The sequence below is a fragment of the Trichosurus vulpecula genome, chromosome 8, assembly GCF_011100635.1.
Source record: "Trichosurus vulpecula isolate mTriVul1 chromosome 8, mTriVul1.pri, whole genome shotgun sequence".
Classification (NCBI taxonomy): domain Eukaryota; kingdom Metazoa; phylum Chordata; class Mammalia; order Diprotodontia; family Phalangeridae; genus Trichosurus; species Trichosurus vulpecula.
The window spans coordinates 204,337,720-204,395,928 of NC_050580.1; the positions used below are offsets into that span (position 1 = coordinate 204,337,720).

The 58,209-nt window shown below is 40.3% G+C and overlaps 2 protein-coding genes across 3 annotated transcripts; both read right to left on the minus strand.

Annotated features, from left to right (window-relative positions):
* Positions 1–1,399: 1,399 nt before the first annotated feature.
* On the minus strand, positions 1,400–16,216 carry LOC118829836 (acyl-coenzyme A thioesterase 1-like). The gene is made up of 4 exons (XM_036736698.1): positions 16,199–16,216; positions 13,418–14,318; positions 4,234–4,436; positions 1,400–4,060 (listed from the first exon to the last, which is right to left on the minus strand). Exons 1-4 carry the CDS (start codon positions 16,214–16,216, stop codon positions 3,485–3,487), a joined length of 1,698 nt encoding a protein of 565 aa, XP_036592593.1. The 3' UTR covers positions 1,400–3,484.
* Positions 16,217–23,107: 6,891 nt separating this feature from the next.
* LOC118828312 (acyl-coenzyme A thioesterase 6-like) lies at positions 23,108–37,982 on the minus strand. Of its 2 annotated transcripts, none has more exons than XM_036734868.1 (3): positions 37,493–37,982; positions 35,151–35,353; positions 23,108–25,425 (listed from the first exon to the last, which is right to left on the minus strand). In XM_036734868.1, the coding sequence occupies exons 1-3, from the start codon at positions 37,947–37,949 to the stop codon at positions 24,820–24,822; spliced, it is 1,266 nt and encodes a 421-aa protein (XP_036590763.1). In that variant the 5' UTR covers positions 37,950–37,982; the 3' UTR covers positions 23,108–24,819. The 2 variants fall into 2 exon arrangements, with proteins under 2 accessions (XP_036590763.1, XP_036590764.1); XM_036734869.1 differs by lacking the exon at positions 23,108–25,425 and adding an exon at positions 34,729–34,890 and having other exon boundaries at positions 37,493–37,950.
* Positions 37,983–58,209: the final 20,227 nt, after the last annotated feature.

Below are 58,209 nucleotides of genomic sequence, written 5' to 3' on the forward strand. Positions count from 1 at the left end.
GACACCCATGATTAGGAGGTGGGACAAAGATGATGCCTCAGCAAACGAGACTGAGAAGAAGGGGCGAAACCCCAAGGAGGAAGGCGCAGTGTGTAGCAGTGATGATAGCAGCTAGCACTCATCCAGGAGTTTGTTTGCAAAGTGCTTTATACGTTTCACTCATTCGATCCTTACAACAACCTTGTGAGAGAGGTGCTATTATCATTCTCACCGAGGCATAGACAGATTAAGTGATTGGCCCGGAGTCGCACACAAGGATCTGAGGCAAGCTTCTAATAGTCAGGTCTTCCTGTCTCAAGTCTCATACTCTAACCACTGCCTATTACAGGAAGTTTTTCCTTACGTGTTAAACTGAAACCTTCCTTCCTACAGTTTACAGCCCCTTGAAAGCCAGATAGAACTAGTCTACTGCTTTAATGCAACAATTTTTCAACTACCTGAAGACAGTTATTATGCCACTCCTGAATCTTTCCTTTTTCAGGCTAAATATTCCCAGTACCACCACAGCGTTTTTACTGCACATTGTCTTTTATCTGCGAGGTATAACAGAGAACTCACTGGATCTGGATTCAGGAGGCTTAAGTTAGAATCCCAGCTACAGCACTTTAGTTTTCTTATCTGTAAAATGGAGCTAATACTTGTACTATCTAGGATTGTGAAGAAAGTGCTTTGTAAACAGGGTTGTGCTGATAAATGTTTAAGACCAGGTTGGGGGAGGGGTGTAGGGAGGAATGCACACAGAATAAACTTTTAATCGGCATTATTAATATTTCCCCCATCACTGTCTTAAGTCTAGATAATCAAGCCTTGATTTATAATGTTCACCAATTTCTGAGGTGTAAATGCTCATATTGATAATTTTAACAATTGGCTCTCTCGAGCTGACTCCAGCACACTACTGTTTGTAAGCCACAAAGCACTACATAAAAATGAGTAGTTATTACTGAGACAATCTTGCAATTGTCAAGAAGAAATGTTACAATTCTTCCCAGCCTGAAAAATCTTCCTTCAGGAATCTGATTCTCAAGCAAATCTGCTAAACCCTGCAAAGCATTCCCATAACTGAATAATACCCTGAACTAGCACTGTGGCAAGATCATTGGAACGGGAGTAAAGAGGCCTGGGTTCTAGTTCCAGTTCATCCTCAAGCAGATGGTGTGAGCTTGGGGAAGTCATTTCAGTTCTGAGACTCAGTTTCCTTATGTGTAAAAGGAAGGGAGCTGGGTTAGATAATTCTCTAAGATTCTTCATTCTTTAACTTTCTATGAGTCTGGGTAGTCATTCATTCACAAATAAAGGTTATCTTCAGGCTCAGAAACCTGTTGCTTTTAAGATCTTAGACTTGTGGCTGAAAGTAATAAAATGTGACTGACTGAAAGTAAACTATATAAACTCTGCATATGTTCTTCAGAAATTTATTTGTCTTTGAAAATTAATTTAACAATATTCTGTACACACATTTTAGAGCAATATTTCTGGTTTCAAAATTTAAGAATATTTATGAAAAAAAAGCTATGCTGTGTTCTTTAAATCCTTAATATAAATAAACAAATAATTCCACAGCATGAAGCTGGGTATCCTTGTGTATAATTTTTTAAAACACTCTAACAAATGAAATTTAAAGTTAAATAGCTCTTTTTCTACCTAAATAAACAACTTTAAAAAAACAGGAAAATCAGTAAATAGAGTGTGCCAAAGATTTACAATGCTAAGACAGTCAAAATCATTTAAAAGGATTCCATAAATTCAGGAAAAAAATTCATCTATAGGAGAAACTTTGAAAAGAATGCACAAAGTAGTATCCTATGACCGAAAATGGATACAACCAGTGAGAAAATGGTAAATATAAATAAATACAAGAATACTTTTGTTTTTTAAAATAAGTGCATAGTTTGGATGAGAGGGGGGGAGAGACGTAATTATCAGGTCTAATGGCCTGATTATGGACAAAATACTGATTTGACATGCTTTATTTAAAACACACATCAAAGCACAACTGAAAAATCTGGCTGTGTAACTAACACTCCTTTCAGGAAACTTAAACAGTCAAATTCATTCAAATTAAACTAGAATGAACAGAACATCAAACTTCAAATGGCAACCTCAGATCATGGCTCTTAGTTTTTTAAAGGCACATTTTCCTTTACTGTTGTTATAGAAAAGAGATTTCAAAAAAGCCAACTTGCCAATTTTCTATTTCTTACATGAATAGCCCCAAGAAAGGGCCACAGGGACTCAATCTGCTGAGGTTTCTTTTTTTAATGTCAAACATTTCAAAGTGTGGCTTTACTTTAGAAACAGGTAGTGTTATAAAAAGCATTACAACAATGACTCATCCTGGGGTTCTAGGGGTAGTTCTGAACCCATAGGGCTACTAGCCAAACAATATATAAAAACTCAGTCACAAATCCTCCCATCCCCTCCCCCCCAAGAAATATGTGCGTACATCAGAGAAGAGAGCCTAAATGAAAACAAAAACAAAAACTCTGAATATCCTCCAACCCAAAGCACACACAGTCGAAGAACTGGAGGCTCAAACCCCACTAGAGGATGATTCAAAGGAGAAAGAGAATCCCCCCTTCACCAATAAATTTTACATCTCTGGGGTAAAGGAGGAAGGATTCTGACCTCCCATTAGAAAAGTCCGATTTCTGCACTGCTACTGTTTATTCTGGAAGGACAATATGATAATAAATTTCTGAAACTTCAAATATGTATAAAGACAGAAATAGGAGGAAAAAGATGCTACAAACACCGAGATCCATTCTCAGCATTTGACTGCTGTTTGCTGGAGAAACACTTAGATTTCCTAAGAATTTTTTCATGGTGAAATCTTTGCTGCCCCTTAAAAAAGTTGACCTCCACAAAACCCAAGGTCAGTACAGCCCATCTTACAGTTTCATGTTGATCTTTACATCACCAAATAAAGTTCCTCATCAAAAATCCAATGGTGTATATTCAATAATAAGATCACATTCAAGTATATACCCTGATCAAAAAATTTTTAGAAATATTTCTGTGACAGATAAGAAGAATACTTTACTATGAGTAAAAAAAGAGCATGGAAAAATAGAAGGCAGACAAGCCACCAAGTATACAAATTGATTTTTAACGCCAAAAGGGGCCACAATGAAAATTATTTTTGCTCTTTCATTTAATAATTATCTCTCCCTTTATAGGTGAAGCTTCTACCGTCTCCTGGATAAGTCAAATTAAAACCTTATTCAATAGATAGCTTAAGACAGATACTGGTAAACACAAAATTGAAATACTTCTGACCCTCGAATCAATTTCTTTGAACTGCTACCAAAAAAGTACTATTTCCTTAGTAATTTTATATCCTCCAAAAAAAACATAGATGGAAATGAAATCTCAATTTTCATTTTACAAAGCAATACAGATTCAGGCCTTTAAATTCCTTTGAAATCAATTTGTTGCATTGTTTGGGGATTCACTTCAACCCAACTTTATGGTTTTATAGCCTTCATCCTAGATGCATCTTCAGAAACTCTAAGATCTTCTTCCAAGATTCCTCCTGAGCAATAGCATGGGCTCTGCACTGACCCCCACCCAGAATAGGGACCCCCAGCCACCGGTCCAAGGCAACTGGAAAAAATGGGCTATTGGGTGGATCAATTCGATGACCTGCATTAGGGTAACTCAGAAGAGTGTAATTTTTTTTCCCATGCTCCTCTAAACGCTTAATTGCCAAGTCAGCATACAAAGAGCTATTCCATTGTTTGTCATCCTCTCCAACCACAAAAAGGAAGTGAGAATTAGCTTTTTCTATGGGAATGAGGCTGTCTCCATAAGCAGGATCCAAGGGGTCTACAAGGGCTTCTTTAACATCGTAAACTCCTGAGGAAGTGACAGTGATTTTATCCATATCAAAGGGAAGCCCTGGCAGGATTACTTGGCCACACTGAAGAGCAGTGCCTGTGTTGGAGATGCAACCATTGATACTGACCACAGCAGCCACATCTGGGAGGAACGTGGCCATTGAGAAGGCCAGTTCTGCTCCTTTGCCAGATCCAATCACTCCAATTTTGGGACCTTTGACCTTTAAAGAAAAAGAGAAAGAAGGATGAATTACAAAGACTGCTATGGATTGATCTTTACTGGCTCATTAAGCTACTGATTTATTATTCACCTGGCACATATTTTACTGACTGCTTATGTTACCATTGTTTCAATTCTTCTGAGGAGTGTATTTCCATCTGTCACACCACTTACCTTTGGGTGATTCTGCACAAATTTAGCTGCCTGAGCAAAGTAGTCAAGATTTAAATCTTTCATGATGGGAGGTAGATCTTCAAAGGCAAAATATGGCAAAGCTAGGGTAGCAAAGCCTCGACAAGCAAGAAGGCTAGCCCGAAATTCATGTAGTCCCCCTTCATCGCCAAACATGTCAATCACACCAGGAAATGGACCATCCCCTACAAAAGCAAGGATTGGATGTAAGATGAGTGTTGTTCCTGATCTCATAGAGAACAGTCTGGATCACTAAAAGGCCAATATTTACTAAATACGATACTTAGGTGCACCTTCAAGCTCTGTTTGTTTGCTCTTAATCTACATGTTATTTTGTCTTCTATGGAAGTGCATGTATTCAAATATGTGAATAAAAACATAAGGAGCACATAAGAGAAAATGAAACAAAAAAACACCCAAGAAATGATAAATTACTATATTTGTCTATAACTTTCATTATTTACCCATCCAAAAAGATGTCTGTGCTTACTATGTCACAGCTATACCCAATTTATCCTTATTTTCCTTGTCCTTTTCTGCTCTTTGCTGTAAAAATTTGTTGCTGTTTTGTCTCTTTAAGCATGTTTAGTCTACATGGATGCTATTCTTTTGGTTCATTCCTCTCTAGGCTGAATTGACTTTCTAGACTTTCTCTACAAAGCCACAGAAACCTCTTTCTTCGAAGTGGAAGCTCACTCCATCCCTGGATTTCACTTACTGAAGTCCTTCCTCTCCATCCCTGTGGCTTCCCCCTCTGACTGGCTGGTTTCTCCAGGAACCTTCATTCTGAGGAAGAGGCCCAGGCAAGCCATGTCTTCATTCCTCTCCAGGCAAACCTTGGCCACTCTGGACTTTCTCTATTATGCTCCTGCACCAGTGCCTTCCTTCATCTCGCCTTCTACCAAACCCCACCTTTTCAGCTTCTTCATATGTTGCCTTCCCCTATTAGAATGTACACTCCTCAAGGGCAGGCACTATTTTTCTTTCATCTGGTATTTACATTCCCAGCCATTAGCACCATACCTGGCACAGAGCAAGAGCATGATAAATACTTGCTGACTTGACTTGATTCTGCTTTCTTCATTCCACATAATTTTAAATAAGTATTTATATAGGCCCTATTTTTTTAAATTCTTGATATTCATAATCTTCTTTTTAGGGGTGGGGAAGAGAGGGGGTTAGATCTACAATTTCATTCGTATACACCAGAGGTGTCAAACGCACAGCCCACAGGCTACATGTGGCCCATAATACTCCCAAGTGCAGCCCAAATCAGGTCAAAATGTCGTTTCTATCTGATTTTATATTATAAACACGTGTGGTTTTCTAAGTCAATACGTGGACCACTGTGATCCTTTATGGACAACTTAGTGTTTACTATTTCCATTTGAGTTTGACACCACTGGTGTACACTGGGAAATCCCAATAAGGTAACCCCTTCGAGGCAAATGTGTGATTTCCAGCCTTAGAGAGCAGTTCTGAGGAACACTGACACGTTAAGTGATTTGTCTTGGGTCACAGAGCAAGTATGTATCAGAAGCAGGCCTTGAAGCCAGGCCTTCCTGACTGGGGTTAATTTTCTTGCTAGTGTATCATACGGCCTCTCATCATTTCTTATGATGCAATAATATTCTATCATAGGCACATACTGTAATTTGTTCAGCCTGATCTAATTTTGTAAAATGTTTCTGAACTAACAGGCCATTCTTTATTGATGAATACTAAGTATATTTCTGATTTCTGGCATCACAGATGGTGCTGTCAAGAACAACTTTTTAAATTGATCTTTCCCTTGTCAGTAACATCCTTGGGGCATATTCTCTGCAGCAGAACCACTGGATCAAAGGATATGCACACTCCTAACTATTAATATATCATTCTGTACTGCTTCCCTGATTTCCAAAGTGGACCAATTCACAACCCTACCGGCAGGATAACATCATGCCTGTTTTATACCACAGCCCTGCCAATGGTTATCTTTTATCTTTGTCAATCTGGGGCTCAGGTGGCTCAGCGATGCTTTAATTTGTATTTCTCTGATTAGGAATTTTGGATATTTTTTCACATGCCTGCTGATAGCTTCCAATTCTTTTGAGAATTGTATTTGTTCCTTTGACAACCTATCAATTACAAAATAGCTCACACTGATAAAAATTTCAATTCTTTACACATTTTGGATGTCATATTTGTTTTAAATCATTTGATACAATAATTCCCCCCCTCCCACCCCCGGTTTGTCTCATTCTCTCTTATTCTGGATTCATTGGTTTATTTTATACAAAAGCTTATTTCTATGCAATCAAATATAGGTATTTCTTCTCTCATAGTTTTCTGAGTCAATTTAACAATATCCCTTTTCCAGCACTGTGCAAGTTTTAATCATCTCGTACTTTTTATGATGTTTACAAACTATATGTTGTTAGTCTGTTTGTGTGTATGTGTGTTGTGATTTGGTCTGCTCTTTTCCAACAACTGCCTTCTAAATGTTTGCTAACAATTTTCGTTAAATAGTGAATACTTCCCCCAGTAGTTTATTATTTGAGTTTACTGAACGCTCTAGCTCATTACTATCTAACCTATTTACTGATCTGTTATTCTATTTTTAAAAAATCTAGTACCAGAAAGTTTAAATAATTACCAATTTGTGGTATAATTTGAAATCTAGGGTGCAAGGTGGTCCCCCTTCTTCCTTTTTTTTAAGTGATTTCCTCTGATACTCTGGACTTTTTGGTCTTCCATATGAATTAATATTTTGTCTAATTCTATATCTAGTGTGTATTTTAATAGAAATAACAATATGACTATAAACTAACTTGGAAACGCAGTATAATATGTATAGTATCTCAGCTTAAACATTAAGTATCTCTTCAATTTTAATTATTTTATTTCTATAAAATTGGTTTATAGTTGACTTTATGTAAATTCTGTATGTTTTAAATTCAACTCAAATCAACAAGCACTATGTGCAAAACACCGTGCCAGCTGCCAGGGTACAAAGACAAAAATGAAAAACAGTTCCTGCCTTCAAAGCTTATATTCTATTAGGTAAGAATTCCCAGATGGTCAGCACATTTTCTAATTATTTTAAATGGCATTTCTCTATTGCTTTTTTCTTTTTCTTGGTGATATTTGACTATTTTACTATAGGTATCTGAGCTAGACTGGCTGACTGTCTTAGGTTTTCTCCATAATCAACCATATTGGCATGGTGGTTCAAGAGTCATCCTTGTAGTTAAGGAGACCTGAGTTCAAGTCCTGCTTTCAACATGTAATGGTTGTATGGCCCTGGACAAGTCACTTAGCTTCTTGGTGTTCTAGGCGGCTCTCTAAGACTGTTAGGTTGCAGAGAAGATGCCCACCTGTACTGGTAGAAATTCATTCACCCAGGAGTTCCACAGGTCTCATCCCTGTCCCTGTTGTCCACAAATAAGGAGAGTTTCCTAAGGTTTCTCCATTGCATGTAATTCTGGTTCCTGGGTTCAAATAAAGATTCTATTGTAATGAAAACTTCCATTCCTAGTCATTTTAGTGTTTTTAACATAAAGTGTTTTACCAAAAGTTCTTTCTCTGTCTACTGATGAGGCAGAATTTCAAACATTTTGTTAATTCAACTTCTCATGCTGTTTCCTGATATTGTCATATTTACATTCCTGGAATAAGTCCCGCTTGATCACCTGAACAATTTTTAAAATATTCTATTGTGTTATGTTTGCCATGATATTTTTGCATTCAATATTCACTAATGGTGAATTCTGAATTTTTGCATTCAGTATTCACTATTAGTCTATAGTTCCCTTTATGTGCCTTTAGATGGTTTGAAGATCCATATGGTTTGAAGATCAGATCTATATTTTAATCATAAGAAAAATTTGGTAGAATGCCATCTTTTTCTATTTTTGAAAACAATTTATATAGTATCAAAATTATTTGTTTTCTAGTAGAATTCACTTGGGAATCCATCTGGTATATGTGTGTGTGCACGTGTGTTTACATTGTAATTCATTAATGGTTTTCCCTAATGCATTTTACTGGATTGATCAATTTGGGTATTTTATATTTTTGTGAATATCATCCATTTCTTAGACATTCTCAGTTTTCTTGGCATATGATTGCATGTTGCTGCTGTTTTTCTTTAACTATCTTCACTATTCAATAGGTATTTTTGTCCTCATTTTTTAGTTTCAGTAATTTGATTTTCTCCTCTCTTATTTGGTTAAGCTAGTTAATGCTCTGCCAATTTTATTAGACTTTAAAAAAATCAATTTCTTAATTAAGCAGTATGTGTTTGCTTTAAAGTATGTTTATTTCTCCTTTTGTCTTAGTGATATCTTCTTTTAAGTTTATTTTAGTTGCATTAATTTGTTGATTTTCTCATTTTTAAAAAACTGAAAACTCATCTCACTTACCTTCTCTTTTGTTAATATAAGCAGATAAATTTTTGCCTCTAAGAATTGCTTTTGCTGCAACCCATAAATTTTGGTATGTTGCATTCTTACCTTATGAAAAACAATGATGATTATGAGTAGTATTGCCTCATAAAGAAGAAAGAAGCAGTGGAGGAAAAAACCATTCTAAATAAAACTTGGCAAGATAACCAAAGGAGGAAAGTCATCCCAAGGGCATTTGGTAAGAAATTAGAAAAATGACTACAAATAGAAGAAATATGGTAAAGATTTGCAAAAATTATTACAACAAATTAAGGAGACCTTAAAATTATAGTCCTTAACATGCTTATAGAGAAAGCAGAAATTGAACAAAAGAGAACAAAAATGGAAAAAAAATCCAAATTAGTTGAAATTAGAGAGCAGATTCATGCTGTAAATCAGTGGTGTCAAACTCAGAAGCAGGGGCCATTAAACTATACATAAGGATGCGTGTTGGACACATACTTAGAAAACCACATATTAAATATTATCTATGTTCTATTATATTTTATTTGTTTTGTTAAATATTTCCCAATGATAATTTTACTCGGTTAGGTAGCACTTGGAAGTGTTGGAGGCCACAATATTGCCTATTTGACATGTGCTGTAGAAGATAGGATTGTGAGGGCACTGAGGTACCAGTTTGGAAGATAAAAGATGTGGTAAAAATCTAGGACCTTTTTGATATCAGAGGTGACCAAGCAAACTCCAACAACTACCAACCTTTATATCTACTTGCCTATATTTTTTTATTTTTATAGCCCTTTGGGCAGTTTCAAATTGCTCTCCAGAATGGTTGGATCAGTTCACAACTCCACCAACAATGCACTAGTGTTTCAATTTTCCCACATCTTCTCCAGCATTTATCATTTTCCTGTTTTGTCACTGGATAGGAGTGATGTGGTACCTCAGAGTTGTTTTAATTTGCATTTCTCTAATCAATAGTGATTTAGAGCACTTTTTCGTATGCCTATAGATAGCTTTAATTTCTTCATCTGAAAACTGCCTGTTCATATCCTTTGACCATTTTGTATTCTTATAAATTTAACTCAGTTCTCTATATATTTTAGAAATGAGGTCTTTATCAGAGACGCTGGCTGTAAAAATTGTTCCCCAGCTTTCTGCTTCCTTTCTAATTTCGATTGCATTGGCTTTGTTTGTGCAAAACCTTTTCAATTTCATGTAATCAAAATCATCCATTTTGCATTTCATAATGTTCTCTATTTCTTGTTTGATCATAAATTCTTCCCTTCTCCATAAATTTGACAGGCAAACAATTCTTTGCTCTCCTAGTTATATGCTTATAGTATCAGCCTTTATATCTAAATCATGTACCCATTTTGACTTTGATAGACTTAGTTCTCAGCAATACAAGGATGTGAACAGGCAGTTTTCAGAGGAAGAAATTAAAGCTATAGTCATATGAAAAATGCCCTCAATCACTACTGATTAGAGAAATACAAATCAAAACAACTCTGAGGTACCACATCACTCCTGTCAGATTGGCTAACATGTCAAAACAGGAAAATAATAAATGCTGGAGAAGATGTGGGAAAACTGGGACACTAATGCTCTTTTGGTGGACTTGTGAAGTGATCCAACCATTCTGGAGAGCAATTCGGAACTATGCCCAAAGGGCTACAAAAATGTGCATACCCTTTGACCCAGCAATACCACTTCTAGGGCTATAACCCAAAGAGATCACAAAAGTGGGAAAAGGACCCTTTGTACAAAAATATTTATAGCGGCTCTTTTTGTGGTGGCCAAGAACTGGAAATTAAGGGGATGCTCATCATTTGGGGAAAGGCTAAACAAGCTGTGGTATGTGAATGTAATGGAATACTATTGTGCTTTAAGAAATGAGGAGCAGACAGACTTCATAATAACCTGGAAAAACTTTTATGATCCAATGCTGAGTAAGGAGAGCTGAACCAGGAGAACATTATAAATCATTATAGACACAAGGTATCTGTGGTGACTAACTTTGATAGACTCAGCCCCTCTTAACCATGCAAGGTTCAAAGACAGCTCCAAAAGACTCACGGAAAAAGCTATCCACATCCAGAGAAAGAATTACAGTCTGAATGCAGATTGAGGCAAACTATTTGCTCTCTCTTTTTTTTTTTGTTTTGTTTCTTTTTTCTCATGGTTCATTCCATTGGTTACAATTCTACTTTACAACTTGACTATTGTGAAAATAAGCTTAATATGAAGGTATATGTAGAACCTATACTGGATTACATGCTGTCTTGCGGGGGGGGAGAAGGGGGAGAGGGAAGGGGAGATAATTTGGAACTCAAAAACTTGTGGAACGCAGTGTTGTAAACTAAAAACAAAAAATAAATAAATAAATAAGTCAAAATAGCAGCTCTATCCCTGCAGGTACAAAGCTGCCTCTTCTGATTAGAGGCCTGGAGAAGTAACAAAATAAAAGAAAGTGATGGGGCAGAGAAGAGTTAATAACAGTAACAGCAGTGAGCAAATGTCATCTCATTTGACAATCACAACTACTCTGGGAGGTAGGTGCTATTATGATGGCCAGGAGGAAACTGAGGCAAATGGGGTTAAGTGGCTTGCCTAAGGTCATACTGCTAGTAAGTGTCTGGGACTGAATTTGAATTCCTGTCTTCTTGACTGCAGGCCCAGTGTTCTACTCATTGAGACACCTAGCTGCCTCTTAGGAGAGTCAAGGAATCCCAAGGTCCTGGATAACAGGTCTGGAACCCTTCCTTGTTGCCAGTATGCTACGATTTCTCAAGCAAAGAATGCTGTGCTGTGAGCAGAAAAAAGGTTTGAGAATCAGATCTGTTCAATGCTTTCATTTAAAAAATGTGGAAATAGCCCCAGAGAGGCCCAGTGACTAGCAGGCAATAAGGAACAAACTAGGATTTCAACTTAGGTTCTCAAAACTCCAAGTTCAATGTTTTTTTTTTTTTTTAAGGAACTGATCTTTATGCCAAAGAAAAAGGTTTAATTATTTTCTAAACTGTTGAACTTAATGTTATGTAAATGTCACATGCAGGAAAGGTAGTGGGGCTTGGAATGCATGTTGGATCTGGTTTTAGAAAACCTGAGACAGAATCCTGGCTTTGACATTCACTACCTCTATGACCTGGAATAAATCACTTAATCACAGTTTCCTCATCTGTAAAATGAAGGAATTCAACCAGATGACCTCTAAGATCCTTTTCAGCTCTACATACTTTTGACTAACTGGAGAGCTCTTGCTTCCAAATTTTTCTTTCTGGTGCAAACCAGAATACATATGTATGGCTAATCTCTTTCCTGCCCTCCAGCCCCTTCCTTCTGGAGTCCCACATTATTTAGTAATTTAATCAGAGACCTAGAGACAGGCTCCCAAGGGACCACTTCTTCCTTCCTGCTTTGATTTCAGATACGGGTAAATAGGTTAGGACAGCAGGCCAGCCTTTTGCATTCAGTTCCTCTGTACAAGCATCCTCCATACTAAAATGCAAGCCTTCCTCCCCTCAGCCTCTTAGAATCCCTAAATTCCTTCAGGTTCAGTTCAGGTACACTGTCCCCCTGGAAGCCTTTCCTGATTCTCCTAATTCTTACTCTCTTCTCCTCCTTAAATAGCTGTGTAAATGGTGGTGTAGTGGATAGAGTACTGGACTTGGAATCAGTACTACCTGGGTTCAAATCTGACCTCAGCCGCCTCCATTTCTCAATGCTGTATAACAGGGATAAGAATAGCACCTATTTCCTAGGTAAGTCAATGGAGAAAATACCTAGGAAATAGGTGCTATTATTTATCCTCATTTTGTTAGGATCACCTGGAACTCCTCTCTGACTACTGACCCCCCTGGCTTCCTTTAAGTCCCAACTAAAATCCCACCTTTTACCCAAAGCCTTCCCCAACCCCTCCTAATTCCAGTGCTTTCCCTCTGTTAATTATTTCCTATTTATCCTATATATATAGATTGCTTTGCATATAACTATGTGCATGTCATCTCCCCCAGTGGATCATAAGCTCCTTGAAGGCAGGGACGATCTTCTGCCCCCCCCTTTTTTTTTTAATATTCCTAGCACTCAGCACAGTGCCTGGCACATAGTAGGTGCTAAATAAATGTTTTCTGATTTATTTCCTATTTTTCCTGTATTTTCCTTTTGCTTTGTTTCCCTATCTCCCCTACGTAAGCTCCTTGAGGACTGTCTTTTGCCTCTTTTAATATTCCCAGAACTTAGTACAATGCCTGGCCCCACAGCATGTGCTAATGTTTATTGACTGATTGCTTTCTCTTTTAATTATTTTCTACATTACCTTGTATATAGCTTGCTTTGCATATATTTGCAGGTCTGTTTCCCTACTTGCAAGGACTATCTTTTGGCTCTTTCTACAGTGCTTAGCACAGTATGTGGCATACAGTAGGCACCTAATAAATGCTGACTGATTTTCCTCTTTTATTATTTCCTATTTATTCTACGTATATATAGCCTAGCACATAGTAGGCACTTAATAAATATTGATTAATGTTTGTAATGTGCGTTTTGGAAACCTCAAAACTGCTCTATAGTTCTCTGCAGAAGGCAAAACACCTCGAAGGCAGGAAGGTTTGCCCAGGTACCCCCTAGCCCATTGCCCCTAGAAAATGTTTACTGAATCGGATTGCATCTTGGTGTGTTCCTGGAAAGCCCTGCTGTGCGATTTCCTAAAGAATAAAATAAAATCCGTAGTGTTGGAAGGGCCGGGAAGAAAGGGAAGCGACCAGGGTCTCACGCACCTGGGGGCAGGAAGAAGGACCCTCTGACCGTGCCCTCGCGGACCCTGATGGCCCGGATCTCGGGGGTGGCATACCAGCGCTCCACCCTGGCCGAGGCCAGCACCTGGCCCAGCAGCAGCCCGGTCTGGTTGTGCGCCTGGTGGACCGTCACCTGGAGCTTGAGGGGCTTCTTGAGCACGCTGCGCTGCACCATGCGGACGTAGGGGTTCTCCATGCCGGCTGGGGAAAGGCTCCACATGAGCCCCATGGGCTCCACGCCCGTGTAGTCGCCGCCCTGGGAGGGGTCTCTGGTCAGGTCCAGCGCCCCGCCGCTGTCGGCTTCGTAATGGGCGCATGACTGGAAGAGGCGGCCGTAGTAGCTGACGGCCAGCGCCCGCACGGTCACGGGCTCGCCGGGGCTCAAGCCCTGCACCTGGATGTGCAGCGGCTCGTCCGCCAGGCCCACGGGGGGTGTCACGCTTAACGTCACGCCCTTCTGGGAGCCGCCCGGGGAAGCGGAGACGGTCCGGAGGGGCTGCCGGCCCCAGCAGGACAAGCCTCGAAACGCGGGCCCGGCCGAACGCCACATGCTGCTGCCGGCTAGCGACGGGAGCCCGGAACGCGCCCACACAGCCCCGGCACGCTCCGAGAGACGCCGCCGCCGTCGCCGCCGCGGAGGAGGGCGCCGGGGGAGGAAGGTCAGGCCCGGGCACGGCGGGCGAGGTCTAGCGCCGCCGCACCTGCCGGGGCTGGGATAAGCTAGTGCAGCACCGCCCACCCCCGCCCGTCCCCCGCCGGCCCGTTCTATGCGTCCGCGCGTGCGCCCCTTCCTCTGCCTGGCCCGCGGCTGGGCCGGGCAGACCGGGCTCGGCCTGGGGCGAGCGAGCCCGGGCCGGGGCGTCCTGGGGCTGCGGAAGAGCGCCTTAGCGGGGACAGAGAGAAAGGGACGCTTCTAGTACCAGGGAAGGGCACCGAGAAAGCATCTCTTCCAACCCCCTTAAATTTAACATTGCTAGAAACTTGGAGCAGCGACATGCCCAAGGTCATAGAGGTGAGGAGTGGCAGGAGCCGCTTGTGTGCGGCTTTCATTTTCATAAAAAAGGGTGAACATTGAGAAAATGAACCGCTATCAACAGGATTTCAGGCATATTTGAAATTATACGCTGAAATACCTCCAAATTTCTATATTATTCTCTTACCTGGTGGGCATTAACTTTGCATTAGGCCTTTTAAGTATAATTTATGGTCAGGGAGTTATCACCTTGAAATGGGCTTTGACCAGATTTAGTATGAACGATACACAGTCTGTTTCAGCAAATGGTTACATTCATTCAGTATCTTCCCCATAAAAGCTATTAATTGAACCCTCCCACCCCCACCCCTACCCCTACCCCTACCCAGATAGTAAATGTCCCTGGTCGAATTTGAACTCTGGGAGGTGAGTCTTCCTGACCTACACCCTATCCACTCCCCCACCTACCTGCCCTAGCTTGGCATGTAGTAGGAGCTTAATGCATGTTAATGGGTTGATTGTTATTTCCCTACTAGATTTTAAGCACCCGGAGGTTAGGGACTGTCATTTGCCTCTTGGTATCTCCAGCCACCCGGCATATAGTAGGTGCTTAATAAATGTTGATGGATTGTTGTCTCCTGTAATAGATTGTAAGCTCCTTTAGGACAAGGACTGTCTTGCCTCATTTGGTATCCCCAGCACTTAGCACAGTGCCTGGAACACAGTAGGAACTTAATAAATGTTGACTGATTATTGGAGGCCAGAGACAAAAAGCGGGGAAGATGAGCAGATTGCATAGGATGCCTCCTTTGAGGGAGGCAGAAATTCAGCTGTGTGGCCTCCTCTACACTCTCTTGGGAATAAAAGGAATCTGTGATTTGGGGATGTAAAAATGCTTTTTGGATTCAAGTGGGGCTTTCAGTAAAGCTCTGGGGCTTCCACGAGGTGACAGTTTCCCAGTCCTGGTTATATCAAACCCAGGAGGTCACGTGAAGGTCCCTTCCTGACTTTCAAAGAGCTGATTCTGTTATACCTCCCAAACGTTATAATTAATTTCACCCCCAACTCAAGAAATGCTGCCTGGGGTCAAGTCCCAAACATTTTTTCACTGGAAGTTATACTAAAAACAAAGTACTTTTTACTGCTGACTCCAGTCTCTTGTGTTCAGAGGGCAGTTGAGTGGAAGGTGAACCTAAGGTCATACATATCCTCCAGAGAAACCGAGAAACTGCTAGTGCTGCAACCTTAGGGCAGCTCAGCCCTTTGTTCCACAACCAGCAGGTTTTTAATTTTTTTTTAATTAAAATTTACAATTTGTACTAATGGTCACTCTTCTCTCAATGCCCAGTGCCCTGCTGTATAGATCAGTAGCAGGCAGTGGCTCTAAAAGGAAGTCACATAAAGGATATTTTCTATTATGGACGTCAATACCAATTAAAAAACACAAAAAGGCAGCCTAAAAAGGAAGTATGATTTTATCAAATGTAAAACTCATTTTATTCAATATTTGTGTTTTCTTTCTTATTAATGACATTTTGGTTAAAATAGAGGGAAGAATAGAAGGAAATAAAGAAACTAGTAAAAATGAAGCCAAGAAATAGAATAGAATGATGAAATAGAACGATGGTCTTCAAACTTTTGATTGCTCACCCCTAACATATCTAAATATTGTTGTAGCAGTTGTTTGCCCTTCCTTTTAAAAGAGGACCAGTGACGTCATGGGTGATGTCTTGACTCACTTGTGAATTGGATTTAAGTGAGGCTGAGTTGCACAAAGTCATCAGCCTCACTCTCTTGTCCAGAATCATCGAAGCCCAGTGGCAAGACAAAAGTCAGGAAGACTAGTGATGGCCTCAGGGATGCAGTGGATAACCTTGTCTTCTTCAATGTCTGATCAAACCCTAAGCGCTCCAGAACACCTGCTTCAGCAGCCTTAGTGGCTGTCGGAACAAACTGTTTTCATCTGCCTGTTTCACTGGGAGAAGTCATCACATGCTTGGAGTAAACGCCCCAATAACTCACTGAGGTCTGTTAGTTACCCTCAACCTGATTTAGCCTGTCTGCTGAGATGGTTTACTGGGGTGTGGCTGCTGTACCTGCTACAGCTTCTTGGAGCCACAGGTGAGAGTTGAGTGCCAGGTGCACCCTGAAGGTAAGTGCACAGCTCTGAAAAGGGCTGGGCAAGCACTCACACCAGAGGTGCTAGTCCTTCCTCAACATCTTGTATACCCCATGTGTGCATACACACACATACATATACATATATTTCCTTATTTGTTGCTTATATACAGGTATTACTGAACCAATATCCTTCATTGGTGGAGAACGATTGCTTGTTCCTCTCCACCAGAATGGAAGCAAAGTTGTCAGGAGTTTGTAAAAACCAACCCAAAAAATAGAGATTTGAAAAGGATGAGATAAAGATGAAATAATATTTGATTCTTTAGTTGATAAGGCGTCATTGAAAAGGGGAGCGACAGCTAGAATTTGCCATTTAGGAATATCCATTTGGTGGCTATGAGAAGGTTGGACTGGAGTAAGGAGAGCCTAGAGGTGGAGACCAATTAGGAGGCTCTTGTCAGAGTCCAGCCAAGATGGCCTGAATGGGAGGGGTAGCTTGTGAAAGTGGAGTAAAAGGAATGGATGGGGATAGATGTTGGAGAAGTAGAATCAGCAAGGCTTAGCAACTAATTGGACATGTGGAGTAAAGGAGAGTTAGCAGTAGATAGAGTTCTCAGAACTGGGTGACCAGAAGGAGCGTGTGGTTCCCTACTTTAGGGAAGTTTGTAAGAGGGGTGAGTTTTGAAATAAAGTGAATGAGATCCATGAGGCAGATCAGCAACCCATCCATACTTGCTTGTATTACTTACTCGGGCCCATCAAAAGCCAACAATGGGGCAGGGTTCTTAGTCACCAAGACTATGGGGGTATATGCCTGGAAGAAAACAGGCAGTTTGCACAGCCATTGTAGAGGGCACAATGGGGTAAAGGGCAGGTGGAGTTGAGTTGGAGACAAACTTTCCTATCTAACAGAGAAAGAGGAATTTTAGCCATCTCCTAGCCTTCTAATGGGTTATATCTTGGCATTATGTTATGGCTCAATGGCTGGGGTGGGGTGAGGTGGAGAAGGGTTGCCTTGGAGACCACTGAACTAGGAGTTAGGTAGAGATGGGAAGAAGGGAGGCAGGGTAAAGAGCACAGATGAAAATGTTAAAAAAAAGCAGTTACCACAAATTAAATAAATAGATGAATAAATAAGGAAAGGGAATGTGGTGGCCGAGCCAAAGCTGGATTTGTCACAGATATTAATAGATTACTAAAGACATGGCAGCTTCAGAATTTTAATGATACAAAAGAATGTGGTCTTTGACATGAGTCAGTAGACCAATAAATCACTTTCAAATTCCTGAAAGCTCTCATCTAATTCTGCTCTTAACAAGAAAAGTGTTCATTATCTAATGTGAGCATTATAGTAAACAGGTTGGTTTTTTTTCCTAATCCTGAAATAACTCCTTCATCGATTACAATTAAATCAATTAATAACCGGAAAACACTTTCTTTGTTCAGTCCTGTGCTTGGTACTACATTTAAGAGACATATAGGCTAAAACTACCATAGGATGTCAAACTGATCTTAAGGATTGGAAAGGTTTTAATTTACTTCCAGTCACAGATTCTGAACTGGAAAGGACTTTATTGGTCATCAAGTTGAATTCCTTCATTTTATTAATGAGGAAACTGCAGCCCCCCCAAAAATTAAGTGACCTGTCCAAAATCATAGAGGTACTTAAGGATAGCAGATTCAAACCCTTCATTTTACTGATGAGGAAACTGAGGCCCAGATGGATTCAGTGTGTCACCCAAAGTCACAATTATAATAAATGGTAGACCTCAGCTCATACAACCAGCAAGATGGAGGACCAGATGTAGTGGTAATCAGGGCAGGGCCTTTTGCTATTCTTCTCTTAAGTGCCTTTAATGATTCTGGCCTTTGTTTGAGTGGGGCTGGTAAAGTGGAATCTTGTCTTAGAATGTTTCTCATCACTGAGACAATTGGGAATCATTGATTGGAAACCTTGTATATGGTGGTACTAGGGATTAACTAAATTTCCCACACCCTAAATGGGACTTTTTACTGTTCTTTGTTCAAGTGCTTCTCAGCACTGAGGCAATCAGGTGCCCCAGGGCCCTGAGATGGTAGATAAGATCTGAGCTTGGTGTTTGACTTTTGGGGCTCACTCATGGAAGGAGTGTTGAGACTCTGGGCAAGCCATTGCAACTGCCCCCTGGCTTTGCTAACCCAGACCCATTGGTTCTTCCCTGGTAACTATGTATTGTGATTTGAATCAGACAAGGTCTGTTTGTTGATGTTTGTAATTTCTGTTTGTATTTGCCTTGAAGTTCAGGGGGCTGATCTTTTCCCCCTGAACTAAGTGAATAATATATGTATGTTTAATTAAACTGAGATTATTAACTCTGTAAAGTTGCTTTCCTTAGAAAAGCAGATCAAAGAACATGTGCTAGCAGCCCTCTTGTTGCTGGTCTTGTGTTAGTCTTTCACCCACACAATAGCTGCTAGCCAAATTGTTGTTATGCCAATTTGAAAAAGAACAAACTGTTCCCAGGGTAGTAACTAGAGAAATAGCAAGGGGAAAAGTTCCAGCACAAATTTGGCAGATAGATTGTATCAGACCACTACCCCAAGATAAAGGATGTAAATATGTATGTACATGTGTTGACACCTATTCAGGTGTGTTAGTGGCTTGTCCTTATAAGAATGCAACTCAGAAAAACACTTGTAAAACCCTACATATAGTAAGTCTATACTGTGGAACCCCAATGCAGATTCAAAGTGACAATGGGTCACATTTCAAGGGTAATGAAATGAAGAGATATTGTGTGCTGAATAATATAAAATGGGTACATCATATTCCATATTACCCGCAAGCCTCTGGGTTAATTGAAAGAATGAATGGATTATTGAAAGAACAGTTGAGAAAGTTAAGCTCTAATAATTCATACCAACTTTGGAAGGATAATTTGTTTACTGCCCTACGTAACTTGACTAATAGGCCCTTAGGAGGAAGTATACCTCTGGCCAGAATGATGACCCCAAATCTGCAGGTTAGAAAACAGCAAACATGGGAGATCCAAAATATTGAATTTTGGACTATGAGGGAAGATGTCCTACCACCATGTCCAGGAACACCTGGTTTGGCAGGATATGATTTACATTGTATAGAGAACTTTAGATTGAATAGAAAAGAGATTAGAAAAATCTCTTCTGGGATATGTATGAAAATCCCTACAAATCACTTTGGACGGATATTACCTAAACCAGGATTAGCAACTCAAGGAATACGTGTATCAGGTGGAGTGATAGACTTTAATTATCAAAGAGAAATTGTGACACTCCAGAATTTGGGTGAAGAACCTGTACAGTTTTGTAGAAATGATAGAATAATTCGAGTGATCATCATTCCTTGTAAAAAAAATACCCATTATGAAAACTGACCCTCCTTCCAAAATAACTAGTAGAGGGATGGAAGGGTTTGGTTTCTATTGATAGAATAAAATTGGGAGCTAAAATATGGGAAAATGGAAGCCAGATGATGTTCCAAAGGCTGCAGAAATCATAGCCCATGGGAAGGACAATACTGTAACGGTTGTTTATTCAGGAGGAGATAATTACCAAATTGTGCCCCTGACTCATGTATTTTCCTGTGAATAGGGCTATTATAGTGGGCTCATGGACTCCAGAAGCATGGCTAATGCCAGTAAATGCCACATACCACTCGGAGGGAATGCAACCTTGTACCATCAACAAGTGGAAGTTTGTATCTGGGGGAAAAATGCCGTGAGGACAGTCCTAATCTCTGTCTAGGATGGGATCCGCCTGGCTTAGTTTTCCCATTGTATTCCCTTGTACATCTGGGGAAAGGCTGTGAGGACAAAGTTAGTCTCTATCTAGGATGGGATCCTCCTGGTTTGGTTTCCTCCTTGTGTTCCTTTTGAAAAGAAACATTTCTCATCTGAGTTTGGCTATGAGGTTGAATTGATGTTGCATAGTTGGAGCATCAGTAAAAATGGAGATGACTTTATTTGAAGGATAATGGCCCACTGTTTTTGGCCTTTGTTTTGTTTAACCTTTTTGCTAGTTCTGTCTCCTCCAGGATTAAGTACCCTACATGTGCTACACGAGGACTGATTGCTTCAGCTAGATATCACCCACTGTCCACGACTGTTCTGTGTCATCCCTGGACCTGGTATCAATTGAATTCTGGGTGCCAGCTTGTTAAAGAACTGGCATCTCAAATGGAACTCTTGACGTCTTGGGGCAGGGACAACTCTACATCCAATTTCAGCAGGAAGAAGCTATGGAGGACGAGACCTTTGCCCCTTAGCCCAAGATTTTAAGCCCCATTCCATCGAGGAGGGGATGATGATATTGTTCTGTATACTTAGTTCTGTATTGTCCTCATTGTATTGTCACACTGTTATAGTATTATTGGCACCAGTTTCCCATTGACCTGTGTAATGGATACAGAGATCTAAGGGCCTATAGTGAGCCATGTGGCCACTCTGGTGATGAGATGTTAAGTGTTTTGCAAATGGAATGTATTTATTTTGAGGAGATTTTGTTGTAATTAAGAAATGTTAATGCCTATTCAAACATGAGTGGCATATATAATGGATGTGAAAGATCTTGAGGCCAAATGTGGTGGTAATGTGATTGAAGACCTTTCCCACCCATTCAGTAGGCCTCAGGTGGGGCCAGTTAAGAGAGGCAGGCCCACACCTTTGTGATGTCAATCAGTGATTAAAGATCTTTCCCACACTCTTTTGCTGATTGGGCATGAAGCCCTTGGGTCCTAAAAAGAACATTTACACCCAGAAGGTAGCCATTGGGAACTAAGAATTCAGAAGTCAGAAGAGGAGTAAGAACTCCAAGTCCACAGAGCTGCAGAAGAGAGTGCTGAGGGGAGAGTGGAAACCAGAGAGCTGCAGACCAGAGGACTGAGAGGGGAGAGGGCACAGGCAAGCAGACAGTTAGGATTCGTGAGTGATCGTTTAGGGGAAGGCCCTAGCAGGAGGGAAGGTTACAGGATGACTTGGCTCTTTGCTGTAATACTGTGTTTTAATCTCCTTGTTGCTACATTGAGTTGGGCTTACTGGTTTTGGAATATAGGTACTGTTATATTGAATTGGAATTACTGGTTCTGAGAATTTATTTTTTGGTGCCTAAATAAATATTATACTTCCTCTGCCTTCTACCTAGAGAGTTTGTCATACTTTGCAATTCTAAACCATACAGGTATGTTCACGGTCATCCTTGAGGTCATGACACTTGCCTTACTGATACACCAGAACACTCAAAAATTCTCCAAAAGATACAGGACAAATTAGCTGTCTCCATGAGCCAAAAAACCAAGAAATCTAATAGACTAATAGCCTTGTGAATTAACAGCAGAGAATACCAATTCCCAATGTGCACACCCCATGCATGATTCTAGGACTAACTGAGCAATTTGTCTGCTGCCACACCCTTACCCCCTCCTCACCCTACTAGTCTGTGACAACTACCAGATTTCAATTCTTCTCACCCACTTGTGGAGGAGGAGGTGTAAGAAGACCTGGAGCAGAAATCATTACCGGACTAAAAATGGAGAATTAAGGTGCCAGCATGTGTATGGGGGCTGCACCAGGGATGAAGGAAAGGTTGCTGGTATTTAGTTGGGACTAACCCTGTCCCCTTAAAAGTTTCTTATTAAAGGGACTGAGGCCAGTGAAAAGTGAATTTCCCAATAAGGGAGAAAACAACTCAGAAGTCCAGTTTTCTGGGATCCACCATCAAAGGGAAAGGAAGAAAATTAGTAATACGGAAATAAGGAAAGAAGACTAAAACCACCAAAGATCTTGGAAGGAAGAAAACTCAGTGAAAAACCAAGAAAACAAGCAGAAAAGTCAACAGGGAAGACAGCAAAATGTAAGGGAAGATGGCTCTAAATACATACTGCAAAGCAAAGGAAATTGAGCCAACAGTGATGAACAACATTTGAACAACGATCAGATGAAACCAAGAACCCTGTGGATTCCCCCAAAAGGCATGGAACCCCAGCAGGATGTATCTGCATGGTTCAAGAGGAAAATCAGAATCTTAAAATAAAGACCAAATGACAGAATCCATGGCCTGTACAAAAGAAATAATTAGCAGAATGGAAAAACTCAAATCCATGATGGCCAATCTCTCCAAAAAAGTGAAAGAGAAAATAGTTTATTGAAAAGACAAATATATGAAATTGGACAGTCTGGAAGAAGAGAAGCAGTAATAAAAAAAGAACACAGGATCTCTATACAAGGAAAACATCATTTTTGAAGAAAGAGTAAACAGATAATAAGTCGGAGCTGGAATTTGAACCCAGGTCCAAGTCCAACTTTGAAATCCGAAGTCAGCACTGCATAAATGGGAGCTATTCCCATTGCTGTTGTTTATTTTTAAATGTACCTAGAGATAAGACTATCTCCGGATCTCAAGACACAGGGCAGTGAAAATAGAAAGGCAAAAGGATGTGGGTAGAAAGGACTTGAATTGAGAATTCGGAGACTCAGATTAAAGGTGTGAGACCTTGAAACTATCTCCTACTCTTTCTAGGCTTTTGCTTTTTCAATATTAAAATAAAAATTCAATTCAACAAATTAAATGCATATTAATAAACATTTATTAAGCACTTTCTATGTATAAAGTGATAAGGAATGCAAAGACAAAACTGAAACTGTCCCTACCTTCAAGGACCTTACATTCTACGGGAATACACACAACACACAGAGTCATAGATTTACGTCCTGAAAGAAACCATCTGACTCATCTAACCAAACCGGTACTGGTAACAGTTGTTGGTATTATTACATGTAATTAATATATTAACATAGAATATATTATAACTGTATTGTAATCAATATTATTTATGTTCATAAAAATATTGCATACATTATATGCCCTAGTATTAACATATGTTAAGCATATTGTATATATATCTAGCATTATTATATAAATATATAGTTATATAAGTGCTAGTTAATATTATTGTATAATCCAAATTGTCCATTTTATCTTCTATGATCCTCTGTCCATTAGTTATGAGCTCTTCCTCTATCCATAGTTGTAAAAGATCTTTTCTTCCTTGTTCCATTAATTTGTTTAGGTCCTATATCCATTCTAAGCTTATCTGGGTATATGGTGTGAGATGCTGGTCTAACGTTTGGACTCTAGAACTAACTTCTACAAGGTCACTTTCCAGTTTTCCCAGAGATGCAAGGTTCTTCATCACATGCAGCAATATACTAACACGGCAATATGCTAAGTGAAAATACATATATTATTCTGGAAGTACAGTTATGGTGATGTATAACTGGAGCTCTTTGCTGTTACATGATGATAAAGAAAATACTTCATTCAAACATTTTTGGGTCCAGGGAGGAACCCCCTTGGAGTTGAGCTCCCTTGCTTGTTATTAAATACTGTAGTACCTTGACACCCTTAAACAGCAAGACACATGGCACTCTCATGTCATATAAAAAGGATTCTTCTTGATAGCAAGGAGTCCATGGTCATGAAATTATGGCTATGGTGAAAACAATATCCTAACCCCCACCTCTATTAAAGTTACCCTAGTTTTTCCTTAAATGTTATTGAAACTATCTTCCAGGCTTGATTGGCTCAGGAGTCTAAAGGCTCAGGCCCTTAACATCATTTCCTAGTTGCCAGAGTACGAATCAGCCATGAGTTGCTCCCTGATGCTTGGCTGGTGGGAAAGATGGGCAACTCAGGCAAGGGTGGTTCATTTAGCTGAGTTGATGTAAGTTGTCCTTGGTGCCTATCCTTCTTGAATATCCTTCTCCTGCTATTCCTAAATAAACCTCCCTTTGTTAGCTATTGATTAATGACGCACAACTGTCTTCTTTTGTTCCAATTTTTGTTGGCTGTTGTTCAGTCCTTTCAGTCTTGTCTGACTCTTTGTGACCCCATTTGGACTCTTCTTGGCAAACATATTGGAGTAGTTTGCCATTTCCTTCTCCAGCTCATTTTACTGATGAAACTGAGGCAAACAAGGTTAAGTGATTTGCCCAGGGCCACATAGCTGGTAACTGTCTGAGGCTGGATTTGAAGTCAGGTCTTTTTGTTCCAATATCAAACATAAATAACCAGGGGATTAGCTTGAATCAGGCACAGATCAGAATAATGGGTTCTAGGGGCAGCTAGGTGGTGCAGTGAGTAGAGCACCGGCCCTGGAGTCAGGAGGACCTGAGTTCAAATCTGGCCTCAGACACACTAGCTGTGTGACCTTGGGCAAGTCACTTAACCCCAATTGCCGTCTTCCCCCCTGCAGAATAATGGGTCCTAGACCAAAATGCTACATTTTGTTATGGAAGGTAGAATCTTTACCCTTGAGGTATTTTTGGAAGAATGTTTGAATTTGCTTCCAACTGTCCACCTGTGCCAGGGAGTGAGCCTTTGACTCACCACCCCAGATCACTCCTTGGCCCACCATTCTATGCACAGACGTTAAACATGGAGGAAAATAAGGGGGGTCAATGCAGTGCCCAGTGTTTGGATAACAGATGATCTGAGGTTTTTCTTTACCGTGAGACTGTAATCGTTCAGAGGCTATATATGCATAGGATTCGCTTTTCCAGTTATGGTCATCTTGACCAACAATGAACAAGAAGGGCCCCTGGGCCTTTTCTATTGGGATGAGGCTTTGGCAGTTGTGCTTTTCTAATGGGTTACTCCAAATATCTACAAGATCTACCAGGCCTGACTCAATGATCTTCATTCTCTCTAGGTCATATCCAATATTAAGAAGAGTCATTTCCTTATAGTGCAGTGGGATCATTGTGTTGGCCACACAGGCATTTATAAGTACTGTGGCTGTGACACCTTTCAGGAAGGAGGCCATGGAAAGACACAAGTCACCCCCTTTGGAGAATCCAAGTAGCCCAATGCCTGGGCCTTTTACCTGATGAAAGAGAGAATGAGAGAAATAAAGCCATTCAAGCAGTCAAAAATAGAAGAAATAACAAGGTGATTTCTTGGAGTCCTAGGTCTGAATCTTACCTCTGACATTTACTAGCTGTTTGATACTAGATAAATCACTTAACCTAAGACTCAGTTTCTTCATCTGTAATATGGATATTAAAAAATGCTTGATTATGTATCTCACAGTGTTGTTAACCAATGTAATTATATCCCATCCTCTGCTCTTGAATCTTTTATTCCTTTGGACTATTGTGACTTGTGTCTTGCTAACTCCAACCATAGAATTGTCCTTCCTTCTGGTCTTCTTCACGGATACTCATGTGCTGCTGAAGGAAGTCACACAACTATGTTGATGGGGTCCCATGTAAGTCAGCCAGTCAGTAAACAAATATTAAGGACTTATTATTGCCGGGGTACAGCCTTTGGTTTTAGGCCCTGGCACCCTGCAAGAGATGCTAATAAAGTTTGTAAACTGTAGTTTACAGTAAACTATTGCTGTAGTAATAACTATTACTGTAGTAAACTATTATTGTAGTACACAGGACAGATAGACTTCTGGATACAGCAAAGTATGATCTTTAGCAAGAAGATAGATAGATAGATAGATAGATAGATAGGAAGGACATGACCGTTGACCTCCCATAGAGTACAAGCTAATAAACGAAATAAGACAGAAAAGATAAGAATTTAATACTTTAAAAATCTGTTATTTCACTTTTGTGGTTATTCATTCCATCAACACATAATACATTAAAGGACTGTTTCATGAGTTGCTATAGCCAAAAAAAGTAATTAGGCTCATGAGCCTCTCTAAATTTATCAAAATAGGACCAATCAAATAAGACCAATTAATTAAAAGAAAACAGTTAACCAGGATACAAAATTAGGTAATCTAATTTTTAATTGGAGGAAAGATTAAAGACATTCCAAGTTGGGAGGGGGAGAAGGAACAGGCGCAATTCCCTGAAATCAGAAAAAGAAGTGTCCTGCTCCCCCTAAGTGTCTCTATTCAATCAAAGAAATATGGAAACAATAACTGATTGACCAGCACAAGGTCATTTTTCAGATAAGACATATGGGTTGCTTGAGATATATAATTGTGAGAAAACTCCTTGTTATCAGTCTTCAACTTTAACTGGGTTTCTGGTCAGCATAGCCTAAATCCTTAGTTAAAAGTCTCTAAGTAGCAGGTAGAGGTGGTCCAGCTTCCCAGCCAATTCAAACAATGCAATGAAGTTTTCTCACAATTCCCATAATTGAATAAAGTTTTCTCACAAGACAGAAATTGGGCATTGTAATGGTAATACAATTTGAAGATCTTCCCCTCCACGAATAGGCCTATGTGACCTGTTTAAGTCACATGGAAGCCTAAGTCACATGAGTTTGAGTCACATGAAGCCTGTGGTAGGTGGAGCAGAACCGAACTGGAAGTGAGACAGAGCAGTCAGAGCTGGGAGAGAGAGACACATGCAGAGCAGCCGCTATCATGAGTGAGGGAGGGAGTGATTTTGCCCTTGTTATGGGAAGACCCTAATAGAGGAAAGGCTTGGGGACGGCGGTGTCCCCTGCCTTGATAATGTGTATAGATTTCTTTGTTGCTATGATGGATTTGGCTTTCTAGTGTTTGAATAAATGTTTTGGTTCTGTCTTCCATGGAGTGAGTCTGTTGTATTTTGTGATTCAGAACTATGCTGGCATATTCATAGCCACCATAGTCATTGGCGCTACAGGCAAGGACCCATACTTGATTAGAAAGGGAACTGAGCTAGCTCCAGAATTAAATCACAAGATGGAGTTAAGTGTGGTTCACTCATTTCCCTTAGTATGCAGGGGAAGGACTCAGCAATAGGCTGTCCTCAGAGGACCGGCCCAAATAAGACATGTACACGAAAAAAACTATGCTATGTATCACAGCTGACAGCAAATGACCACAATAATGTAAAGGAAAAGAACATTAAAAGACATCAGAATGCGGTTCAGTGCAATGACCAATAGACTTCAGTGGGTTGATAATGATCCATATGTAGGTGGTGGAATACAGGTAAAGAACAAGGTATATGTTTTCAAACAGACAATATGTTGGATTATTGTGCCTAACTATACTTCTTTGTTAAAAGGGAGGGTTTTATGGGGAATTGGGGTATGGTTTTAGGAAATGATTAAAAAAGAATCAATAAAACTTTTTTAAAAAGAACATAATATAGAAGATTATGCTGTAAGAGTTCAGAGAAAGAAATCTTTCATAAGAAGAGCTCTTTCATCTTGCTGGGGAAGGTCATGGTTTAAATAAAAACAACGTAGCTAAAATTAGAAATAAGTTGTAAATTGGGGAAAAAGTCTTTGCAGCAAGTTTCTTTGATAAAGGTCTCATTTCTAACATATATAGGAGATTGAGTCAAATTTACAAGAATAAGAGCCATTCCCCACTTGATAAATGGGTAAAGGATATAAATAGGCAGTTTTCAGAGGAAGAAATCAAAGCGAACAATAGCCATATGAAAAAATGCTCTAAATCACTAGTAATTAGAGAAATACAAATTAAAACAACTCTGAGGTATCACCATCAGATTGGCTAAACTGACAGACAGGAAAATGACAAATGCTGGAGGGACTGTGGGGAAATAGGTACATGGTACATTAATGCACTATGAGTGGTGCTATGAACTGGCCCAACTATTCTGTAGAACAATTTGGAACTATGCCCAAAGGGCTATAAAACTGTGACTACTGCTAGTGGGGCTTTACCCCGAAAAGGTCGAAGAAAGAGGAAATGGATTCATATGTACAAGAGACTCTTTTTGTGGTGGCAGAGAATTGGAAACAGATTAAATGTGATGGAATACTATTATGCTGTAAGAAATGAAGGGGACAGTTTCAGAAAAACCTGGGAAGATGTGTATAAACTGATGAAAAGTGAAATAAGGAGGGCTAGGAAAACAATCTACGCAGTAACAGCAATATTTTTAAAGATAATCAACCTGGAGAGACTTATTAACTGAATAACACAATGACCCACCACAATTCCAAAGGATTCATGACAAAACCTGCCATTTGCCTCCAGAGAGAAAGCTGATGGACTCAGAGTAGAGACTGAAGCATTTTTTTCTTGCTTTTTTTTGGGGTGGGGGGATACGACTAATACAAAAATTTGTTTTGCATAAATATACATAGGTGTAATAGGTTTCATTTTTCTTGCATGCTCATTGGGTGAGGGAGGGGTAGGAAGAGGGAAAGAATTTGGAACTAAAAAAAAAGAAAGTCTCTATGTTTTAAAAAACAAATATATATACATGTATATATACACACATACACACACACATATATAATTAATTTTACCTTAAAAAAACACAAGGTCCTGTTTGCTACTCTCTAACTCATCCTAGCCATTGCCTTCTCTGATTTCAACTTCTCTTTCTCAAATAACCACAACCTTGGTTCTTTTACACTACTCAACTTGTTGCTTCAGGGAAGGGTCTTGGCTCCTATCTTACCCTCTCCTGGTCCCTGACCTGTCCTTGATTCAAATTCTATATGAATAACAGGTAATATGACCACCTGGCATCTGTACCACAGGGTCTATACCTGGAAATTAGTTTACCTACCCTCTTGCTGATCTCCGCTCTGATTTTGTACCCTACTTCTAAGAACAGATCTTGCCTAATCTCTTGACTAAAACTTGTTCCAGTTAGCCCAGTTCTAGTAACTGGATCTTTTTTTATTTCCATATACTGGCATTCTTCCCTAGTCTTCAAATTTATCTAGGACTCAACTTTGCCTTGTTCTTTTGAGTTGTTCAAGGGACTACAATCCTAACCCAGAACCATGTTAATAACCTATGGGATTTGTTTTTCTGGACCAGAGTTTAAAACATAGGAGAGATCATCCCTGGCTAGGGATGGAGTACACTTAACAAAACCTGGCAAAAATACATTTACCTGACATTAATACATGTTGGTGGAATTGTGAATTGGTCCAACCATTCTGGAAAGCAATTTGGAAATACACTTTTTTAAAAAGTGACTAAAATGGCCCCATCTTTTGCTGCAGAGAGCGTACTGATAGGAATGTACCCCAAGGAGGTCAAAGACAGAAAGTTATAAATATAACAAAATATTTTGTAGCCCTTTTTATGGTAGCAAAGAAGTAGAAACAATGTAGGTGCCTACAGTGGCTAAACAAGCTGGGGCAAATGAATATAATTAAGTATTACAGCACATAAAAAGCAATGATGAATGTGAAGAATTCAAAGAAGCATGGGAAGAATGAATTGGTGCCAAGTCAAGAAAACAAGACCAGGAAAACAATTACAACAATGTAAATTGAAAGAACAAGAAAAAGAAATTGAACCCTGTAGATGTCTTATACACATCTTAAACTAAACATGTCAAAAACCACACTCATTCTCTTTCCCCTCAAGCTCTCCACTCCTCCTAACTTATTGTCAAGAACCACCAACCTCCCAAGTACCCAGGCTTGCCACCTAGGTGTGATCTTCCACTCCTCACTCTCTCACCCTCCCCCCATATCCAATCTGTTTCCAAGTCTGGTCAATGCTACCTTAATGAAATCTTTCAATATCCCATCTTCTCTCCTCTCCTCTGCCACTGCCACCATCCTGGTGCAGGTTATCACCTCACATCTGGATTACTGCAATAGCCTGCTGGCTTGTCTCCTTGCCTGTCTTTCCCTACTCAGCTATCAAGCACAGGTTGGACCATGTTACTCCCCTGATCCATAAACTCCAGTGTCTCCCTATCACCGTCAGGATAAAATGTAAAATCTTCTGTTTGTCATTCAGAGCCCTTAATAACTTGCCTCCACCCTACTTTTCCACTCTTTTTACATCTTACACCCTGACCTTGAAATCTAGTGACCCTGGTCTTGCTCTTCCTCCCACAGGATACCCCATCTTCTGATTCCGGGCATTTTCACTAATTATTTCCCATGAGTGGAATTTTCTCCCTCCTCATTACCAGCCCATGGGCTCCCTGGATTCTTTCAAGTTCAAAACAAAATCCCACCATCCACAAGAATCCTTTCCGAATCCCCCTTAAATGTTAATGTATGGAAGGGATCCTGGGACCTCAAAGACGCTCCTGCAGGTCTCTGTTTGTAGGAGGGGCTCAGCAACAGCTCAGAGGACCAGCTGAAATAAGACATGTACACAAAAACTCTGCTGTATATCAGAGCTGAGAGCAAATGACCATAATAACATAAAGGAAAACAACATCAGAATTCAGTTCAGTGCAATGAACTCCATTGATTATCTTCAGTTTACTCTGTAAATACCTTGTTTGTACCTAGTGATTTGCATGTAGTTTCCCCCTTAGACTGTGAGCTCCTTGAAGGCAGGGACTCTTGCCTTTCTTTGTAACCCTAGCACTTAGCATATTACAAGCACTTAATAAATACTTATTTACTGGCTTGTTGATGTTATAAAGACCAAGCTGGGCCCTGGAAAAGAGGGAAAAAATACATCTCCTTCCTTTCAATGCAGAAGCACTGTGAGTTTAGAGTACTGCATATACTTTCAGACATTGTTGTGTTAGATGTCTTTGCTGGTCATGAATTTGTTCAACCAGACTGGCAAACAATTTGGAATTATGGGCAAAAGTTACAAAAATGTTCATACATTTTGATTCAGCAATCTCTGAAGGATTGAGAATGCCAATAACAGACCGACAAGTTCCAGATGTACCAAAATATTTGTAGCAGCAGCATTTGTAATAGCAAAAAGTTGGAAGCAAATTATATGCCCAGTAATTGGGGAGTTACTAAACAAACTGTGGTATATGCTGTAATGAAATATAATTGTACCATATGGAATGACAATTATGGAGAATTCAGAAAAAGCATTTGAAGAAATCTATGAACTATTGCAGAACAAAGACAGCAAAACCACAACAATGATATACACAATGACTATTGCTGTTTGGTTGTTTTTCAGCTATGTCCAACTCTTCATGACCCTGAAGAGGTTTTGGGGTACTGGGACCCTGAGAATGCCAAGGCAGAGTTGCCTGGAATGAATTCACACACTCAAGCCTTTTCTTACTCAAGTGGCAAAATTTTATTGTGATCCTTTAGCAAAAGTGGGTGAGAGTCCTTATGGAACCTGTGAGAGACTAAGGATGGTGGTGGGGCTTATATGGAAAAGGGGCATGGGAAAGGAATTCCAGGGATGCTAATTAGGTAATCTAAGGGTCTAGGCGTCTTTGGAAGCTATGGATGGGAAAGTGTAAGGAGTATACCAAACACCGAGGAAGTTGTCAGAGGCATGGACCTTAGGGATCTGGTGGGAGGAAGAGTCCTTGGGCCAGCCAGGGACAAAAATCCTTGGGTCAGGCATCCCTCTGTCTGTTCTGATAAGAGACTGTGTTCTGCAACAAGAGAAATTTTCTCGCAGGACAGGAGCCTACTGAGAAATTGGGAGGTTTCCAGAGACATCATCTTAGGGCTGGGGCCCAAGCACCCCATCAAGCCCATTTGGGGTTTTCTTGGCAAAAATACTGAAGTGGTTTGTGGTTTCCTTCTCCAGCTCATTTTACAGATGAGGAAACTGAGGCAAACAAAGTTAAGTGACTTGCCCAGGGTCACACAGCTAATTGTCTGAGGCCAGATTTGAACTCAGGAAGATGAGTGTTCCTGACTCCAGGCCCAGTGCTCTATCCACTGCATCACCTAGCTCCTCTTATACACAATGACCATATTAATATAATTGAATACAACACTAAAAGGCTCTCGAATTCTTGTCATGTAAAATAGTAAATATTGGTTTTGGATTACTGAGGTTAAAACACACTTCCCTTCTTTTAAGGAATGGTGAGCTATAAGAGTAGAAAGTGATGTGTCATTAATCACAATTGCTTTCTATGGATGCATGTTATGGAAAGATGGTATTATTGAGAACTGATTTATGTAAAAACAAATTGTATCAGTAATTTTTCTAAAAAAATATACTCAAGACCAAAAAAAGGAAATAAATGAAGAGTTTGGGAAATAGATCAGAAATGTGATGTGATAATGACTGGTGACATCAATTACCTGTGTATCCTCTGGAGTATTCTCCCTGTCAAAAACTCTAAGAATTATCAGCCGATAAATTTTTGGCTTACCTTAATGTTAATTTCATCCTTCAAAATCAGAAGAAATGACAACAGGGAAATGCTGTTCTGGAGCTGATTCTCACTAACAGGGAAAATTAGTGCTAAACAAACTGACGGGAACTCTGTGGGGCTATCACTCTGAGAAGAAAAGAAAGCATGGCATAGTCTGACATGCACCCTCGATTATGGGAAAGAAGATTTCAAAGAGTTCAGAGAAAGGATAGGTAGAGTCCCATGCCCTAAAATTCTACAGAGCCCAGGAGGGGATTATGGAGTGATCAAGGATGAAATTTTAAATGGTGTAATTGGACTGGGAAGCATGAGCTTCCCAGCTAATACGGTTTCCATGTGGAAGAAGATGGGGGGGATGGGGAGGAGTCTGCTTCCAGAAAAGTATGATGATATGTAACAGAAGGGCCTTGTTTCTCTCCCCAATCTGGAGTACGCAGAGATATTCTGTAACTGGTTGTTTCCTGCAAACTATGTGATGAAGAGGAACCTTTTAGATTGGCTGTGGAGATGGAACTGGATCCATTCAAAAAGCATCAAACAGCAAGAGAGGCCCTTGCTCTTCCTTTTCCCAGTCTGGTTGGGATTTGAGCAAAGGTGAAGGAATAATGGAAATAGCTATGACTGAGTGAGCTGCAAAAGGTCAGAATAGTGAGCCACTAGAGGTCTAGAGGAGCTAGGGTCCATGCCACCTAGCCCACCAGTGGGAGTAAGGCCAGAGGGGGGCAGCTGGGTGGCACAGTGAGAAGGGCACTGGTCCTGGAGTCAGGAAGACCTAAGTTCAAATCTGGCCTCAGACACTTGACACACTTACTAGCTGTGTGACCTTGGACAAGTCACTTAACCCCAATTGCCCTGCCTTCCCCCCTCCAAAAAAAAAAAAAGAGAGAGAGTGAGGCTGGAGGAAGAATCTTAGAAGCATAGTCCAGAGGTAGCTGAAATGACACATCCAGCATCTGCGTTGCATTTGGAAGTGAACCCGGTGAGAGAAGCAGTATATAGAAACTGATTTAAATTTGAACAGTCTTCAGGGACCAAGATAGCATAGGGGAGAATGTACCCCAAAGTACTGGGGGGAAAAGTTTGTACAGTTACCCCTTCTACATCTCTGGGGTTAGGATCAAGGTGCCCCCTCAATCTAGAAAATCCACGTAACATTTTTTCACCCTCCCTTCATACCAGAGAAATCTGAGTTATTATGGTATTAAAAGATAAATATGTTGATATCATACAATACTATATATATATATATATTATGAATTTCTGAGGTTGTGAACTTTTTCTGCATCATCTACTGGCTTTTGTGCATCCTCTGTGGCTTCCACAAAATTCCTCCCAAATTCCCATTTAATTTCTTATGCCTACCTGTGACATATTGAAACCTCAAAAGGGAAAGTCAAGTTGTAGAAGGGATAACTGTACTTCCATTCTTGCTATATCTTGCTAGTAAATATCTGCTTATGAAAGCTGATGTTCATTGGTTAAAAGCACCTGAGGAGCTAATCACTAGCAGCTAATATCACCAAAATGGAGGCTGCCAATAGCATTAGAGGAAGGCACCTCTAGTCCTTCAGAGGTACCCCTAAGACCCCGAGGAGATACAGTTGGCATCATTCTAGAGGAGTGAGTTCAGGGTCCTAATAAATACAGAATGATAAGTTTCTTTTATGTAGAATATATAGAAACAATACACAGTACTGAGGAAAAAGAGGGCATTTTTGAAAGATTGATGTGGCTTATCATTGACCAAATTGGATTTTCTTAAAAAAAGAAGCATACAAAAGATGAAAGCAAGGGTGGAAATAAAGAATAAATAGGATCTAAGACAATTCCAAAAGACTCATGATGGAAAATGCCATCCACATGCTGAGAAAGAAATATAGAGCCTGAATGCAGAGTGAAAGCCTACTATTTTCTTTTTCGTTTGTTTGTTTCTTCTTTCTCGTGGTTTTCCCCTTTGGTTCTAATTCTTCTTTACAACATGAATAATGTGGAAATATGTTTAATATGATTGTACATGTATAGCCTATATCAGATTGCATGCCGTCTTGGGAAGGGGGGAGCGGAGGGAGGGGAAGAAAATTTAGAACTCAAATCTTATAGAAGTGAATGTTGAAAACTAAAAACACATAAATAAATAAAAAGATTTTTAAAAGAATATAGAGGGAAAAAATAAAGGACAAATACAGAAATGTGGCATAGTTGCATAAGAATGGTGTTAGGAATGTTGAAGTGTAGAATGAGCTGAGAAAGGCTTCAGTTTGAAGATTAGGTTTGGTTCTGGTTTCTGTTGTTGGTGTTTTGGATTTTCTTGTTGTTTGTTTTTAGTTCTGTTGGAGGAAAGAGGATGGTCAAAGAAGGGAAAGGTATTTACTACTACAATCAAGAGTTCCAAAGGGAGATGATTAAATGATGTCCCAAGGGATTGCAAAGATTAATGTGAATAATTATCTCAGGAACCTTCACTGTCTTGCCATAAAATAGTTCTCCTGATGGAACCTCTGGATAATAAATCTTTACATTCCATATTTATCCTACTCTCCTCCCTCCCCCAACCTCATTTAGTCCATTGGTACATTCACACCCATACCTTTGGATGCTGCAACATGTAGTCGAGGGCCTCTTCAAAATATTCCAGATGTATATCATTCAACTCTTTGGGGAGATCTTCAAATCTGAAATAAGCCAAAGCAAGCACAGCAAAACCATGTCCAGCCAGTAAGCTGGCTCTATATTCACAGAGACCACCTCCAGTTCCATATAGGTCAATGATCCCCGGGAAAGGCCCTGCTCCTGGAAGAGATAACACATTGGAAAGATTCCTTAGTCCCAAAAGACAAACTTAAATTACATTGCTAGGACCTGGAAGTAAAGACAACAGATTTAGATCATGTCTTTGATCCTTAAAATTAACTTCAACATTTATGAGATTTTATAAGTGTGAACAATGTCTTTTCTGGCACAGACCAAAATTGTTCCCCATTTTAATAAATGGTCTCATGAATTGTTCAGGTCCCAAAAAAGTATCCTCTGGTGGCCACCATTCTGGTGACGAATCTCTCTTAACTTCATGAGGCTGGGTATTATTGGGGTCCATACTTAAAATCTGAGAAGCATAAAAGCTGGCAGATCTCATAGCATACCAGCAAAGTCCTGGAGAGCCCAGGGTCACTGCAAGGCCCAAAGTCGGGCTTTAGTGAAGGGTCTTTAAATCACCTTCCAGAACTACCACATGAACAGTTTCATTTGTATGTATTTTGTATTGTCTGTGTACATATTATTTTATCTCATAGAGTGTAAGCTCCTTCAGGGAAGGGATGGGCATTTTTGTATCCCCAGCACCTAGTAAAGTACCTGGCACATAATACTTGTTGAATGATGTTGCAGAAATGTTGAAAGATTACTTAGGTGCTTGTATATAAATTGCTGCACATAGTCACATTTCATTAGCCATAATTGCAGTGATAAAATGTTAAACAATATGGAGTAAAAAGTCAAAATAATAACAACAGCTAACAGTTATATTAAGCTTAGAAGTTTACAAAGCACTTCATAAATACTATCTCATTTGATCCTCACAACAGTCCTCAGAAGTAGGCACTATATATTATCTTCATTTTACATATGGGGAAACTAAGGCAGCCAGATTAAGTGACTTGCCCGAGGTCATACAGCTAGGAGGTGTCTGAATTTGGATTTGAACTCAGATTTTCCAGACTCTAAGTCCAACACTCTATCTACTTTAGTTGCACTAATATTGCAATGTATTAATAGAAGCATAAAACACAAAGGGCCAGGAAAAAAATATTCCTGCTGTCATCCTCTGTTAGAGCTAAACTGTGGTGTGTTTTGAATGCCAGGATGGGGAAATTGGACTTTATTCTATAAACAATACGTAAACCATTGAGGGTGTGTTGAGCTGGGAATGGACATGGACAAAAGACAGATATGCCTGGCAAAGGGCGCAGAAAGGACCTTAAAGGTCCAGGGGAAGAAACTGAGAGTTTCTCTGGTTTTCAAAAAACGAAAAATCACAGAAAAAATTTGAGAGAAAAAGTTTCCCTTCTGTATCCTGTCCCTCTGCTCTTCTCCCTCTCTCGCACACATTCACAATTCTACATATGAATACTAAGGTGTTCATTTGTGTGCAAAATAAGTTTTATATAGATAAATATCCCTAAACAGACAGTGTAATGTTAGGTCTCCCTAATGGGGGTAAATGGTTTCACATTTCACAATTTCCATTAAAAACAAACCTGGCCTCCCCCACTCATGATTTTTAATTTCCTCTAAGTCTTAAACCTCTCCTTGGTATGATTAATAACAACTAAAGTTGTGAGAAGCAGAAGATGTATGGACGAAAAGAGACAATCATCTATTCTGAGTGGATTATATGTGTATAATCTAATTCCTGACAGATATCCAGCCTAGCCATTCTCTGGCCTCCAATCTCCTTTCCAATTTTGTCCTTAAGGAAGCAGATATAGTATTGCTGACTCAAATGTTCATAAGAACACAGATTTAAAGTTGGAAGGGTCCTCAAAGGCCATTGATTGTCCTTATTTTAAATAACAGAACTGAGGCCAAAGAGGGTAAATGACTTGTCCAAAGTCACACAGGTTGTCAGGGGCAGAGATGGGATTTAATCGGGGAATACTGTCTCTCTAGAAAAAGTGCTCTCTCCACAGTACACAGTTATCTAAAAAATGGAACTGCTTCCTCAGGCACCTAAAAGAAATTAATAGAATCTGGTTAAGGTTTCTAAGAGAGATGTAATGCTACCAAGCATGAGGAATGAGGTACAAAATGAGACACAGACAATCCTGCTGGGAGGAAATCAGGGAGTGCTTTGGGACAATTTGAAACATCTACTGCCAGCAGGTTCCATCCTAGGAAAAAGTAAATGAGTAAGGTGAGATTCCAGCAACGCACCCGGAGGCAGGAAGAGAGTGGCCCGCACGCTGCCCTCTCGCACCCGGATCCTCTTCACCCCCGGCCCCAGGAAGCTCCGCTCGTGGACCACCTGTGCCAGCAGCTTGGTAGGCTGGGGGTTGTGACCCTCGTATACCTCCAAGTCCACGAGGAAGGGGTTCTGCACGTCCTTCTTCACCAGTCTTTCAAAGGGTGTTTCGGGCTGCAGAGTCCGGAAGAGCCCCATGGCCTCCACGCCGCTGTAGCTGCCCCCCAGCGCGGGCGCCCGCGCCAGGTCCAGCCGCCCAACCGCGTCCGCCTCGTAGCGGGCCGAGGCCCGGAAAAACTCCCCTTTCTCATCGCGGAGGGAGGCGCGCAGGGTGACCCGCTGGGCAGGGGCCAGACCGTGCACCGTGATCGCCACGGGCTCGTCCCACAGGCTGCGGGGCCCGGGAGTCAGGTTCACAGTCACGGCCATTGAAACTGACCTGAGGTACCCGGGAGTCCTGCTAGACCTAGAGAAAGGGGCGTCCTCTGATCCCCATTGGCTCCCCTGGGGGCGGAATCCTCGGGAGCTGTCCAATGGCTTCTGTAGAGGCGAGAAAGCTCCCAAGGAGGCGGGAGCATGGGGTGGGCGCGTGTCTAGTTCAAAGTCTTTTCTTCCTTTCTGTTCTTCAGTCGTTTTCTGGGAAAGCCCTAGAATTTCGAGGGCTTGGGAAAGGTTTCTTGTAAAGTTAGGATTTCAGCCAGGGAAGTCAGCAGGGGGAGCTGAGGAGGGAGAGCGTGCCAAGCATTGGAGATAGGCAGAGAAAGAGTCAGGAGCAGGGAGGAATGGAGCTCCGTATTAAAGGAATAGCAGGGAGTCCAGTGCCACTGAATCAGAAGTAAGGCGTAAGAAGACTGAAAAGATAGGAGGCTAGTTCCTAAGGGGCTTCGAATGCCAAACAGCATTCTGTGTTTGATCCCGAAGGCAAATAGGAGCATCTGGAGATCATTGAGAAGGGAGTGAGGGGGTGACATGATCTGATCTGAATGGAGAATGGATCGGATGGAGAGAGACTTATGGCAGACTGACCCATTAGCATTGATCCAGGCAGGAGGTGCTGAGGGCCTGCACTAGAGTGATGGCAGTGTCAGAGGAAAGAAGGGAGTGTATTTGAGATATGTTGCAAAAATGAAATCAACAGGCCTTGGCAACAGCTTGGTTGGGAGTGTATTAGCAAGGCAATAATTACAACATAGATGATAATTGTCAATATGCCTATGTAGTTTTGTATCACAAAATATAAGAGACTCCATATAGAAGGTAGAAGTAAACCATTTATTCAAACACCACAGAACCAGATCCCAAAACCGATAAGCCCAATCAATCATAACAGCAAAGAAATCAATACACAACAATACAGCAGGGAGCCAAGCCATCCCATAACCTTCCCAAACCCTGCTAGGGCCTTACCACCGATGTTCACTCACAGCACAGCTAGGACACATCTGCTCTCTTCCTCAGCTCTAACGGCTCTCCCAGCATTTCTTTCTTTCTTTTTTTTTTAAGATTGTGAATCTTTATTTATTTATTTATTTGATATTTTTAGTTTTCAGCATTGTTTCACAAGAGTTTGAATTACAAATTTTCTCCCCATTTCTACCCTCCCCCCCAACTCCAAGATGGCATACATTCTGATTTTCCCATTCCCCAGTCAGCCCTTCCTTCTATCGTCCCACTCCCCACCTCATCCCCTTTTCTCTTACTTTCTTGTGGGGCAAGATAGATTTCTATGCCCCATTGCCTGTATATCTTATTTCCTAGTTGCATGAAAAACTTTTTTTTGAACATCTGCTTTTAAAACTTTGAGTTCCAAATTCTCTCCCCTCTTCTCTCCCCACCCACCCTCTCTAAGAAGGCAAGCAACTCAACATAGGCTACATGTGTATCATTATGTAAAACCCTTCCACAATACTCACTACTAACTATATTTTGCTCCTTCCTATCCTATCCACCTTTATTCAGTTTTCTCCCTTGGCCCTGTCCCTTTTCAAAAGTGTTTGCTTTTGATTACCTCCTCCCCCATCTGCCCTCCCCTCTATCATCCCCCCTTTTTTATCTTCTTGCTCCTTCTTTCCTGTGGGGTAAGATACCCAATTGAGTGTGTATGTTATTCCCTCCTCAGGTCAAATCTGATGAGAGCAAGATTCACTCATTCCCCCTCACCTGCCCCCTCTTCCCTTCCTACAGAACTGCATTATCTTGCCACTTTTATGTGACATAATTTACCTCATTCTATCTCTCCCTTTCTCCCTCTCTCAATATATTCCTCTCTCATTCCTTAATTTGATTTTTTTTAGATATCATCCCTTCATATTCAACTTACCTTGGGCCCTCTGTCTATATATATATATATATTCCCTTCAGCTACCTTAATATTGAGGTCTCATGAATTATATACATCATCTTTCCATGTAGGAATGTAAACAAAACAGTTCAACTTTAGTAAGTCCCTTATGATTTCTCTTTCTTGTTTACCTTTTCATGCTTCTCTTGATTCTTGTGTTTGAAAGTCAAATTTTCTATTAAGCTATGGTCTTTTCACTGAGAAAGCTTGAAAGTCCTCTGTTTTATTGAAAGTCCATATTTTGCCTTGGAGCATGATACTCAGTTTCGCTAGGTAGGTGATTCTTGGTTTTAATCCTGGCTCCATTAACCTCTGGAATATCATATTCCAAGCCTTTCAATCCCTTAATGTAGAAGCTGCTAGATCTTGTGTTATTCTCATTGTGTTTCCACAATATTCAAATTGTTTCTTTCTGGCTGCTTGCAGTATTTTCTCCTTGATCTGGGAGCTCTGGAATTTGGTGACAATATTCCTAGGAGTTTTCTTTTTGGGATCTTTTTCAGGAGGTGATCGGTGGATTCTTTCAATTTCTATTTTACCTTCTGGCTCTAGAATATCAGGGCAGTTCTCCTTGATAATTTCTTGAAAGATGAGATCTAGGCTCTTTTTTTGATCATGGCTTTCAGGTAGTCCAGTAATTTTAAAATTATCTCTCCTGGATCTATTTTCCAGGTCAGTGGTTTTTCCAATGAGATATTTCACCTTGTCTTCCATTTTTTTATTCCTTTGGTTGTATTTTTATAATATCTTGATTTCTCATCAAGTCACTAGCTTCCACTTGCTCCAATCTAATTTTTAAGGTAGTATTTTCTTCAGTGGTCTTTTAGACCTCCTTTTCCATTTGGCTAATTCTGCCTTTCAAGGCATTCTTTTCCTCATTGGCTTTTTGGAGCTCTTTTGCCATTTGAGTTAGTCTATTTTTAAGGTGTTATTTTCTTCAGTATTTTTTTGGGTCTCCTTTAGCCAGTCATTGACTTGTTTTTCATGGTTTTCTCACATCACTCTCATTTGTCTTCCCAATTTTTCCTCTACTTCTCTAACTTGCTTTTCCAAATCCTTTTTGAGCTCTTCCATGGCCTGAGACCAGTTCATGTTTTTCTTGGAGGCTTTTGATGTAGGCTCTTTGACTTGGTTGACTTCTTCTGGCTGTCTGTTTTGGCCTTCTTTGTCACTAAAGAAAGATTCCAAAGTCTGAGTCTGAATCTGAGTCTGTTTTCACTGCCTGTTCATGTTCCTAGCCAACTTACTCGAACCTTGAGTTTTTCAGCGGGGTATGACTGCTTGTAGGGTATAGAGTACTTTGTCCCAAGCTTGAAGGGCTGCGCTGTTGTTTTCAGAGCTACACAGCAAGCTCTGCCACAGCAGTGCTCCTCCTCCCCCAAGAACCACCAACCTGGAACACGACTCAGATCTAAGCAGGCTCTGCACTCATGCTCAGATCCGCCACTTAATTCCTCCCACCAGGTGGGCCTGGGGCCGGAAACAACTGCAACTGTAGTTCTGTAGCTGCACCACCTCCTCTGCCCCTGGGGTGGTGGCCGAACTGGGAACTCCTTTCATTCTGTCCCTGCAGTTTTTCCCACTAACCTTCTCTATTGTCTTTGGTGTTGGTGGTCTGAGAAGTCTGGTAACTGCCACAGCTCACTGATTCAGGGTGCTAGGGCCTGTTCCGCCCAGCTCCAGGTCTGGTTGGTCCGGGTGAAGCCGATGCTGGGCTCTGCTCCACCCTGCTCAGTTCTGCTCCCAGCTCCATGCAATAGATGTTACCCAGTGACCATCCAGGCTGTCCTGGGCTAGAGCCCTGCTTCCCTCTGCTATTTCATGGGTTCTGCCGTTCTCTCCTAGCATTTCTTGTGGCACACTTTCCTTTTCTTCTCAGCAAGCTCCTCCTACCACATGTGACTTAGGCTTCCTGTGATGTAACAAAGTCGCATAGCCTATTAATGGGTGGGAAAGATCTTCAAATCTAAATAGTCATTACATTTGGGCCCAAGATCTGTCTTATCCATTACACAGGTCAATGAGGCAATCAATAGGTGTTTTGGGATAACTGGTGTCAACAGAACTTTGCAACAATGTAACAGGGATAACACAAAATAAGCATATAAAACAGTATCATCATTCCCCCTTGAATGAATGGAGTTCAAAATCTAGGGGTAAGGGGTGAAGGTCTCATCTTCCATAGCTTCTTCCTGCTGAAATTGGACATAGAGCTCTTCCTTCCCCAAGAGGTCAAGAGTCCCATTCAAGAGATCTGTTCTTTAGCTGGCATCCGGAGCTTGGTTGACAGCAGGTCCAGGGATGACACATCAGGGGATGACATCTGGCTTAAACAATCAGGCATCTACAGGTGGATGGTACTAAGCCTAAAGGAAACAAATCTCACAAACAAATTTAACAGACAAAATCCAAAAAGAAGTAGGAAAGAATCACAGCCTCGTTCATGATAGAAATCATGAGCCAAAAATACAATCTGATCATCATTTTCTCCTGGACAAACAACAGTTACGGTATTATCTGTTCCATGTGCTATAATTTCAGCAGCCTTTGGAACATCATCTGGCTTCCATTTTACCTATATTTTATCTCCCAATTTTATTCTATCAGTAGAACCAAACCCTTCCTTTCCTCTGATAGTTATTTTGGAAGGAAGGTCAGTTTTCACAAAGGGTATCGTTTCACAAGGAATAATAATCCCTTGAACTATTCTATCATTTTACAAAACCATATAGGTTCTTTACCCAAATTCTGGAATGTCACAATAATTTCTCCTTGATAATTAGAATCTATGATTCCAGCCAATACATGTATTTCTTGAGCTGCTAATCCTAATTTAAGTAATATCTGTCCAAAATGATTCTTAGGGATTCTCATACATATCCCAGTAGTGATATTTCTTGTTTATTTTCTATCCAACCAAAAGTCCTCTAAACAATGTAAATCATATCCTGCTGAACCATGTATTCCTGGATATGGTAGTGGGACATCTTGCCTCACAGTCCAATACTAAATATTTGAGATCTTATGTGTTTGCTGTTTTCTAATTTGGAGATTCAGGGTCACCATTCTAGCTAGAGGTGTACTTCCTCCTAATGGTCTATTATTCAAATTACATAAAGCAGTGAACAAATTATCCTTCCAATATTGATACAAATTATTAGAACTTAACTTCCTTAACTGTTATTTCAATAATCCATTCATTCTTTTAATTGACCCAGATGCTTGTGGATAATACGGAATATGATCTATCCACTCTATATGGTTCGATACACAATATTTCTTAATTTTATTACCTTTGAAATGTGACCCATTGTCACTTTGAATTTGCATTGGGGTTCCCTAACATAGACTTATGATATCTAGAGTTTTACAGATGTTTTTCTGAGTTGCATCCTTATAAGGACAAGCCACTAGTACATCTGAATAGATGTCAACACAAGTACATATAAATTTACATCATTTATCTTGGAGTAGTGATCCAACAATAATCTACATGCCAAATTGGGGCTGGAACTTTTCCCCTTGCTATCTCCCCAGTTACTACTTGAGGAACAGTTTATTCCTTTTTGAATTTACATATATAACATTCCTCTGCTACTTGTTTTAACAATGAATGAGAGATACTAACACCTGGATCTTGTGCCCACCAGTGTGTGGTCTGGACCGCTAAATGGCCGGCTATTTGGTGGACCCATTTTGCTAGTACTGGATCATTAGTTGGTGTCAGAGAAGGGACAATATGTTCAGTAGCAATCTTTGCTAGTAAATTACCATGTGCATTGTACTCATGTTCTGGTGTGGTGAGGTCCACATGAGCATCTACATGAAAAACTGACAAATTGGTAACCAAAGACATGTCTCATGTATATTCCCATAGTTCTTTGCCCCAAACTTGCTTAACATGGATTTCCCAATTTAGATTTTTCCACATGGGCATCCATGTAGCTAACCAATTAGCTACCACCCATGAATCAGTGAATATATGACACTGTCCTCTTTGTTCTGTTTTGATAGCTTGATGTACTGCCATAAGTTCAGCATATTGACTGCTTCCACCTATCCCAGTACTTTCCAAAGTTTGCTTAGTACATGGGTTATAGGCTACTCCTTTCCAATGTCTTTTATGGCCCAAATATTTTGCTGTCCCATCAGTAAACCAGGCATGTTTCTTCTGTTCTTCACTTAATCCATCATATCCATCATTCCATTCTACCAAGGATTGTACCAACTGTTGCCTTGGTTCAGGGGGTTTATCATTTCCCTCAGTGTCTATATTTGCTATAGATTCATGTAGAGCAGAAACTCCACTTTTGTCTGCTTTCTATCTATTTTGAATGTACCATTTCCATTTAATTATGCTACCTTCTTGTGCATGTGCAATTCCGTGAGATTCTGGGGTACTCATTACCCAGGTCATCATTGGTATTCCAGGCCTTAATATCACTTCATGGCCTAGAGTCAGTTGTTCAGTCTCTACTAAAGCCCAATATGCTACTAACAACTGCTTTTCAAAAGGTATATATTGAACTCCAGATGAGGGAAGCTTCCTAGACCAAAATCCTAAGGGGACTTTTCTGCTTTGTTGTTTTTGCCATAAACTCCAGTTTGCATAGTCATCTTGTACAGTCACTTGTAATTCCCCTGGGCCATTTTGCATAGGCCATAAATCTAGAGCCAATTGTATGGAGCTTTGGCTTCTTGAAAAGCTTTACTCTGTTCAAGTTCCCAATCAAATTGATATTTTTTTCCCAGTAACTTTATATAAGAGTTTCAAAGTCTGTCCCAAGTGTGGAATGTGATGTCTCAAATATCCAAATAGTTCTATAAACTTTTGGGCATCTTTATTATTGGTGAAGATAAGAAAATCTTGAATCTTTTGTTGGGCTTGTGGGAGAATTTCTCACAGTCCCTTTTTCCACTGTATAACCCAAAATTTTACATTTTGAGCTGGCCCTTGAGTCTTTGCAGGGTTAATTTCCCATCCTTTGCTTTTCATATGCTCAATTAAAAGTGTCAAACTCCTCTCCACTTCTTTTACATTTTCTCCCTGTATCATAATATCCTCTGTGTAATGGGTAAGCTGCATACCAGGTAGCTTTAATTCATCTAAATGTTCAGCTACAATCCTGTGACAAATAGTGGGGCTATGCAGATATCCATGTGGTAAGTGTGTAAATGTATACTGTCAGCCTTGCCAAGTAAAAGCAAACTGGTCCCATTGTTTAGTATCTATTGGGATTGTAAAGAAAGCATTGGCTAAATCAATAACTATGTACCAAGTCCCATCATATCTCTGGATCCTTTCTATTAAGATAACAGTATCTGGAACAGCAACATACAAGGGAGAAGTCACTTTATTCAATTGTCTATAATCTACGGTCATTCTCCACGTCCCATCTGACTTTTGTACTGGCCAGACAGGATTATTCCATCAAGTGGTTGTAGGGATGAACACTCCTGCCTCAACATATTTCTTTATAGTATTGGTAATTTCATCTTACCCACCTGGCACACAATACTGCTTCAAAGTAATTACTTTAGAAGGTTCAGGTAAAGTGATTGGGTCCCTTTTTGTTTTTCCCATAAAACTGTATTAATTCCTGTCTTCCTTACTTCAAATTGATATCTCCCCTCAGGTAAATTCAGTCATACCTTTCAATGTATCTATTCCAATGACGTATTCAGGAATAGGTACAATGACCATGGTATATTCTTTCTTAGGCAATTGTCAAATTTTCATCATCAGTTTAACTTGTCTGGCTGATATGTCAGTCCCTCCAGTCTTGTGAGGGTAATAGGAGTTCCATTACTGAACTTTTCAGGATTTCTATAAATCAAGGTGGCTTCTGTCCTGGTGTTGATCAATGCCCTAGTCATAGTATTTGATCCGTTTTTCCAGTTATAGTCAGATTAATATGGGGTCTGTAATACCATCTGAGTGTTTCTTTAAACTGAGCTGGGGCTTGGCCTGTTTCCTAGTGTGAGAAACGTGGTTTTGGGGATCACTGGACTTCCTAGGCAGGGCCAAAGTCCTGAAGAAGAACCCTGTGATAATCCCTAGGGAAGACTGTACAGACCACAGGACTCCCAGAGGAAGACCAAGTGGTAGCCATCCCTTAATCTGTGGGGATCACAGGGCCTCCTAGGGGTCAGACCCTAAGGAAGACCCAAGTGATGGCCCCTTAGGATGGCAGTAAGATCACAAGGCTCCCGAGACAGGACCGGAAGTCCCATGTGATGTCCCCTTAAGAAGGCCGTGCAGACCACAGGGTTCCCCAAGGGAATCCGGAGTGGTAGCCCTGTTAACACTGCAGTGGGGATCACAGGACACCCCAAGACAAGATCCAAGAGTAAGCCCAAGCGAGCTTCCACTGCCTGTTGCTTCCCTTCACTTGACCTTAAGAAAATCCATGTGATTTGCCCATTCTCACCCAAAGAACTCAAGACCAGAGTGGGCAGAGGAAGGCATTTTATTACGCTCCTTGAGAAAGCGGGTGTAGTGCTCACGGGAACACTCACACTGATACAGCTGCAGGAGCATGGGTAACTATTCCCTCCACTCCTGCTAGAGTCATGGTTAGTTTACAATCTTTGTTTTTTACATAGTTTTCCTAGGTTATACAGTTTATATAAATAGGATAATAAGGATACAGAAGCAAAAGTGAAGTTAATTAGATTTTCCTTGTCTTAGTTTAGGATTAAACTATATTCTTTTACTTCCCCTACTTTCCCTCTTTAACATACGCAAATTATGCAAATCAGTAGGCCTGGATTCTTGACCAAGACCAGACCCTAGATAAGCTTGAACAGGTTCAAGTGGGTTTGGCCTCTAATTCCCTAGACTGCCTTCTCAAAAAGTATGCACATGCGTACAAGCCTCTGACCTCTCACCTGACCGACCTTGAGGCCTGGTCTCTGCTAAAGCTGGGGTGGGGGAGGGTGGGGAAGCATACCTTTGGTTCTGGGGAAACAAAACTCCTCCTCCCATTTCTCACACTAGTCTCCCTGTAGATGTGACTTTCTCGGATACAAGGGTTCAAAATCTGTAGGATTTGTAGGGGCAGTTCTTACTTCTCTATTCCATTTGCTATTAAGACCCTTATCTCAGTACATTTTGTATAGCTCATTAGTTGGAATACCATCTATTCTTTCAAAATCTATCGTTGCTCTCAATAGAGCAGTAAACATTTCTTTTCTTGTTGCTCTATTCTGATGTTGAATCTGCTGGGTATTCACTCCTCTCTCTTGAGGAAATTTATGTTTTCCACAGTCTCCTAAGTCACTTAACTGTGAAATCTTATCTAGCACTTCTGAAAGAGGATGCCCTATTTCCCCAATTAGCAGAGTCAGAACTAGGTGTTTATAAGCAGAAGGAGCTGTCTTAAACATCATATTTCTATGAGACTCCCAAGAGAGTATCATAGTATGCATCTGTGTTTCCCATCATAAGTAGCAGTCTTCATTACCTCCTCCTTTAACTTTCTCATACAGTTCCTAAGTGAATGCCAGGGTCTATCTGCACTGGGCCACATAGAATCAGCTGGATATTCTCTGTTACATCCTTTGCTGCCAAAGCTAACAGGTTAGTTGTCCTGATACCTCCTTGCAGATGATTATCATAAAACCTTGCTGTACAAAAGGATTCTGACTAATGCTTATGAATTTCATACATTCCACACTATCCACAGATACTCCTGTGGCCCCTTCATCACTGATTCTCACAATCCAAGATTTTAATGATTCTCCCATTCCTTGGGTAAACCTATTCAAGACATCTGTGATTTCCTGCTGTGTAAAATCTTCCAACACTTCTTGAAATACTATATTATTTTCTTGGGTCTCTTGCCTCCTTTACTGTATGGGGTGCACTTCTGTCTGAGAAGCCTAGTCTAATATGTCATTTTCTGGCTCAGGAGCATCATACCACAAAGTATCATTTCGTGCCTCAGCTCCTAATATTTTATCATTCTTTCCTGACTCACTTCCCCATCACCATGGCAACAAGACTGGCAGCTGGACTCGACCTGGGCTGAATTCAAATGCACTTTTGACCTCCTTGGCTTTCTTTTTCTTCTAGCCAAATTAGCAGCAAAATCAGTCGATTCCTGAACAATAATCTATTCTTCTGCCACCTGAGATCCACCATTTTGCTCTTCTGAAGGAGAGCTTGAATGCTGTAACACACCAGCCTCTCCCACTGAATTTTTCTTGTAACCATTTGTCTCCGCTTTTACATACAATATGGTAAGCTGTTAGTAAAATCCAACCTCTTCTAGACACTCCTTGCAGTTCTTTCCTGGTTTAATTTGAATTCCTTGAAAACATCTTTCCATATCTCTAGGTTCTCCCTTGTATAGCCTCTTTTACCAATTTTCACAGTGCCTTTAGCCCATTCCCTTGCTAGTGAGGAATAAGGTAAATCCTCCTGTGTGGGTCTGAGACCACTACTCACATTAAAAATAGACAGAGACCATTCTTGAGAAAAGGAAAAAAGGAATTTATTGCTTTCTCATGAGAAAGGACACACCCAAGATGATGCCAGCAAGTGTGTGTGTCTTGCATACAGCTCAAAGCAAGTAAAAGCTAGATAAACAGGACCTCGCAGGTGTCTGTCCTCTGACGTAATTTCTTATATCTACTTTCTCAGCAGAGCAGTTTTTAAAAATACAGAAGGGGTGCAGGGTGGGGTGGGTTGTAGGAGAGGTAAGGTCTTATCCCATGCTGAGGGGGCTTCACTATTTCAGCATTCCACTCACTCCCTCCTCTTCTTTTCGAACTTGTGAAGACCCCTCACACCATTATTGATAAACTTCTTCTATCATGTTTTCCTCGTTGCCTCCTTCACTCCCCTACTCTTTTTCTCATCTGAATTCTCTCCCTCAACCATCATCCCTTTAAGGAAATATGCGAAGGATTGATCGATGCATTGACAAATCAAAGGAGCAATACCCTTGGAACTTTGACCAATTGTCATGTTTCAGAAATTCACAGCAGAACCCAGTTTCTTATACTTTACATTAACCCATTATTAATTTCCTCACCAGGAGGATGAGATTTCACTTAAGGAATTAATAACAGGATCCAGTGTACACATAAATATATTAAATAATCAATTTTTAACACAGTACATATAAAATCTTAAACTTTTAGTCATGCCTGGTTTCTTTTGATGGCATTTATAAAATAAACTGCAAACCATTCTTCTTTTTAGCATTATTAATTGTAACAAAACTTTAGACAAGCATGATATTAATCAAATAACAAAATAACATTCCCACAAGCCCTTGACCTAATTGTCTCCATACCATTACCAAGAATTAAAGGACCCTAACTCATACGGGAACACACACAGGAACACTAGTCCCAGTCCTATAGCAACCTAAGATGTTCTATAATCAATTATTTGAGTAAATTTGTTACAAAACCTCTTGATTATAGAAATTTTCAACTAAGAGATTAGAGACTTACAGTAAGGGAACAATATTTCCCCAATTTCCTGTCAAATCCAGGCAGAAATTATGTGAAACTGCAAATTGCATTTAGCCAGGCTTATAGTCTAATCACTCTAATCATTCAGAGTCTGTTTCTCCTCATAGCCAGACTCAGGAATAGTTAGGTGGAAAACATTCCTTTCCAAAGGAACACAATGGGGAAACTGAGCCAGGAGCATTCCATCCTAGTTTGAGGCTAAGATTGTAGCCTCAGTTTTTCCAAATGCAGACCTCCACCTGTTAACAGTACAGGATCACATTCCCTCTGAGTAGCTTATCTTGTGGCATTTCTCTCACTGATTTAATGCAGACAACTATACCCAAATTCAAACTCAAAACAAATTAGTTATGGTCCCAAGTGCCTTTCACCTTAAACAGCAAGTCTCACTAGTCACAGCTTAGAGCCAGATACAGTTGCTTTTACTTTCATGGAGTTGCAATAAGCAATAAAGATTTACCAGGACTTACATATATAAGGGACTCCATTAACCATCTTTCCCTTCTTAAATTTAAACTAGTCCTGGTGTAAAAGCCAAGTGTTAGAATCCTTTCTATCTATTGTACATAAACTTGTGACTTCTCAGCAAGCTAAGTTCATTGTTTAGGACCTACATTAATCAAACAAGTTCTTTTCCTGGGGCTGATTATCTTGCCCATACAGATAGTTTCCAGGGGCCTTGGCAATTTCACAAAATAAGGAGAGTTAAGATGGACCCCAGGAAGGGGTTAATACTAGTGCCCTTGGCCTGCTGACTCCCATGCATACAGGAAGACTGTTCTGAATGGGCAGAACCAAATTGATAAGGCTTTACACAATCCCCTTCTTTCCACATACAGTAATCAATTAACCATTTTTGGTTTTAGCATTAAAACAATAATCAACAAAATAACCAAACTGCTCTTAGCTGTAATAAAAACAATAAATTTCTAGATCATTAAAGAAAATAATAATAATTATTTATAAAAGGATGGGTGGTCTTACCCTAAGTACAGACACTGACTGGCAGGCTTCTCTACCTTTGGCCTCTTCCTCTACTTTCTTCTACCAGAATGGCACTAGCTGCCACTGCCTGTAGACATTCTGGCTAGCTCCATGTGACACTAAGTCTAATACTTTGGGGAGGAATACCACTGGCTTACATCACAGCCTCCCCTTATTCCTTTTTTTATTTTCATCCTTTGCCAGGTGGGGAAAAATAAATCTCCCTCTCTCTGATCTGATCTGGGATGAGAGGGGTTAATAGAAAAACCTGGGGCCTGTTTGCTATCCTTTGCTGTTTCTCTGAGCACACTTATTCAAGGTTGATCCAAAGACACAACAAACCTAGGAATGAAACTTAAATAAAATTTTAAAAAAGTTCACGGGTTTGGACATAATTTTCATCAATATCAAATTGCTGCAACAGATTAGCTTACAAATAAAAATTTAGTAGGCATTCTAAAAAACATGCAAAAGATTTTACAAAACATTTCTTCATAAAAATATTTCCTTTTCTCAAAACAGCTTACAATCTACCCTGATATTATTATTAATTCCTAAGTACTAAACAATTCTTAAATTTGATCACCAAACCTTTTCCACACAATTGAAGAGAAAAAAAAAGAAAACTAAACATACTTTTGTAAATACTTGACTTAAGCAATAACCCAACAGCTTAGTTAACAATCTCACAAATTTCCTAAATGATAGCGAAACAATTTTAATGGAAAATTCCCTTTAAATAAAGACAAAATTTGGTAATTTATGATTCCTTAAATTACAATACTTCAAAATATTATAATACATGGTCAAATAGAATGACTTAAAAGTTTTCTAACTCATTCACCATTTTTACAGTACAATTCCTAACCTAACAACATTTAGATTATAAGAGAAATTGCTTTTCTAACAATACAGATGATACAGTTGTTTACCAAATTATGCAATAAAGGAAAATTTTAGAAACACAATATGATAAACAATTATCATCTGTTTAAACTTTGAAACCAAAACCAATTAATTACCAATCTGGATTGGATATATTTCCAGATTCATCTTATCACCATTGACATAAATTTCACATCTAAGAGAATCCACATAAAGATAATGAATATGAAGCAATTGTATTTAACTTAAACAGTCTACATTCAGATAGCATTTGTTTTATGCCAAGCATTGTGCCAAGCACCTTTATAATCATGTGATCTTTGTAATGTCCCTGAATTCAACCACCATCCCCTTACTAAACAGTAAAATAAAGTAAATAGAACTTTCTTGGGCGATATAGTTAATAAATTTCTCAATGCCAAATAACAATATGTACTTTTAAAATTATACAAATATACACTTCTAAGTTCAATACCCTTGTCCCTTTATAAAGGAATATTATCCACAAATTCATATATTTCTTCAATATTTCAGTTCCCCATTCACATTCACATTTTTCTTGGGAAAATTTTACAAACAGTTTGGAATTGCCTATTATAATCAGGTCAGTTTAAAATGTGCTGGGTCAGTATTCCAACTACTTCTTTTGGCCCAGGTAAAAAGGAAGCCTAAGGAATTTGAATCATTGCTGACAAGGTATAGTCAGTTTCCACTCCAGGCAGAGGAGTTTGATAATTAATTGAACAGTAATAACAATAACTCACAATAACTAATATCTTTACCATAGCCAGTATCCATATTAGATTTAATAGAACCCACCCATGGATCTAGCCCAAAAGATGGGTGGACATGATTCCTTCTATCTCTCCAGAACTTTATCTAGTGATTTTTAAATTAGGCTATCAGCCTTTCACTCTAAGCTGCCTGCTTAAGATTTTTGTTTACTAATCTTACTTTAGTGCCAAATGGTAAGATAAATTCTAACCTATCTTAAGCATTAAATTAGGAGTGACACATTACACTTTTCATATTTTTTAAATATGACCAGAATGAATTCAATTTTTTTTCCTGGTTGGGTCCTATTACACAAAAATTTTTCTCTTTTAGGTAAGGCAGGGAATGGTTAAAGGCTTATTTAGCCTGCCTCCCTTTGATCTGAGGGGAAAAGATTCATCCTCCTTTCCTCCTTATCTTTCTCTCTTCTACATTCAACAACTTGACCAAAGTTGGAATGTGGGCAAGAGGAAAAGAATATTTTCTAACAACTCTTCAAGAGTTTCCAAACCTTTTTACTTTCAAAACCTCTACTAAAATAGATTATACCTTTCTTACACTTTCTACACATGCTCTGCTCCTGTATGGTTGAACTTTCCTGCCTTTCCTACTTATCCCTTCTGGTGGACTTTGATTAATATCACTTTAAAACTGCACATACCTAATTTTCCTGTTCAATTTGTCTTTTTCCATCATATAATCTAAACAATAAAATGCTTTTCTCTCTCCTTCTCTCTCCCGCCCACCCCTCTGAAGAGATTGGAGTCAGGGAGAGAAAGACAGAGATAGTGGACCTTACAGGGTGTCAGATTACACATTCACTCCACACGGAGACACAGAACAGATATAGACAGAAAATGACAGAGAGCTCAGAGAGGATTCTTAGAAATCCACTGCACGCACTAGACATCGCCGGCATTCTTCTTTTCTCTTGTCTTTTCCTTTGTACTTTGTTAACTGCCAATTAGCTAGTCTGGCCCCTAGTGGGTTATTGCCGCCCATCAGGCTGATGCTCACAAGTTCTTGCTTTCTGAAAGAAACTCACCGATCTTGCCCTACCCATCTAAGACTGAGTTGTTCCCCCCATGGGTCACAAGTTCTTGCTCTCCTTATCTAAAAAGGAGGGCTCACAGATCTTGCCCCAACCCCAGGTCACCCAGGAATTGCTCACCAGTCTTGCCCTCTAGAGGACTCACAAATCTCGTTCACCTGGGATCGTATGCATTCCTCTGGGTGGATTTCCCTAGCATGAACAGGAGCTCCATTCCACTTTTGTTTTTGCCTCCCAAGATAGTTTCTCTTTGGGTTCTTATCTAATCAGGAGGGAAGTCTCACAGATCAAAGTCCCCGAGCCACCAGCAATCACCAGTGGGTGCCTGCCCTGGGATTCAGTATGCAAAGACCCCTCCCAAAAAGGGGTTTCCAGGCCAACGCACCAAAACTGTGTGGGTCTGAGACCACTACTCACATTAAAAATAGACAGAGACCATTCTTGAGAAAAGGCAAAAAGGAATTTATTGCTTTCTCATGAGAAAGGACACACCCCAAAGTGATCCAAGATAATGCCAGCAAATGTGTGTATCTTGCATGCAGCTCGAAGCAAGTTATGTAGACCCTAATGCAGAATTCCCCCACCTTTTCCCATTGACTGGGTTTGGAGCTCACATTCTAAACGCAGAATTTTCTTCCCAGCAACAGAGAACAAAGAACGGAAAGACAGGCGTGAGACCAGGGACTGGTATTCAGCAAAAAGGGAGTAAAAGCTAGATAAACAGGAACTTGCAGGTATCTGTCCCCTGATGTAATTCTTATATCTACTTTCTCAGCAGAGCAGTTTCTAAAAATATAGAAGGGGTGCAGGGTGGGGTGGGCTGTAGGAGAGGTAAGGTCTTATCCCATGCTGAGGGGGCTTCACTATTTCAGCATTCCAATCACTCTCATCCTAAGATAGCAATTTCTTCTTCTAAAGTCCTTCTACCTCTAAATAGAGATTTCATACCTTGCAATCCCATTCTCATTGCCAAATGTATTAGCAAGGCAATAATCACAATATAGACAATAATTGTCAATATGCCTATGTAATTCTATATCACAAAATATAAGAGACTCTCCATATAGAAAGTAGAAGAAGCAAACCATTTATTCAGGCACCAGAGAACCAGATACCAAAACCAATAAGCCCAATACATCACAGCAGTATACACAAGATCACAGCAGGGAGCCAAGTCATCCCATAACCTTCCCACCTCCTGCTGGGGCCTTGCCACCAAAAATCACTCACAGCACAGCTAGGACACATTTGTTCTCTCCCAGCATTTCCTGTGGCACACTTTCCTTTTCCTTTCAGCAAGCTATTCCTACCACATGTAGGACATGTACCATATGTGACTTAGTCTTCCTATGATGTAAACAGGTCACATGGCCTATTAATGGGTGAGAAAGATCTTCAAATCTAAATTGTCCTTACAGGAGGGAGAGGGAAAAGAATGAGCAGTGTAGCTTGATACCTAAGTTGCAAGTCTGAAGGACTGGGAGGATGGTGTTGCCCTCTACAGAAAAAGGGAAGCAGGGGAGGGTTGAGGGGGAAAGATAGAGTTCTATTTTGGGCAGATTAAGTTTAAGCTGTCTACTGGCAATCCAATTTGAGATGTTTGAAAGGCAGTTGGAGAGATTGGAAGTCAGGAGAGAGATTGGGTCAGGATGAGCAGATTTGAAAACCAGCAGCACAGACATGATAATTCAATCCATGGGAGCTGATGAGATCACCAAGTGAAGTAGTACAAAGGGAGAAGAGAAGAGGGACCAGTAGAGAATCCTGAGGTACACCTACAGTTAGGACCCATGATCTGGATGAGAATCCAGCAAAGGAAACTAAGAAGGAGCAGTCTGATAAGTGGGAGAAGAACCAGGAGAGAGTAGTGTTCCCAAAACCCAGAGACAAGGATGGTCAACAGAGTGAGAAGCTTTGGAGAGGTCAAGGAAAATGAGGATTAAGAAAAGGTCATTGGATTTAGCAACTAAGAGATCATTAGTAACTTTGGAGAGATCCATCTCGGTGGAAGGATAAGGCTAGAAGTCATATGGTAAGAGGTTCAGAAGGGAGTGAGAGAAGAGAAAGTGGAGTCACCTATTGTAGACTGCCTTTTTGAAGAGTTTAGCTATTATGTTTGTCCTTCCTTCTTTAAGGGGACCATTGAACATAATGACATGACTTGCAGTTGACTTTGATTTGAGTGAGGGATGGCTGTGAAAGGTTACCAGCCTCACTTTCTCTTCCAGAGCCATATGGGTCCAGTGTCCAGATATTCATGAGGAAGACTGGAGATGACCAAGTATGCAATGGGAGACCCTGGCCCTTTTAGGCTAAGGCCTTTTCAGGTTCTCACTTTGAGTAAGGTAAGGTCATTCAGTAAATAGAACTATTTAAGGAGTGAGCCAAGGGATGGCCACTTTAATTAAAAAAAATCCAGCTGGCAGGGGAAAACCATCAGGGTTGCTGGCCAAAAGAGAAGGAGTTACTATTTACAATTTACATTCATTCTGTGCTAGGAGACAGAAGACATAGGGAAAACAGTAGGGATGGAAAGATAAGTTAGGGCTTTGTCAGAATGGGCAATAGGGAACGAGCCAATAGATGGGGAAAGACTGAACATAAGTAAAAGAGTGAATCTGACTCCTTATTGCCTCCAGGATCAAATACAAAATGCTGTTTGCCAGTAAGTTGGGGGAGCCTGGATGGAATGGGATGGCTTGAGCAGGTGAGTCTTGGTAAGAAGTAAGGCCCCATCATCATATGAGGGGGTGATGGAGGGAATAGTGTCAGAAGGCCTCTGAGGGGCAGAAGGAGATGAGGAAGAGAGGAGAAGGAGCTCACAGTGAAATGGTCTCATTTTTTTGTAAAATATTAGGCAGGGTTCTCAGCTGAGAGAGTGGGAGGGAGGGAGAACCATGGGAGGTTTCAGGAAGCAGGAAAATGTTCTAGATTTAGAGCTGGAAGGGACCTCAAAGGCAATTTAATGCAAACCCTTTATTTTATGAATGAGGAAACTGAGGTCGAGGGAGCATTAATTGACTTGCCTAAGTTCATCATGGCCATAGTGGGGGGTGAAAAGGTTGCTGGAGTTGTGGAAAACTGAGGAGCTCAGGAGAGAAAAAGGGAATTAATTTGTACTTTCAAAAAAGACCTAAAGCAAAGTAATAAGTTGTGATTTTTTTAATGTTTTATTAATTTGTGCTAGCTTCGAGGGCATCTAGGTAGCACAGTGGACAGAGTATGGGTCCTGGAATCAGGAGGACTTATCTTCCTGAGTTCAAATTTGACCTCAGATACTTAGTCGTTATATGACCCTGGGCAAGTCACTTAACCCTGTTTGCCTCAGTTCCTCATCTGTCAAATGAGCTAGAGAAGGAAATGAGAAACCACTCCAGTATCTTTGAGAAGAAAACCCCAAATGGGGTCACAAACAGTGGGACACAACTGAACAGATTTGTATATATTTAGTGGGTGGAAGAGGAGTAGAAGCTGCAGCAGCAGCAGCAACAGGAGGGTGGGGGATGCAAAGATGAGAATCCAAGGTGCCAAGGAGTTCAGAGCTGAATGAGTTAGCTGTGTCCAGGCAGGACTCTAGAGAGGCCTTCAGACACTAGCCAGTTCAACCCGTACTCAAAAGAAACCCCATTACAACATCAGAGCATAACAGCCTTTGCTTCCAGATCTCCAAGGAGGGAGGGAGAAACCACTTTTTCTCCAGGCAGCCCATTTTACAAACTGTACATTAATGTGATTTTTAAGATGCAAAATGCAGGTGGTTTTCTTCTTCATCTGTAAAGACTGCTAATAATGCCTTACTTAGCTTTCTTTTTGTATCCCTAGAACTCAGCACAGTGTCTAGGACCTACTAAGTACTTAATAAGTGCTTTATCTTAACTTTATTTCATTTATTTTTTGTCCTTTCTCCTCTGGCTTCAAAATTTCAAGAGATTTTTTCACCTCTACCCTGGCTATAAAGTTAAACTATTGGATCTAAAACAAGATGCTGAGGGACTTTATAGAGAATGAAGTGAGTTCTATCTATATACCACAAATGCTTTCATCTCATTCTCTCTAACTCAGAGCTCTCTTGATCCCTTACTGTTCTTCTAAACACATTCACATGATTGCTCCTTAGAGAAAGAAACTTGTTGCTTGAAGCCACATAGCTCAGATCTTCTAATGAGTATCACAGAAGAACTTCAAAAGGCCACATGCGAAGGAAATTGAGAAAACTGCAATCAATCTGCAGGTCAGCCCCTGTCCTTACCACTATTAACTAATTGGATTTCCTATCTCTGATTTTAGAAATTACTCCCCCAAACTTCAGGAGGGTAATGGAATATTTTTAAAAAGAACGACAACAATAAAACCTGGAGTTATTCCTTAAAAAGCCAACACTACGTCAGGAAATTGAGGTTGTCAACTGGACCAAACTGGCCTCTAATCTGTGGGTGGCCTGAGCCAAACAGAGCAGGCTAGAGACAGGAGAGCCAGGAATCAAACAGAAGTTTAATTTCAAAGTGAGGGAAATGGCTTGTAAGCAAGGACTCTTGTGCTGGGCCCTGCCCCTGGTGGGGGGACCTGAGGCATTGAGGCTGAACCTTGATTTATGTAGTTGTGGCTAGACAAAGAGTCAGTGTAGTTTAGCAACAGGAGTGAGGCACAACGGCAACAGTGAGTCAAGGTTGTCTAGTGACAAAAAGTCCCTTCATAGCAGGGCTTCATTTCTGGGCTTTTTGGTGCTTGTCTAAGCTCAGGGACCATCAGTTCCAGAAGGAGAGCACAAAGGATTGTTTTTATGCCAAGCTCAGGGCAAAGCTTGCTGGGTGGATCTTAGCTCTGGACAACCCTGTCGACCTGTTTCCACATCTGCCAAGAAAACCCCAGATGGGGTCACAACTGAACATCAACAGAATACTTTAAACTAATAAGATTTGAGCTTTTAAGTTACTCAGGTTTCTCCAGAAAGTGGGTGATGGGTGAGGTTACAAAAGTAGAGGTAAAGCTTGACCTTTGGGCAAGTTTCTCTGGGATGTGGGTGGTGGGTGAAACTGACAAGGAAAAAGAACCACAAAAAGGAATATTAAATGTAGCTTGATTAAGTCTTAGCAAAACAGAATTAAAATCAGTACTTAATTTTATACTCTATTAGAGGTCTTGGGATGTAGAGATGGGCTTTATGT

Bases quoted from the DNA above. Each gene is read 5' to 3' on its own strand.
- LOC118829836 (XM_036736698.1), bottom strand. The intron at 4,437-13,417 runs GTGCGTGAGACC...TTGCTTTTGTAG, and splicing joins GTCCTTCTTCCTGCCCCCAG to GGGATGGTCCATTTCCTGGT. The intron at 4,061-4,233 runs GTAAGTGGTGTG...TTTTCTTTAAAG, and splicing joins TTGTGCAGAATCACCCAAAG to GTCAAAGGTCCCAAAATTGG.
- LOC118828312 (XM_036734868.1), bottom strand. From the start codon at position 37,949: ATGGCCGTGACTGTGAACCTGACTCCCGGGCCCCGCAGCCTGTGGGAC. The intron at 35,354-37,492 runs GTGCGTTGCTGG...TATCTCTTCCAG, and splicing joins CACTCTCTTCCTGCCTCCGG to GAGCAGGGCCTTTCCCGGGG. The intron at 25,426-35,150 runs GTATGGGTGTGA...CTCTTTCATCAG, and splicing joins ACATGTTGCAGCATCCAAAG to GTAAAAGGCCCAGGCATTGG.